The sequence below is a fragment of the Lemur catta genome, chromosome 15, assembly GCF_020740605.2.
Source record: "Lemur catta isolate mLemCat1 chromosome 15, mLemCat1.pri, whole genome shotgun sequence".
In the NCBI taxonomy this organism is placed as follows: Eukaryota; Metazoa; Chordata; class Mammalia; order Primates; family Lemuridae; genus Lemur; species Lemur catta.
The window spans coordinates 2277001-2346398 of record NC_059142.1 but is presented as its reverse complement, the minus strand read 5'-3'; the positions used below and the strand labels follow the sequence as shown (position 1 = coordinate 2346398).

The following is a 69398-nucleotide window of genomic DNA, read 5'->3' as shown; positions in this document are numbered from 1 at the left end:
TTGGGAAGTTCTCAGGCCATTTTTTCTTCAAATAACCTATCTGCCACTTTCTCACTATATTCTTTTTCTAGGACTCCTTTCATGAATATGTTGGCCTACTTGATGGTGTCCAAAAAGTCTCATACTCCATCTTCACTTTTCTCTATCCTTTTTAAAATTTGCTTGAGTTAATTTTGTTAATTTTTGCCTATTACAGATTTTTTAATAAATTGTACTATTACAGATATCTAGTTGTTGAAAAAATAGAGAAAAATTAAAGTAGAAGGATTATGCTTCGAGTGATCTAAAATGCTCTAAGTTCTGGAGTCCTCTATTTTAGTATGGAGAAAATTATTATATATGTCATACCCACCAATCATGTTTATTTTGTGAGGCAAACAATGTAGAGTGTTCAAAGTATGTTCAAAGTAAATTGTTCCATTTGACCTGGATTTCATCAAAATGGCAGATTGAACCAGTCTCCTCTTTTGCCTCAATAAGTAGATAGAGAGAAAAAGGAATTTTTCGAAAGAACAAATACAATAAAACATTTTAAATTAATAATTATATCAATAGAAATTTTATTAATCAGAGTAGTTAATATTTACTAAAAAAAATCAATGTGTTAGATATTATTCCAAGCCATTTTCACATATAGCATAATAGATGAGTTATAATGTATAACACACAGATTCATAGAAAAAGAGAAATGTGACATTTATAAGGATATTATGTGACACTGAAGTCATCACAAAGATGAAATGTTTTGTCATAAAAAAATAAATGCGCATAAGGATTGCTAATAGCTATATTGAAGTATAGCATGTTTCTAGATTTTCATCGAAGTTGAATGAAAGAAAATGAAAAGATAATATGGGAAAATGAGGATTTTGGCAATACATGATGCCCCAATTTCTCTGGGTTCTCTTGTGTGAGGAGAAATATTAACGTACCTGCTGTGCTTAATACTTATATTTATTGAATGAGATAAATGAGGTACATAGTCTAAAGTAGGTTTGGGAACTGTGTCAATTATGACCAAAAAGAAAAACTAAACCTACCACTCTTTTCATGCTTTTTTAGTCTGAACAGAAATAAAAATTTGAATAACAACAAATACAAAATGACACAGTAAACAAAAAATAGCATGAAGAGATGACAATCTGATGATTCAGAGTGGACAATGCTTAAAACATATGATGTATTAGGCACAATTGCAAGGCATTTATGTGCCTATGTTTCATAAGAATATGTTTAATATATAATGCAAAGTTTCATGTAAATGAGAAATTGACACCTTTGTAATCAATCATATTAGGTGACATTAAAATCATTGTAGAAATTACCTGTTCTGGTATAAGACAAATACATGAACATAAAGATTTTTAAATAACTTAATCATTAAGTTTGACTAGTTAATTAGGTAGACAAATGAACAGCATTTTGAATATAAAACAGAGGATGAAAATAATTTCAATATACTGGAGAAAATTATTGAAAATTCCAAAGCTTTAGGCTTGAAAAAGTATCATTAACTTCATGGAAGCAGAAATCCTACAGGTAATGTTTTCTAAGTACTATGAAATGATAATAGAAGTTATCAACTACAGTGTAATCAATAAAGCAATATCTAACCACATGCAGATTTCTTTTAAGATAATTTTAAATAACTACTGATGTAAATAGAAAATCCAAACTGAAGTTACTTTTACAGCATAAGAAAATTGCTAAGGAGAAAGCATTGTGACTGGGGCCAAAGGACCTGAATTCATGTAATTAATTTTACCAATACTAAATTAATGTTAGAGAAAAATTGTAAATCTGTTCTGGCCATAAGTGGGTGTTACATATTAAAGTGGAGAATTATCACTCAAGAAATCTGTGTTAAAACTATAAACATACTTTTCAATATTGAAAAATATTTATAATCTACAAATTATGTTACTATATTTTATAAATTGGTGGTGGTGTTCTAAATGAAAAAAATTGGAATTTCTTCATTTTTATTTTTAATTAATTTTTATTTTTATGGATACATAATTGTGTGTATTTATGGGGTATATGTGATATATTGATACAAGCATATAATGTGTACTGATCAAATCAGGGTAATGTGAATACCCATCACCTCAAACATTTATTGTCTTAGTTTTAGAAATATACCAAACACACTCCTCTAGTTATTTTGAAAGATACAATAAATTATATTTAGTCATACTATAGTGCTATGAGACACTGTTTTGCACAAAATATTTATGTAAAATATTTTACTCATGTATGCATGTGGATATTTGATGTTTTAGAACAAAAAATTTACCAAATGCTATTTAGTGCAGACAAGTAAAAATTCTCAAAAGTTATAAGAATCCTGAAAATGTCAACAGAAATGATAAGAAAATACAAGAAATTCCCAGGACCAGAAGTAAACTAAAAGGATTCGTATGAGTGATCAAACTGAGAAGCCAGTGCTCCCTTTAGGTACTGGTTGATCACAGGAAACTCAAACCTTTTTAGATTGTTCAATTTTCCCCCTTTGAAATAAAGAAAAGTGTTGAACTGAATTTACCCCAAATATAAGACCTCCCAATGTGAGAAGAAATTATAAATGGTGACACACACAAGAAAATCAGCTACCAGTATAATTAGTCAGGAGAAATTAGACATCACATAAACCAGATGTGATAAATATGCTTAACATGCTTAAATAAATACAATGAGTAAAATAGGAAATAAAAATGATTTGGAAAGAGCAAGACATTGTAAACTGAATAAGCATATTTTAAAAAAGTAAAATAGTAATTGAATAATTAAAAAAGTAAATTTGATGCACAATGTTTGGGTTGAATATTAAATTAGATTGATTGATGAAAGCATTAGCTAAATGGAGTACTAAGCAGAATGAATATCACCAAATAAAATAAAGAGAAACACAGTAATAAAAATACAAATATAATTATATCTATGTGAAGAATAGAATGAGAAGGAAAACTATATTTAAATGCTTCACCAGAATATGTAATAATAATAAATCACAATAATTAAAAAATGATTTATAAATTTCTAAAGTTGAAAATGGGACATGAATCCTTGGAAGCAGAAGTGCAGTTTCAAAAAGAGATAAATAAAGAAAAATACTCAACATGAACAAAAGTCAAGCTGCATAACACCAAAAGGAAGGGAAAAATTTTAAATCCATGAAAGAAAAAGAGAGATAACCTATAAAGATGAGAACAAAATCAACACGGCCTGTGTAGAGACAGAGAACAGAGAAGTGAACATAAAGCATGGTGAGGAAATTACCATTCAACCCATAATTGGATACTTGCCTAAATTATCTTTAATGAACAAGAGTAAAGTAAATTACTTTCAAAAGTACAAAAGAAGAGAGATTTTATTGCCAATAGGATTTTCTGGAGTATACACCTCAAGGGAATAGAAAAGTTGTTTTACATGAAGTTTAAGGGAATCAAAATTAGAGATAAGAAACTTATAGAAATACTAGACTAAAATTGAACTAAACAAATTACCAGGTCATTGGCTGCATCAGTTTCAAAAGTATTTAGATGTAATAAAAGTGCAATTCCACGCAATTTCATTAAATCAAATATCAAATTATCTGGCAACAAATAATTTAACTGATGAAAAAATATATTATTCAGAAGATTATTTTTATTATCAATTTTCTAAAATTTTATGGCATTTCTGTTGCATATTTTGCAGAATATTGGTTATCTTTTTTTTTTTTTTTTGAGACAGAGTCTCGCTTTGTTGCCTGGGCTAGAGTGAGTGCCGTGGCGTCAGCCTAGCTCACAGCAACCTCAAACTCCTGGGCTTAAGCGATCCTCCTGCCTCAGCCTCCCGAGTAGCTGGGACTACAGGCATATGCCACCGTGCCCAGCTAATTTTTTCTATATAGATTTTTAGCTGTCCAAATCATTTCTTTCTATTTTTGGTAGAGACGGGGTCTCACTCTTGCTCAGGCTGGTCTCGAACTCCTGACCTCGAGCAATCCACCCCCCTCGGCCTCCCAGAGTGCTGGGATTACAGGCGTGAGCCACCGGGCCCAGCCTTCTTTTTTCAGAACTGGTTAGCAACAAAGCACTGACAGTGGCACAGACATTGCCCACAAGTACCTGGACACCCAGGATGACTGGGTCCTATTTCTTTATTGGGGTTGAGATGCTCAAGTCCACCCAGTACATGATCACAAAGCAACTTGCCAACAGCAGGATGGTCTGGGGCCCTTTTCTCTGGAGAAGATCTTGGGGAGAGGCTGGTGCTGTGAAAGTTCTTGGATTACCTCTGATGCCTAAACAGTGGAATTTCCATGTATGTACGGGAGAGCAGCATAATTCCTACAAAGAAGACATCTGTAAGTAGAGGCAGCCTTAAAGACAGGTTTCAGACAAGGTAGCTTATGAAGAAAAGTGAGCAGTCTTAATAAGAGTTAGCACATTGGTCTGAGTCACATTAGAAGAAGCCACAGTGGAGAAAATCAGGTTACTAATCCAAGACAAACTGAGGAACCACAGGAAGAAAAGAATGTGGATAATATGATTTGTGGATTTATGTCTAAACCTGGCCAACCAGGAGGTGCTGGGGCTGATGGTGGTGGCCGGAGCATGCTCAGGAGGCAGGCGGTGCAGAGGGAGGGGCCCCTCATCACCCTTTTCAGGCAGAAGAATGCCTTACACTTGAAGTTATTCTTAAAGTTTAGTGACTCAGAGAGGTCTGGAGACACCAAGAACACGATAATGGGAAGCAAAATGATGTGAATAAGAGCCAAGTGATAGGTGATGAGGTCACTGAGCTTAGGCCTGTGATCCAGAAGGATTGTGAAGATATGGAAGAAAAGTAGAAAGGTGTTGGCTGTGAGTCCAATTCCAGCTCTTATTCACATCATTTTCCTTCCCATTATGGTGTTCTTGGTGTCTCCAGATCTCTCTGAGTCACTAAACTTTAAGAATAACTTCAAGTGTAAGGCATTCATTCTGACATTTTTCTCCTTCCTCCATCTTCCACATTTAAGGACCCTTGTATTGCATGGGGCCTTCCCTAATGATGTGGGATAATCTATCTTAAGTCAGCAGCTTATTAACCTTGATGCCATCTGTACCTTAATTCCTCTTTATCATGTTACACAATGTATTCCCAGGGTCTAGGTGTTAGGATGTGGACATCTTCATGCTAACTACATGTCCTCAAAATGGTCTTGGCTCTCCCCCAACCTAGTTTCTATGCCAGTGACCCCTTATATAAACTCTCTTTATTTCAGGGGGAAATTGATAAAATTCTGCTCTCAGTGTTCAAGAGGACAGATGATATATTTTTTGACTTTATAGCATCCATGAGGTTGCATCACAATGCTCATGCGGTGATTTTTTTACTGAAATTTCACTTAATACAGGAATGCCCTCACATACTTTTAAAAATACACAGTTGTCCAATAGTAAGGCAATTCCCCTCATGTCTTAATAAACACATATTTGTATCAGAATCTTTTGTAAAATTTTATTGAATGATTTCGAGATTATGTTTTCATGTTGTTTGCTCTTGATATCAAATCAATTCAACACCAGGCTTAGAAAAACTCAGGTGTATGAGGCTAAAAAAAAAAATCCCCTATATTTACTCTATTCCTCTTCTGAGATTTAAGAGGGTTCAATTGTTTTTGACATCACTTAAAATTACACTTACCCATAAGTATAGATACATAAGGCAATGGAGGCAACATGGCAGTTGGTGTTCTTGGCTCATACTCAGAAAATCATGGCTGAGGTAGAACATTGCTCTAAAACTGCCTGATAAGTGTGAGTTCATAAAGCAGAAATGGCATAGCTAACTTTTTTATTTTCTCCAAATTATTTTTTTATAATTCACATCACTTTATCACACTTAAACAACATACTGGCTTACCTCTGAAGAGTTTTAAGGGGTAAAATAATCTGCTGAAGTTAAACAAAACTCTGAAATTGGTCATCTACCAGGAAGTGGAAACTGACTACTGTTTACTCAGTGTTTAATTCCAGTTTTCTATGTCATCAATTTCTCTACTAAAATCTCCAATCAAATGTACACTACATCCACAATAGCATTTTCCCATTTATACACCTTCAACCCATTGCTCAATTTAGGAGGGGGAAAAAGCACTTTGAAATGATAGTGAAATCTAATCAAGGAAATTACAGAAAACAGAGAAACTGCCAAAAAAAATCAGATTTATTATCACAATATTTGTATTTTACCCTCAGCTGTACACTTACCTAAATTGTACAGCACATAAGTCAAAAGTCTGGGAAAGGTTCCAGAAAGATGGATCTGGCTTTAAATCTGACAGGCTTATTGCTTAAGCCTGATATCCATCACCTGTAAAACAGGGATTGTAACAGTACGAACCTCTTAGGATTGTTGTGAGTATTAAATGAGATTATGTACGCTAAGTGTTTAGCAAAGTACTTACAACATCTTAGATGGTAGATGAGATTCTAACTACCAGTGCTTGAGCACTAAGGTTCTTCAGATATATTGGTAATAAATGAATATTTAGAACATTTTACACAGTTTACGAAGCCCTTCTGACATCCATAAGCTCACTGGATCGCCAAGCATTTCAGAGGTAAGGAAACTGGTAACAAAATGCCAAGGTTACCCATCCAAGTGGTCTCCTCCAACCAGATTCTCCAGCTTAGAGCTAAGTGATTAGTGCCCAGTGTTCTTAACACCACATCCTGCGCAAACATAACATTCCTGCAAGTTGCCACGCCCCTCAAGTATGGTCAAGTGCTGGAGTCTGGGAATAAACCCAAAGTCATAAACCCGGTGGGAAGCCCCTGATAATACTTACAACCATGCATTGTTTCCTCACATACTGTCCTCCCACACCTCTAGCGCTAGGCCCAGGATCGCCTGTGGGTGACCCCTCTGCCACATCAGAGCCCCCAACACAAGGCCTGGTACCCAAGGAGCTCTCAGGAAATGTTTGGGGAAATGGCATAGGAGGTTTCCACAGATTCGAACTGACGCCAGCTCCGCTGTGGGGATTAAGGATCTCTGGCAGACAGAGCAGTTGGGCACTTAACCTCTCAGCATCTCAGTTTCCTCATCATACCCAGAGGGTTGTTGTGAGGATTAGAAGTGACAGTATATGTCCGGTATGTAGAACATACTGAAGCTCCATACGTTTGCAGCTATTCTCATTACTACAGCGGTTCTTGGGGTGCGCATGCTTTTTCATGCCTCCAGGTTTGCACAAGCTGTTCCCTCTACGTAGCATATCATCCCCTACCTTATCCACCTAGAGAACTCCTATTCAGCCTTCAAAGCCCACCTTCATGAAGTCTTCCTTGAACTTCTTTCCCCATGACCCCACAATCCGCTCCCCTGTCCTACCCAGAAGCTCATTACAAGCGGTTGTCCAGCTCGGCTTACTTTCCTCTCAGGACAGGGAGCTGGGCCTCCATCCGCCCCATGCTGGTGATCGGAGTCCCCCCTCAGGAACTTCAGAGGTCCTGCCTGATCTGCCTGGAGCTCCTCCCTGCAGGCTGGAGACCCCTGTTGCCTGTCACCTTCTCTGTCCTGGACCCAGGTTCCTGTTACTCAAAGTCAGGACTGGGTTACTGGTTTTAAGAGAACCTGCATCCTTGGCCCTCCAGAGATGGGCAGCCCCTCTGCAACAGCCCCCTTCCTCTCTACTCCCAGGCCCCACCCTCAGGAGCAGTGGCAGCATTTACAGAGTGGGCCTCGTCCCCAGCTGAGTCTGGCCTCCTCCCTGTCAACCTGGGCAATTTAACCTCTCCAATGTCCCTTTCCCACTGCTCCATAAGGCTCATGTCACCAGCAAAGGGGAACTGGCCTACAGAAGGGGAAGATGCCATGGCAGGGCCTGAGCTCAGACTCAGGGCAGGTGGCCCTGGGGACAGGCATTCTGCTTACAGACCTCAGCACTCTCGGGCTCCACAGACCTTGGTTGCTGGGGCAGGGGACTTCTCCAAGCCCACTCTGTCTCCTGTCTCAGGGGAGAGGCAGAGAGAACACCCACTGAGATCAACAGCAGCAGTAACAATCCCACCACACCCCCTCTTTTTACACCCCATGGAGCTCTGAACACCCACTGTTCAGGGATCCTTGAAGCGACTCCTCAAGACCAGCACTCCCAGCACCCTTTTACAGATGGGGAACTCAAGGCTCAGAGAAAGGAAATGACTTCCCAAGATCACAGCGAGTTGGTTGCAGAGCTGGGATTTGAACCAAGGTCCTTGTGACTCCAAGTCCCCAAATCATTCTTCTCAAAGGCCTTATAGGTCTTTTTGTCTGGCTCTGCCTCTTGGCTCTTCAGTGGAGGGGCCGTGCTTGTAATGTCTGTTGCTTTAAATGCCTGGTGCAGGCGGGGCACATCGCTGAACTTCACAAATGATGCCAAGTCAACAAGATCCCACCTCACTCTGCCCCTTAGCCTCACAGGCCCAAATGCCTGCATACCACCTTCTTGACAATGTATTATATTTACTTTTTATTAAGGGGAAATTCACATAACCTGAAAGCAAACTTTTTTTTTTTTTTTTGAGATAGGGTCTCTCTCTGTCACCTCGGCTAGAGTACAGTGGTATCCTCATAGCTCACTGCAACTTCAAACTCCTGGGCTCAAGAGATCCTCCTGCCTCAGCCTCCCAAGTAGCTGGGACTATAGTCGTGCACCACCATGCCCAGCAATTTTTTTTTTTTTTTGGTAGAGACGGGGTCTCACTCTTGCTCAGGCTGGTCTTGAACTCCTGTCCTCAAGTGATCCGCTTGCCTCGGCCTCCCAAAGTTCTAGGATTACAGGTGTGAGGCACCACGCCTGGCCAAAGCAATTGTCTTTTAAGTGTACAGGTCAGTGGCATTCTGTTTATCATCTTGTCTTTGCACATGCTGTTCCTTCATGCCTGGAATGTCTTTCCCACCCTTTCTGCCTCGAAGCTTCCTGTTGAACTTCAAGAGCCAGATACATGCCCACTTCTCCAGAATGCTTTTTTCCTGACCCCCAAGTTGGTACAGGAGCTTTTTCTGGGTTCCTTCTGACCCTTGATCATAGCCCTAACATACTAGTGATCTGACTCGGTCTCCCCAACTGGACTCAGAACTGCCTGAGCACCCAGTGGAGGGTAGGTGCATTGGGGTCACTCACTAAATGCTTGTTCAGTGACTGCATGAGTGAACGAGTGAGTAGAGGTCTTTGGGGGACACTCTAGGGAGCCTGGGGCCTGTGGGCCACTGCTGGACCCTCACGTTCCAGCCAGAGGGAGGGCCTAGAGTCAGAGGTGGGGAGAGATGACTCAGGGACCCCAGCTTCCAGGAGCACAACAGAATAACCAGGTGTGGGTCTGGGGCAGAGCCCAAGATGGGATGCAGGGCAACCAGTTTCCATCTTCAGCCTGTCCCCAGCTTGCAGGCATTGAGGCTGGGCTGGTCATTGCCTTACTCTGGGCCTCAAACTCTTCATTAGTGGCCAAGCACGGTGGCTTATGCCTGTAATCCCAGCACTCTGGGAGACTAAGGTAGGAGGATTTCTTGAGGCCAGGAATTCAAAACCAACCTGAGCAGGAGCAAGACCCTGTCTCTACAAAAAATAGAAAAATTAGCTGGACATGGTGGCATGCACCTGTAGTCCCAGCTATTTGGGAGGCTGAGGCAGGAGGATCGCTTGAGCCCAGGAGCTTGAGATTGCACTGAGCTATGATCATGCCACTGCACTTGAGCCTGGGGGACAGAGTGAGACCCTGTCTCAAAAAAAAAAAAAGAAAGAAAAGGAAAGAGAGGAAAAGAAAAGAAAAGAAAAGAAAAGGAAAGAAAAGAAAAGAAAAGAAAAGAAAAAAAAAAAACATTAGCAAGAGGAGGGCATTGCCTGGACTAGCTCATTCTCCCATTTAGTAATTTAAAGGGCTGGGGAAGCCCCGGCCTCTCCAAACCCTGACTCAGAGGCTGAGCATGCCCCACCTTTACCCCTAAAGTTCAAGGGAGGAAGTGCCCGGAGCAGCTTCTTCTAGGAGTTAACCAGCAGGAGCTGTAAAGGGAGTCAGAGAGGCCCGAGTTCTAATCCAGACTCTGCCCCTCAGTAGCGGTTTGACCTTGGGCTGATGGCTTAACCTGTCTGAGACTCCGCTTCTGGGAGAATGGGGACAATAGGCCCTGCTTGGCAGGGCACAGTGAATGTCAGTGAAGATGATGCTGTGACTGGTGTTCAGCTTGTTTGTCAACTGTCAACAGACAAGTTGAACTGCTGGCCAACTGCTGAAAAATACTGTTGATCTTTAAAAATCATTCACCATTAATTCAATGAATACAAACTCAACGTCAGCCAAAACCAGGCAGATGAGTGGAGCACGCCAGGAGTTCACACAGTGAGCACATGATGTGGCGGTTAGGCTTGTACTCAGCTGCATGGGACAGAAAACCCAATTAGGGCTGAAATACACAGGGGTCATTAGTCTCCAACATCAAGGCAGCCCATTGAGGACCCAGTTTCTTCTATTTTCCCACTCCAGTTCCTTAGCTTGTGGCTTTGTCCTCCTAACTGCAAGGCGGCTCATTCCGCTCTAGACATAGTGACTGTGTTCCAGGCAGAAGACGGGCCAGCAGCCAAGGGGACTCCCAGCATCCTCCGCCACCACTGGTTGGATGGGGACTTCCATACACAACCTACCAGCTGGGACTGAGGCACGCGGCCACCTCCAGCTGCAAGGGAGCCAGGAACTTGAGCATTTGTCATCCCAGGCTCCAGGTTAGGGTGGCAAGGGAAAAGGGGTCTAGAAGCAGTGCTGAGCTTGCCAGTTCTTCATTTGCATGGACAACAGTGCTTGCCCATGTTGATTTTAAAAAGTAGATCTCCACATCTAGCTTTCGTTTTCTGCCTTTATTGAAAGACATGGCTACCAGAGGTATTTCTTTGCTTTAGGAAAACACAGCTGACGGGGTACAGTGGCTCTCACCTGTAACCCCAGCACTTTGAGAGGTTGAGGCAGGAGGATTGCTTGAGCCAGGAGTTAGAGGTTGCAGTGAGCTGTGATCACGCCACTGCACTCCACTCTGGGTAATAGAGCAAAACCCTGTCTCAAAAAAAGAAAGAAAGGGAAAGAGAAAGAGAGAAAAGAAAGGAAAAGAAAAGAGAAGAGAAAAGAAAAAAGAAGGAAGGGAGGAAAGAAAAGAAAGAAGGGAAAGAAAGGAAGACAGAAAACACACAACAGTTCAGGCATGGAAATAATCGAGGGAATAATGGAACGTGCTTAGCCTGAGGTAATTGTTGAGGATGGAGTGGTATTTAAAATATCAATGGCACGGGCACCAACCAATCCAATCCGATGCCTAATTGATGAAAACATGTGCCCAACCAATCCACATGGATGCCTGCTGATGGGCCGTACTGCCACGTACTAGCAGAATCCCAGCCCTGTTTGTAGGCATTTGTGTCCACAGTTGTCTGAACTTCCAATTCTTAAAAGATAGCTGGGAAATCTCCATGTTTTCTGAGATCTCCTAATTTTGTCATGTTGGGTGAATTTTCAGTTGATACTATGTAGCTCAAAGAAAACTGTGGCTCGTTTTTGAGTCCTGCTATGCATGGCATAGGCACGGCCTGCCTCGCTTGTGGGAGGGGTGGCACCTGCTGGCCATTCTCCACGGTCCCGGACACATGGCGAAGGGACACAGGGGCCAGCAGATGGTGGGAGAGGTGTCCTGGGAGGAGTCACTGCTGAGAACAGGGAGAATTTAGCATGACATAATTTTTAAATGGACTGAAGTCACACAGGCTGGAAAATGGGACAACAGAAGGATGATTTTTAAGAAAAGTGTCCCAGATGAGGCAAAGCCACTCAAATGTTTCCATATCCATATGGTGGTCAAGGAGAATCTCAAGTGGCCCCAATTTTCTTTCCTACCTGATGAAAAGTTGTGATTTTTTTGTGCTGTTGCAGAATAAACAGAACCATGAGTTATGTTTTTTCATTATATGTAGCTGATTATAAGTATCATTAAGTTCTAGGATGCTGGTTTCTAAAGCTACACTTTCCCCCTCTGAGGAGTAGTGGAGTGGATGAGACCCCTCGTGCTACATTTTAGGGGCTGCAGAGATTGAAAAGTGCTTTCCTGCCTATTCATGGTCCTGCAATTGCCCAGGAGATGAAATCTAGTAACTACCTCACAGAGGACTGTAAAGGTCCACTTGAAAACTTATGCTTGCTCGCTAGAGGATCGATGTCCGCTTGACCTAAGTCTATAATTTAAACCTATGCTCGCTAGGTGACCGATGTCCGCTTGACCTGTGTCTGTAATTGGAAAGATGTACCCTGCAGAGATAAAACAAAGCAACTAACTTGTAACTAAGTGTTTAAACTTTCCAGCTGCCTGTCGTAAAATTTATTGTGCTTGCTTAACGCCTGAAAGAACGTTCCTTAATTGGTGCTATCTGTTTCTGTAAACCTGCTCGCTTAAAGACTGTCACCGAAACGGGGCCGAGGCTGGTCCCAGACCCCACAGCTGTGGAGTAGGTGGTATAATGTTGTTTCAACCGCCGCCGTGCCTAAAGGCACGTAGCCTAAAGTCACGTAGCTGTAGCTTAGGATAGTATGAAACCTTCCTGGTTTTTCGGCTCAGGGCCATTCTCTGTACCTGCACCCTAACAGGGCAGGGGGGTGGTGGCTGGCCAGCTAATAAAGACTCATGACTTGGCTCAGTTCAGTCTCTAGGTGGTCATTTCTCGAGGCTCAGAAATAGACAGGGCCTCACCGAGGCTGTGCAAACAGGGCAGAGTGGAGCTGGACTAGAACCTGCGCCTGTGTCTGGCCGGCTCTTGTTGAGGGAGTGGCCTCAGCGGGCAGAGGGGTAGGAGGGACGAACGGCCTAGATGAGACTCTTCCGTAGGCATGTTGCATTGTTCCAACCGAACAGGAAAAATGAACATCAAGGTCACTAAAGTGCACTGAGCCTAGAGTTGCTGTCCACTTAGTGAGTGTTTACGGAGCGCCTCTTGTGTGCAGGTGCTTGAGATAAAGTTGAAAACAAGACAGACACAGCCCCCGCCCTCATGGCGTTGGCTTTCTGGTGGGGGAGACAAACAAGTAAACAGATGATCAGAATTGAGGTAGTGAGAAGTGCTATAAAGGGAAAAAAAATGAAGCAGGATAGAGAGCTAGAGAGCAGAGGGGGCATGTAGGGTTGTTGTAGATGGACAAAGAAGGCCTCTCTGAGGAGGAGACATCGGAGCGGAGTCAGAAAGAAACGAAGGGTGGAGCTATGCAAGGGTCAGCGTGAGCACTGCCAGGCAAAGAGCACAGCAAGTGCAGAGGCCCTGAGGCGGACAGATGGAGGCAGACTGGCGCCTGCTCCCAGGAGACAACTGTGCGCCTCCTCCCGGCTGGGCAGTTGGTGATGTCATGCTGGTGGCTTGAAGTCGGCCATGGAGGGAATATTGACACCATGGAAATTCACCAACAGTCAGGACTCTACTGTTTTTATATTTTATTTTTTTCAGAGAGCCACGTTACCAGCAGACCGCTAGGGGTAGGAGATGAGGTCAGAGAGCTTGCCAGGCCCAGACTGCCTGGGGCCTCAGCGGCGGGAGGTTTCCAGCTGAGAAGGGGTGTGAAGTGAGTTGGGGAGGACACTAGGTGCTGGGGGAGCTGGAGGCCAAGCAGGAGGCAGATGTGGTTGTCCAGGTAGGGCTGCCACACCTGGCAAATAAAAACACGGGACGCAACACTCGGACATGTTTAACTAAGGAATGGTTCGTTGCTTATCTGAAACCCAAATTTACCTGGGCATCGTGTATTCTCTCTGGCAATCCTACACGCAGGTGCCAAGTGGGAGAAGGTGGGGGTTCACGCTGCCTCTGGAGGGCTCGCCACCAGGTTGCACCACCCATGCTCGGGAGGGAGACTCCCGCAGCCTCCCCTCCTGTGACGTTCAGAGCAGGATCTCTGCCTGCCCTACCCTGGCCCGCCCCGCTGAGCCTGCACTGCACACACCCCTCGGCCATTTCCTACGGGATTTTCCTGCAGAAATGAGAGGAAACTGGGTGTAGGGAGCAGATGGCAGATGAGTGAAAAGGATGATCTCACAGGAAACCAGACAAGCTGGAGTTGCCACCACACCCCAGACAAGGACCAACCTGGTCCCTTCGCTGACTGCCACCTCCTCTGTCTCCCTTTCATTCTCCATGAGCAGGGCCTTGCAGGCCTCAGTGTTGGGTTTTATTCCATGGATGGGGAAGCTACTGCAAGGACATGATCTGATGTTTTTTTTAAAGACAGGTCTCTGTCACCCAGGCTGGAGTACGGTGGTGTGATCATAGCTCATTGTAATCTCGAACTCTTGGGCTCAAACGATCCTCCCGCCTCGGCTTCCCAAAGTGAGCCACCACGCCCAGCCTTGATTTGTTTTCTGAGAGATCGCTCTGGCTGCCGTGCAGAGAGTGTGTTCTAGGGGCGTCCACAGGGAGCCGTCTGGGGACCACTGGGTGTTGGATCTAGGGCCGCGGGCTGAGCCAGAGCAGGGCGGAGGACCAGGAGGAGGGACATGTGGCCACGTGGCTAACATCTCCGATGACATTTATTGTGTGTCTCCCTCACAGACCTGGGATCTTTCTGTGGAGCAGAGGGCGGGCCTCAGGGAATTGTTCTGGGACGGGCAACGTCAGCCCCAGTGTGTCTGCTCAGCCGCTGGGTTCTCCCGGTGCCACAGAGGACTGCAGCACCAACGGAGCTCCAGGCACGGTGACAGACAGGGCGGACTCCCCCCGCCCTGACCCGTGGTTGGCCTGGCTGTGCCAAATGGTGGAAGCAGAGGTGAGGCCCCAAGCAGTGTCGAAAGCCATCTGGCTATGAGGTCAGCCCACCCACCCAGGCCTCTGGAAAACCAGGGACAGCCACTTCCTGGATGTGGCTTTCTGCCCTTCCCTCTCGATCAAAACCACACTCAATCCAGGCTGGCCTCAGGGATAGTCCCTTTCCTGCGGGGAGGGCAGCATGCCAATACTGCTGTGGGCTGAGCCAAGGTAGGGGTGAGAGCCAAGGCCAGGCTCCTCCAAGTCCTACGGTCAAGTCTGCCCAGCAACATAGCCCAGCCCGCCCCATCAAGCCCCATGGCCTTGGTGCTGGGCCCCGCGCAGCTGCCCCTGGACCCCGACCCTCACCTTCCCACCCAGCTGGCGAGGAGCCCAGGGCTCCCGAGTCTAGGAATTCGTAAGTCCTGCCCTCGCAGCAGGCCTTTCCTCTCTGGGTGAAGCACTGCCCATGCCGATCCCGAGTGCAAGGCACTTTCAGGCAGAAATCATCCCCTCCTATTTCCTTCTTGGCACATGGGGAAGAGGGCAGGTTGTCAGGCTACCCTCTGTGCTGAGGGAAAGACAGAAAAAGCAGAAGCACCAGAGGTAGGAGCCTGCTTGTGAGTCTGTGCAAGTCCCTGTGTGTCCCCAGGTGCACGTCCCAGTAGTTTGTGTATGTGTGTGTGCTGTCCCTGTCTGTGCTTATGCAAATCCTTGTGTGTACAGGGGCCTGGAACCAGCTATGATTTGACCAACTCCCCATTTTCAGCTCTGGGAGACTCCTTCCTGCATGGGGAACAGAACACGACTCTCATTATGCAGAGGGGAGATGAGGCTCAGAGAGGGCTGAGGCCTGCCTAAGGTCACCAGCTGACGGGATTACAATCCAGTCCTTGCCTCTAGGGTGGGTTCTAAGGGCTCATGGAATTCTTGGTCCCAAACTCTCCTCCCCAACCTGTCCACTGGTACCTGAAATACCCGCCTTGAGAACAGGCAGTGTCCTTTGCAGAGTCATCCATTAAACTGGCCTCCCTTCTTGAGACAGGGACATTCTGTCCTCAGTGTCCAAAGACCACCCTGTAAGGTAGATGGCGCCAGGAGCAAGAGGGCCCGTGGAGGAAGGTAGGGCAGGTGTGGGCTGATGTCCTGTAGACTGATGACTGCCTGCCCTTGGCAGGGCCGGCGGGGGAGCTTCCGCCAGCCTCTGCAGATATGAGCGTGGGCTGTGGTTTGGCACCTCAGGCTTCCCCCTGGATGCCCCGGCCACTCATGGTGACTGAAGCACATTACTCATTACGGGTGATAGTCAGGGAGCCCGTGTGTGAGAGGGAGAGAGAGAGAGAGAGAGAATGGGAACTGGGTGCAGGGAGCCCTGCAAGCACCCCACCCCTGCTTCTTGTTCTCCAGTGAGCCCATTTTGTCAGCTGTAACTGGGGACAATGATGCATCCCCTGGTCCCCCCTCAAAGGAGAAAGGTGAAGATAGAAATGTTTACACACCGAAGCAGCTGCTCGGACACCACGGGGGCTGGGTGGAGTGGCGAAGGCAACGTTAACAACGCGGCTGCTTCCACGCCTGTGAACGGCCAGGCCCTGTGCCAGGTGCCCCCGTGGATATAATTTCTTGAGTCCATAAAACCAGCCACCCAGGTAGGTCTGAACACCCTCACTTTACAGATGAAGACACTGAGGTCACAGCTGTCAGTCCTTTTGACCCCCATGGCCTTAGCCCCTGCCTACCTCTCCGGCTGAGGTCTTTGTGCGACCCCCTCCCTCCCGCACCTCCCAGGGGTCTTCTTTCTGCCCTTAGATGTGCCACACTCTGGCCTGCATCAGCCCTGCCCTTTGCCCATGCTGTCCCCTCTGCTTAGAACCCTCTTTCGCTTGCCTGGCACATACTTGTCCTCTAGGTCCAGATTTAGATGGCACTTCCAGAAACCCTCCCTGACCTCCTGGGCTGGGCAAAGGGCCTCTCCTAGCTCCCCAGTGCCCAAACACCTCCGTCTGGTGCCTGTCCCAGGTCTCCCTCATCAGAGAGGGCTGGGACTGTGTGTTCATGGTCATGACCCCAGCACACGGCATAGATAATAAAAAATGTCCTGGTCTCGGTGTGATGGAGCAGGATTCACACCCAGGTGTTTCTGATATCAAAGCATGTTTTGTTAAAACTTGTGGAGCTTTGGGATCGGAGGAGAGGCTGTGACATGAGTAGAGCAGCTTTCTGGGATGGAGAGTCCACCTGTGCTCCTCGAAGTTTTTGACTATACCTGCTATAGTGGCAGAGGGGTGTGCAGATGGGCAGGGCACATTTATTATTTCTACTGACCCAGAGTCCGTCACACCTTCCTGAAAGCTCAGGTTTCCTTTGGGGAAGTGGCCCTCATCTGCACAGCCCGAAGAGTTTGGTTGGGTTGGAGTCCCCTCCCCACTTTCAGAGGTGGACAGGTGACACAGGTCTGGCCACTCAGGATACTCCCTTCCCCCTGGCTGAGCCTGTCCAATGGGAAGCCACCCTGGAACCTATGCCGGGACGACTGACAAAAAGGGATGACCTACTGCCATGATGGTGGAGCTGAACGAGGCTAAGCTTCTGGGGCTCAGGAAAGTCTCTAAGCTTGGATCAGAGATGGGAATCACATCTTAGATGCTTAAAAGAGCCTCAAAGCATCTACCATTTAGCTCATCTCTCATCAGTACCCTCCAACCTGATCCTCTTCCTGGGTCCCTATCTTGGCGACATCTCCATTGTCTACCAGAAACCGACACCATCATACCTCCTGCATTTAGTTCCTTCACATACTTCTTAATGGAACTGTGCTCTGCCCTCAGGTACACCCGCCATGCTGTCCGCCAGAAGGATCTTTCAGGAAGGCAGCTCTGAAGGGCATTCTCCTACTCAAAAATCCCCAGAGGCTTTCAGTAGAGGCCAAACCCAAGTACCTTGAACTCAAATGCCCACAGTAGCCAGGCAGGAGACATAAGCCAAGAATTATTTGTATATAACACATGTGACAGTCTTTATTCCCATGAAGAGCTATATATACTTGGTCTCTCTCTCTCTTTTTGAAACACATCCTGTCTATCTCTTTTGTTTTCTTGCTCTTAGTAAGATATAGAAAATAGAGGTGAAAGTACAGTAAGTGGCATCTGACCCTCTGCCTGTGTAAGAGAGGCCATCAGGGAGTGGTGGGGACTGTGGTCAACTGAAGAGCCCATGCCCTTCCAATGGAGGGGTTACAGCCCATGATTGCTATGTGGACATGCAGGTCTGATATTGCCAGATATTGTGATTTTCCAAAAGAAAGCAGAAATCAGGATTCTTATATCTCCCCATTTTAACAGGCAAATAATTCCAAGCTTTTAAAAAGTACCATGTGAGTCATTCTATCATACTGCTGGTGGGTGTCTAAATTGGTCCAATCTCTAAGGATAGAAATTTGAACTTTAGCTACTAAAATTATAAGAGCAATACTCTTTAACTTGGCACTCCCACTTCTGGGTATTCTTCTTGCAGACATATTTGCAGTGTGCAAAATGATGTGTTCAAGAAAATTTACTGCTGTATTATTTGCAATAGCAAAACATTTGAACTAATCTAAGTGTCTATCTACAGGGTCTTGATTAAATAGATTACATTTGTAAAGGAATATCATACAGCTGTAAAAAAGAATGAGGTGGTTTCTTAGATATGATATCAATAGCACAAACGACAAAAGAAAAAAATAGATAAACTGGACTTCATCAAAACTAAAAACTTTTGTGCAACAGAGGACATTATGAAGAAAGTGAAAAGACAACCCCCAAAATGGAAATACTTGTAAATCATGTATCTGATAAGGCACTTATATCCAGAATGTATAAAGAACTCTTACAACTTAATAATAAAAAGGCAAATAACCCAATTAAAAATGTACAAAGGATTTGACTAGACATTAAGCAGTCTAGTCCAATTGGCCATTCATCTTATTCCTCAAAGATGACGAATGGCCAACCAGCACATGAACAGATGTTCAACATCCTTAGTCATTATGGGGAAATGCAAAGCAAAACCACAATGCCATACCATTTCACACCCACTAGGATGGTTATAATTAAGGGGAAAAAAAGGAAAACAACAAGTGTTGGTGAAGACGTGGAGGAACTGCTGATGAGATTGTGTGTGACCCAGCAATCCCACTCCTAGGTATATAACCAAGAGAAATGAAAATTTGTACACAAGTGTTCACAGCAGCATCATTCACAATAGTCAAGAGTAGAAACAACACAAATGTCCATCAACTGATGAATGGATAAATAAAATTGGTGTATCCAAACAATGGAATATATTCAGACATAAAAAAGAAATGAAGTGCTGGTACATACTACACCGCAGATGAACCTTGAGAATACTATGCTAAGCGAAATAAGCCAGACACAAAAGACCACATATTGCATGATTCCATTTATACAGAATGTCTAGAATAAGCACATTCAGAGACAGAAAGTAGTCCGGTGGTTGCCAGGGGCTGAGGGGAGGAGGAATGAGTGACTGCTAATGGGCTTCTTTTCTGAGTGATGAAAATGTTCCAAAGTTAGGTAGTGGTGATGGCTGCCCAACTCTGTGAACATATTAGAAAACACTACATTGTACACTATAAAAGGGTGAGTTTTACAGTATGTGAATTATATCTAAAAAAAAATTTGTTATTTTTAAAAAAAAGAGCGAGAGACCTCTCTAGTTATTGATATGCAATGATCTTCAGAAAGGTTTATATAATATACTACCTTTTGTACACGAAAGGGGGGGTAAGAATATGTATTTGTTTATATTTGTGTTGCCTTTTTCTAGCAGCCACCTGAGGATAAGACCAAGATTTTTCACTTAAATCCTTTTTGAACCATATGAATGTGTGACTTATTCAACAATTTTTCTTGAAGAAGTGGTCAATTATGTCATATGCAACAGAGAGCTCAGTAAGGAAAGCACTAGCACTGAAGAATGTCACTGGATTTGACTATCATTAGATAACTGATGACTTTCCCAGGACAGTCAGGGCCCAGTGGGGGTAGAAGCAAAGTAGCTCCTAATGGGTTGAAAAGTAAATGGGAATCAGGGAGTTTTTACCGAGAATGTTCAACTGTCTGCAACTTGTATACCCAACCTAGATGAAATATTTATGGAGAAGTATTTAAAAGATACACAGTTTATTAGTCTCTTCTAATATTTTACATTTTACCAGACAAGACCATCAGACAGCTGTGCAGTTGGTTCCCTGAAAAAGATGTTTAACATGTCCTGCTTTTGTATGTCGTCTGCATAATTCAGAGTTAGGGAAGACTGTCTACTTTATTACCTAAAGGAAGGCCATCAGAAAAATATCTTCAGATCTCAGTGACAGAAAATGTCTACTTTCCATGAGTATGGCTTCTTTATTAATGTTCAATGCAAACTATGTAAGATAATTTGGCTTTTTGCTATGTTATGAGGAAAACGAGAAATAAATTTATAGTTCAACCTTAACTCAGTAGGCCCATATGGTTGTTACATGTCTAAATACTAGGTATGTATTTGCCCTGGGGCTTACCTTATACTCCTAAATACATTTTTCCTGATGTTGAGATTTTAAAAAATGCAATATCTTCTCTTCTATTTTAAAGTATGAATACTGATAAGCCTCTTAAAATTCAGTGTAAAAAAATAGTATCGAAAGAGTTAACAAAAACTGTTAGCACTAGACAGAAAAGAGAAGGGGCTTCTCGGGGGCGGGTAATATCCTGTTTGGTTTTTTTTTTTAGCTAAATGCTATCCACAGGTGTACTCTGTGAAAATTTACCGAGCTGTACACTTATGATATGTAGAACTTTCTGTATGTATGGCTTAGTAAAAAGTGAAAAACAAAAATGCAACAGTGGAGGATATAAACAAGACTGTAGGCTTACCAAAATTCATTTCTGGTCTGGATCCAACCTTGCACCATTAGTTTGCAACCTAAGGAATAAACGGTCAATCTGGCACACAGGCTCTATTGGGGTCCGTCCTGAACTCCCGCTCTTCCATTAGCAGGTCATTACTCAAGGCTACGGGAGAACCTGTGTCCCTCCGCTTCTCAGCCTCCACACTTCTGCTCAGCTGCAGGGCCCTTCTTTCTTATCTTAATTCATAGAAACCCCAGCCGTCTTTGGACTCCCAACCCCCAAACCACTTCTTCCTTTCACCCCTACCTCGAGCTCCCTGCTGAAAACCTTTCCTCCCAGCTCAGTGCCCACCATGGCCACCTTTGCCTCCTCGGCACTGAGCGTCAGAGGGACGGTGCTCGATAACTATTTGTTACATGAAGGAACGAATGAACGCTCTATCGAGTTCTGGGGTGGGTCGGGGCACCTGGGTTCAGTGAGGGCTCTGCCGACCCGCCGGCTCCGCGGAGAGGCAGAGGCTGGGCGGCTCAGTCCGCTGCCTTCCCTAACTTCACTGCAGTGCAAAGCGCGAGAGCCGCTGCCTAGAGAATCGTGCGCAGAAAACATGCCAGGAGGCCAGGAACCCGCGAACCGAGGTCCAAGTTGGACGGAAGCTGTGCGGAGAGCACAGTCCACCGGACGTTAGTGACGGCTTTAGACTGGACGCTCTAGAATTCCGGAGGACCGGAATCTCTGTGATTGGACTTGACAGGTCACACGCTACCGGAGATGGTACGTTCCCAGAACTCCCGGGGCCGAGAAAACGGGGGTCACAATTCCCTGGGAGTTGAGAACTGATAAGGGAAGACGGGCTCGAAGGAGGGGGATTTCGGGAGCCGGTCGCCAAGATAACAGTCGCAGGCATCTGACCCCTCCCGAGTGCCTGCCTATTCCCCGCGCTCGCCGGACTAGCTGCGATTGACGCGAGGAAGTCCTGCCCAAGGATGGGGCGCGCGCGCGTACGTGCAGGGCCGTTGCCTTCCGTTCGCTGGCGCCCGCGGCTGCCAGCGCGCATGCGTCGGGAGAGGGCGCCGGGCGGGGAGCACACCCCCGCCAAGTGCCCGGCACCCTTTGGGCGGCTCCCGCCAGAGAGCTGGACAGCGGCGCGCGTGAGGCGTGGCTTCTTTAGCTGGTGGGCTCGGATTGGGCACATCAGGTAGAAAGGGTGGGAACCTACGCAGAGGTAGCTCAGCGATTGGCCAGAGGCTGGAGGGAGCGTGGTCTTGGGAGGCGGGGCGGCGGGGACGGGCAGGGCAGCGCCGGACGCTGAGGAGGTGGCGGCAGCTCTCGAGCAAGTAAGCGAGCGACCCTTGGAGACCCCCTCCGTTGGGGACTGGAGGCCGGCGAGTCTCGGGACCTCCAAACCCTTGAGGCGTGGGGGTGAGGCGCCATTCGGTGAGTGTGGCCCTGAGGAAACCCAGGTGCCCCGCCCCTCCCTTTCTTCCTGAACCGCGCCTCGCCTCCCCTCCCCCACCTCGACCCCTGCCCGGGCTCCCGGCTCCCGCCGCGACTCCCGGCGTAGCATGTCTGCTTCGTGCCAGCCTCCCTTTTCCCCCCCTACCAGGCCTCCGTCAGTTTAGGGAACTTGGAAATTCCCTGGTCCTGCTTCCCAGCCCAAAGAGGGGACACTGAGGCCCACGGGGGGCGGGCGGGCCCCTCCTCATCAGCGTCTCCACACAGACAGCATGGCCGAGCCCCTGAAGGAGGAGGACGGCGAGGACGGCTCTGGGGAGCCCCCCGGGCCGGTGAAGACAGAAGCCGCCCACACCGCTGCTTCTGTAGCGGCCAAGAACCTGGCCCTGCTTAAAGCGCGCTCCTTCGATGTGACCTTTGACGTGGGTGACGAGTACGAGATCATTGAGACCATAGGCAACGGGGCATATGGGGTGGTGTCCTCCGCTCGCCGCCGCCTCACCGGTGAGCTTCCGGTATCGTCGGCCGCCTCTCACAGACGTGGATTGGTTCCGAGGGAGTGGGAGACCTGCCCCCGCTCAGCCAGCCGGGAAGTTAAGGGTGTGAACTCCCGCGCGGTTCGCCAGATACTGACTAGGTGCCCTCTGCGTGCCAGGCTCCGTGTCAGGCACGGCTCTCTGACACCCTGGCCTGGTGGTTTTGCCACCCCATCAGCCGACTTCCTCCTCAGAGAAATGATAGTCCTAGTTACACCAGAATGAAGAACCTGTCCTTGGTGTCTAAAAGAGAAATGTGTTCTGGAGCCAGACACCGGCACAAGGAATATGTGGTGAGATGGGTGATGCCTAAGATGGAGAGAGAGCGTAGGGAGGTAGAATGAGCGCAGGCATTAGAGTCTAGACTCTGCCGCTAACCAGCTGTGCAAACCCCAACAAGGTACTGAGCCAGATTCCCTCATTTTTAACTTTGAGCTACTAGTACCTGCCTCATGGGGTAGTTGTGAAGGTAGAATTTGATAATGTATGTAAAGTGTTTAGCACAGGGCTTGACACATAATAGGTACCCAGTATGTGGTAGCTTTTGTTATTTGCATTCTAGAAGGAAGGTGTTGAAAGGGGCTGGGGTGACTCTGCGGCTACTGCAAGGTACCTCTGATATCTGCCTTTTCTCTGCTCCTCAGGCCAGCAGGTGGCCATCAAGAAGATCCCTAATGCTTTTGACGTGGTGACCAATGCCAAGCGGACCCTCAGGGAGCTGAAGATCCTCAAACACTTCAAGCATGACAACATCATTGCCATCAAGGACATCCTGAGACCCACCGTGCCCTATGGCGAATTCAAATCTGTGTAAGGAGTGGGATGGGAGAGGGAGGCAGAGCTGGGACATTTTCTGAAGACTAGGACCATATTGCTGAAGTTCTGGAAGGCAACTGAATCTAATGTGAGGCAGGCTGGGAAAATTCCTACAATTCTAGGACTAGTGCTCCTTTAGGGCGTTGGCAGGGACAATTGTTACTCTTCAAGAAGAGTACAGATGATTTTACAATTTTATAGAATCTTGGTATATAGAATGTCAAATGTGGGACATTCGTGCTACCACTGCACCCTCGTACTTTCATAGCAGATGTCACTAATCGATCACAGAACACTGTCCAGACAGTGGACAAGCTTTTACAATTTTTGTCATAGTCCTTCAAGTATCCACTACCAAACAATGGAGATAGTCTCCAAATGAAACCTATTGGCCAGCCCTGGTGTAGTCCAACCCCATCTTGTACCTGATGGGGAAACTGCGTCTGGAGGGAAAAACTATTTAACCAAGCTCATGGAAAAGTCATAGAGAATCTAGAACCTGGTGCTCTTCCTCCAAACCATGCTGTCAGCCCCTGCGGGGTCCCGGGTAAGGCCATTACCTGTCTTGAGTCGGGAGGGAGTGGTGAGGATGGGGCTTATTTCTAGAGTATGGGTTGGGCCAGCCCATGCCTCTCTTCCCCACTGCCCCTTCCAGCTATGTGGTCCTGGACCTGATGGAGAGTGACCTGCACCAGATCATCCACTCCTCACAGCCACTCACGCTGGAGCACGTGCGCTATTTCCTGTACCAGTTGCTGCGGGGTCTTAAGTACATGCACTCAGCTCAGGTCATCCACCGTGACCTCAAGCCCTCCAACCTATTGGTGAATGAGAACTGCGAGCTCAAGATTGGTGACTTTGGTATGGCCCGTGGCCTGTGTACCTCGCCTGCCGAGCACCAGTACTTCATGACTGAGTATGTGGCCACACGCTGGTACCGTGCCCCTGAGCTCATGCTCTCCCTTCATGAGTACACACAGGCTATCGACCTCTGGTCTGTGGGCTGCATCTTTGGTGAGATGCTAGCCCGGCGCCAGCTCTTCCCAGGCAAAAACTATGTGCACCAACTACAGCTTATCATGATGGTGCTGGGTACCCCATCGCCGGCTGTGATTCAGGCCGTCGGGGCTGAGAGAGTGCGGGCCTATATCCAGAGCTTGCCACCACGCCAGCCTGTGCCCTGGGAGACAGTGTACCCGGATGCTGACCACCAGGCCCTCTCACTGCTGGGCCGCATGCTGCGTTTCGAGCCCAGCGCCCGCATCTCAGCAGCTGCTGCCCTCCGCCACCCCTTCCTGGCCAAGTACCATGATCCTGATGATGAACCTGACTGTGCCCCACCCTTTGACTTTGCCTTTGACCGGGAAGCCCTCACCCGGGAGCGCATTAAGGAGGCCATCGTGGCCGAGATTGAAGATTTCCATGCAAGGCGCGAGGGCATCCGCCAACAGATCCGCTTCCAGCCTTCCCTGCAGCCTGTGGCTAGTGAGCCTAGCTGTCCTGATGTTGAGATGCCCAGTCCCTGGGCTCCCAGTGGGGACTGTGCCATGGAGTCACCCCCACCAGCCCCACCACCATGCCCTGGCCCTGCACCTGACACCATTGATCTGACCTTGCAGCCACCCCCACCAGCCAGTGAGCCCGTCCCACCAAAGAGAGAGGGCGCCATCTCAGACAACACCAAGGCAGCCCTCAAAGCGGCCCTGCTCAAGTCCTTGAGAAGCCGGCTGAGAGGTGCCTTGTGGACACGTAGGGTGGGCACAGAGGGGACTTGGACTTGGACAAGGCTGTAGGCTCTTAACTTCCCCCGCCCAACTTCCCTGCAGATGGCCCCAGTGCACCCCTGGAGGCTCCGGAGCCTCGCAAGCCTGTGACAGCCCAGGAGCGCCAGCGGGAGCGGGAGGAGAAGCGGCGGCGTCGGCAAGAGCGAGCCAAGGAGCGGGAAAAGCGGCGGCAGGAGCGGGAGCGCAAGGAGCGGGGGGCCGGGGCCTCTGGGGGTCCCTCCACCGATCCCCTGGCCGGACTGGTGCTTAGTGACAATGACCGCAGCCTGCTGGAGCGCTGGACTCGCATGGCCCAGCCCCCTGCCCCTGCCCCTGCCCCAACACCACCCCCAGCCCAGCCCACCAGTCCTCCACCTGGCCCTGTAGCCCAGCCCACTGGCCCCCCACCACACCCTGCAGACTCCATCTCTGGCCCTGCACCCCAGCCTGCCTGCCCACCCCCTGGCCCTGCATCCCATGCCACTGGCCCTCCAGGGCCCATCTGTGTCCCTGCTCCACTCCAGACTGCCATCTCCACCAGCCTCCTGGCCCCCCAGCCACTTGTGCCACCCCCTGGGTTGCCTGACCCCAGCACCTCAGGAGTCCTGCCTTACTTCCCATCTGGCCCACCACCTCCAGACCCTGGGGGGGCCCCTCAGCCTTCCACATCGGAGTCACCTGACGTCCACCTGGTAACCCAGCAGCTGTCCAAGTCACAGGTGAGAGAGAGGCCCAGGCAGTAGGGACACTTGGATCTGGACCCAAGGAAAACAGGTTCAGGAAGTTGTTCTTCCTGAAAACTGAGCAGCAGATGGAGCTTCCTCTGTCTGAACTTGTCCCCTTGCTCAGAAGGAGCACAATGCCGATGAGAAGGTTGCTGGGAGACAAATTAAGACGCTGCCTGGAAAGTGTCTGGCCTGGAGATGGGCTCCAGCGGGCCCTCAGTGCGTGCTGAGACTGGTGTTAGCACTTATGGGTATCCAGGCAGAGTGGTCAGCAGCACTGGGACAGGGTGCCCTGCAGACCTCAGTCTGTCCTTGCTGGTGCCTGCATTGTAAACTGCTATTATCCCCACAGGTGGAGGACCCCCTGCCCCCTGTGTTCTCAGGCACGCCAAAGGGCAGCGGGGCTGGCTATGGTGTTGGCTTTGACCTGGAGGAATTCTTAAATCAGTCTTTTGACATGGGCGTGGCTGATGGGCCACAGGATGGGTAAGGTGGCTGGCCCAAGCTCCTCGGGGGGGGGGGGGGGGGGGGGGGGGGGCTATGGGCAGGGGTTCCTGGTGCAGGAGGAGTGCACCTGTGGGGTGGGTGAGGATATGGCCTAGGCTAATAGTGCCCCCTTCCCCTCTCCCCTTTTCCTGCAGCCAGGCGGACTCAGCCTCACTCTCAGCCTCCCTGCTTGCTGACTGGCTCGAGGGACATGGCATGAACCCTGCCGACATTGAATCCCTGCAGCGTGAGATCCAGATGGACTCTCCCATGCTGCTGGCTGACCTGCCTGACCTCCAGGAGCCCTGAGGCCCACGGCCTGTGCCTTGCTGCCAGGGCAGAGCCAGCTCCAGTGCCCATGGGAGCATTCCTGGGGACTGTAGCCCTGGGCCCAGCGGGTGAGGCTCAGCTTGGATGATTCTGCAGGTTCATCTCAGACCCACCCTTCAGCCTTAAGCAGCCACCTGAGCCACCACAGAGCCATGACAGGATTGGGAGACCCAGACTCCCTCTGGACGATCCTTTTCAGTATTGTATTTTTATTTTTATTATTATTATTATTATGTTATTATTACAGTCTTTTTGTCATCAAAACGAGGCCTCTGAAATACAAGGTTCCCTTCAGTGCCTGACTCTGGGTGTAATTTTGGAGTTGGGGGTAGAATGCCATCAGTAGGGAAGCAAGGAGAAGACAGATGCCCACATTTGGGAGCCAAGCAAATACATTTGTGTGCACAAGGCCAAAGCACTCAGTTCCTGAAGGTTTATTGAGACCTCCACTCCCAGCCCCACAGAGATTGTCATCTGCCCCTTCACGTGGCCAAACCTCAGCCCCCAGAGTGTTCGGGGGACCTAGTATGCACGCCTGCCTACCTTGGCTCTGGCTGTTTCAGAGTGACATGCCGTAGCGGTAGTAAATACCATCTGGCATTGACCTTTGGGGGGCTGGGATGGCCAGGTAGGGGAGCTGAGTATGGTAGTGCGGTGGGGTTGGGGTGTTCTCAGTGCTGGTGTGGCCTGGCATACACTGTGGGCACTGGTCAGACAGTGCCACTCAGCCTAGCAACGCTAGGGTGGCCCCAGAGAGGGGTCTCCAGTAAGGAAGCTGGGTAAGGTAGAACACAAGAGCCTGCATCTGGCGGGGGGAGGCTCCTGGCTCTCAGCTGTTGGGACAGGGCGGAGACAACTCAGTCTCATGGAGCCCAGCCAGGGACAGTGGTGCCTCAGAAAAGGCCTGGGGAGCTGCTAGCAGTGTAGCCTCAGGTGTAGGGGAGCAGGGCCTGGCATACAGATGGACATGTGTGATGGGGTTGGCCATGGCTGAGAGCCACGAGGCCCCCTGTGAGAAGCTGGTGACCAGGGAGCAGCAGAAACAACCTATCAGGGGCCCTGCGGTGGGGGTGGCACAGAGAGAGCGCTCATGGAGACTTGGGGTGGCCAGGGGAGGAGGAGGGCCTGATGGGGCCAGCCCCTCAGGCCCGACGGATTTTCATCTCCGTGCGCTTGAGGGAGTAGTAGAAGCCCTTCCACTGGGCCCAGTTGATGCCATTGGCATAGGAGAGGTGGGAGCCACCAAGGTAGAAGCCGTTGAGGTTGGCAAAGTGGCAGCTACGGAACCAGAAGGCTCCTGAGGAGAGGGCTGCGCAGTTCTGCACAAAGAGGTCTTGGTCTCGGTCGAAGGTGGAGAACTTTTGGCCACTGTGATAGGACAGGGAGTCACCTGGCAGAGAAGAGGAGGGATGGGGCTGCTGAGGCAGGGAGCTGAGCCTGAGCTGGCAGGGAGAGGGTGACAATGACGAGTGACCCTGTGAGGGACATCACGTGGCAGCCTGGTGGGATGGGGCACCCTCCCTGAGCCAGATGTTGGGTAGATGTGCTTCTGCAGTGAAGAGAAACAGCTGCTCCTTCACAGGATTGCCTAGAGCAGGGCCAGGGCGGCTGCTCCGCGGGGCTGAGGCCCAAGCTGATTTGAGCTGGTTTGGAGCCAGCTGTGGCCCTTCCAGGCCCAGGAGGGTTGAAGGAAGGGCCTGAAGGCGGGAAAGGGCTGACTGGAGGGATACCTGCCCCGCCGTCCTCAAAGCCTGCCACGTAGAGAGTGTAGCCATCCTCCTCTGCACTGACCGCGTTGGGGGAGATGGAGAAGTCGGCGTACTTGGCATAGGCCGTGTTGTTCTCAAAGTCCTCTAGGTCCACTCGCAGCTCATACTTTTGCTTCAGAGTCAGGAGGTGCATGTTCTGCAGCCCTGCGGAGGATGGGGAGCTGGTCAGGAAGGACCTGGCCCTAGGGCACCCCTCAGCCCACCTGACCCTGCCTTACCCAGCCAGTACTCCCCATCAGCACGGCCAAAGCCCAGCTTGTAGTCGTTCCAGCCCCGGAAGAAACTCACTGAGCCATTGAATCTCTTCTGGAAAACCTAGAGCAGAGAGGACAGGACTGGGCAACCAGGAGTCCAGCGGGTGAGGGTCTTGCCCTGCCCTTCCCAGCTCAGGCATGGGCCCTGTGATGCTGTGGCCAGTTTGTTAAAGGACTGAGTGGGGGAAGGGAGGGTTGCTAAAACAAGGTGCCTGTTGGCACCAGGACCTCACTGAGCAGCTGCACGGTGCCAGCACCCACAGGGGCTCTTCTCACAGTCCCATTTAGAGGCAGGAAAGGAAACAGGTTAAGAGGGAGCAGTCTAGAGTTCACGTGCCTGTCTGTGTGACTTGGGGCAAGTTACTTCACTACTCTGGGCTTCACTTCCTCGACTAGAAGAGTCCCTACTTCCCAGGATTATTGTGAGGGTTACATGCATTAACCTCCCTCAGGCACTTAGAATTAAGTGTTGGAAGCAGCTTAGGAACTGCTGTGGGTATAATTATCCCCATTTAAAAAATGAATAAACTGAGCTGACAGAGGTGAAGCCCAGGGTTACACAGCTGGGACTATAACCAGGTCTGGCTTCTGTCCCCTCATCTACTCACCGTCCACTTCCCGCCCTCGGTGGTCATGTCACAGAAGACAGGCACGGGCACGCTGGGGCCCGAGGGGTAGATGAGGTACACGCCATCCTCCTGGTAGCCCTGGGCGTAGATGTCATCACAGTCCAGAGGCTGCTGAAGGCAAGACTTCTCCAGAGCTGGGGTGGGTTGTGGGGACAGTGAGGGGAGAGGGGCTAAGGCATCACCCACACCTCAGCACCCCATGGTTTGCCTCAGTCCCTGCAGGGGGACTCTGTCACAAGAAATAGTGAGATTCTTCATTGGGGGGATGTGCGATGCTCATGTCATCCACTTGCCCCATTTTGTAAAGGAGGAAACCAAGTCCTGCAGAGCCAGGGCTCAGCCCTGGACTCAGAACAGCCGGTTGGCCAGGCTGCATCTGTGAGTGGGGGCTGCTTACCATCTCCCCGGATCCCGGAGACTTGCGGGGCACAGGGGGCAATGGAGAGAAGCAGCAGCAGCGGCAGGGACAGGAGGGCCTGGTGGCAGAAGACGGTCAGCGCAGCCCCAGAGAGCCTGTTCTCTCTGCACTTGCCCGCACCACACATGCACGCACCACCCCTGCCTGGAACCCTCTCATGCCCTTTAGTCTGTCTTTTGCCTCCCCAGTAACCCCACTCTCTAGGAAGAGTTCAAGGGTTTCAAGAGGACCCCCTGTGCCTTCATAGACCCCTCTCTGGCAAGGAGCCTCTCTCCACAGAGTAGGCTCAGTCCCCTAGTGCTAGGAGTCTCCCCACCCTGGGCCCGGTACCTTCATGCTGTCAGTTCAGCTGAGAATGGCTGGGTGTCTGCAGCCCCAGACTGCAACCGCCTGAGTTATGTGCTGGGCTCCGGCCAGCCTCCCCAGCCCCGCCCCCCCACCCCCGTGGCCGCAGAACCCCCCTCTCCACTCCCCAGACAACCAGCATCAGCTTACACTATCAGGGGGTAGGGAGGTGGGGCCAGGGCCAGGGGACCACCTGTGTCTCATTAGGCCTGTTGGGCAAAGCACTGCAGATGTTAACTCCCTGCTGGCTCCGCCTGCTGCCTGGATCCCATCCGCCACTGCCCCCGCTGGACCTGTGGGCCCCCTGGCACCCCAGCCCACCCCCTGCTTCCTGATGGGCCCCTGCAGATGTCTGTTTATTCTCTCTCCCTCCTTCCCTGGCCTGTGTTTCATCAGCCATTGAAGGGGAGGGGGGTGTAGGTGTGCCTGGGTTCTGCGGAGGGGAGGCCCACTCTGGGGGAGCAGAAGGCTGGGGGCAGCCTCAGAGCTCCTGATGTGGAAGCCTGGCTGGGGCTGGTGGGGGGACGGGGCGGCAGGGGCCAGGCAGTCTCCTGGCAGGCCTGGGACATTTCTGAGCCATGAGCACAAGGCTGCTGGCGTCCAACTGCTCTGTCTGCCCCAGCTCAAGCCAGGGCCCCTCTCCAGCCCCCCCTTCCCTGTTCCTCTTGCTCTGGCCACCTCAGGCCCCGTCCTTCTCCCCTCCCACAGCTCCCTGGCCCCTCCGCCTGGCTCACACACACTGGGTATGGGGCCTCTTTTGTGTTTTCTCACTCCACCCTTCTCTCCTCTTCCAGACCTCTCACTTTGGCCCCAGCCCCCTCAGACTCTCCCTGTCTGAATCTCCCAGCTTCTGGTCTCTCTCCATCTGTCCTCGGCACACCACCAGAGGAGTCGTTCCTGATGGCCACTCTGATTATGTCACCCCCTGCTTAAGCCTCCCCTGGCTTCCTATTGCCTCAGAGCTGAGGCTGGATTTTTCACCTTGGAGTGAAAGGAATTTCAAGTTTGGCTCCAGCCTACCTTGAGGACCATGTCCCTTATGGCTGTGACTCATAAACTGGTCTAGCAACTCCAGACTACTCGCTGTGGGTCCCCATGCCTTTGCTGCACTGTTCCATGTGGCGTGCCCCCAGTCCCCACCCCCGTCTTTTCTTCTTGGCTGTGAGTACCAGTGGGCGGGGCCGTTGTCTCAGCCGCGCGCTCAGCACCCATCCCAGAGCCCAGCGCAGAGGCCTGATGTGCACATTCACTCACGGGACACAGGTCTTCTGAGCCCCACTGTGCTGTGCTTCACGCAGGCCACCGGGGACACAGCATCTGCCCCACAGGGGTGGCAGACACGGGCTTTGGACAGTGAATTGCAAATGTAATGTATGCTATGAAAGGACATTTGTTGAATGGATGAACAAATGAAATATTCAGAGGCAAAGTGAGACGGCAGCTTTGCTCCGGTCTCTCCACTCCTGAGTCAATTGATAAGCCCCTTGGAAGAGCCGCAGTCAGCCTCTTTGACTTCGTTCTGTGATTGCTGGTTAAGAGTTGCCTCTGTTCGTAGTTGGGTCTTGTCCTGGGGGGTTCTGGAGCCACCTGTTAGCTGGGTGACCTTGGACAAGTTACCTAGCCTCTCTGTACCTCAGTTTCCTCCTCTGTAAAATGAGGATAGCAACAGAATCTACTTCGTAGGATTAAGTAATACTTACCAAGTGCCTGGAACAGTGCCCACAAGTAGTAATATTTAGTAAATGTTAGCTATCATCATCATCATCAACATCCTGATTGTTCTCACGTGAATGGGTTATCTTCAACACGATTTTTATCCTTGTCTGTGGAAGAGACAGTTGGCTGCCCCTCGATATTCATTCTGCCTTAGTCCTGAGTAGTAAGATCCTAATTTTTATCTGAGTTTGTTGTCCAGCCTCCCTTGTAGCTAGGTGAGGTCACACATCAGAATTTTGCAGTAAGATGCCCACAGATGAGTCGTAAAGGTGGGCAGCTAGTCCTCCTTCATCCTGCCCTCTGTGCTGCCAGACGTGATGGCTGGAGCTCCAGCCACCACCTGGACAGCGGGGATGAGGCCCTATCGGGATGGCAGAGGAGGAGCTGGCACGCTCCCTCATGACTGTTGAGTGGGTCGAAGGCCACCCTGGTCTGCCCTTCTCTGGGCCCCTTTCATGTGGAAGAGAAAGAAACTTCTATGTAGTTTAAGCCTCTGGTGTTTTTTTCTGTTACACACAGCTGACTCTAATCCTAATCTCTTCTTTCAGCAGATGTCAGCTAATTTTAGCACAAAGCTACAAAAAGGAAAATAATGAAAAATCAGTCATCAAAACAAATAATAAAATGTGTCCAAAGTGAAGTATTAAAGACTTTTGGTGAATACAACTAATCAACATAGGAACCAAAAAGAGAGAGAGAGAGAGAGAGAGAGAGAGAATCAAGATATGAGGTATCAATCATATTTTGCCAACTAGTTTTTATAAAAATTTTTTCATGATAACGTGTGCAGGTGCAGCAAAGCAGGCACTCCGTTCTCTGGATGTGGTTGGAGAGTCATGCTTTGGGGAAGGAAATATGGTAATACACACCAGGGATCAGTAATCCTTTGAAGATACTGTCTGAAGGAAGTCCTCTGACATACTGAAAAAGTTGCATGGAGTTAGTGGACATTATGTGTTGGCTGCCCAGGTGGGAAGCCTCTTTCCAAGTTCGGGGGTTCCTTTCCTAACTCTAATGCGGGGTGCTCTCAATCTCAGGCTCCCATGCAGTTTGGTTGAAGGCACATGGCCTTGGTTCAGCAGATGAAATCCACTGCCCTGGCTTTATTTTGGGAGATAATGATTTGAGAAGCAGGAGTGGGGAGAATCTGCCCTGGGGTGGTGGAGACCCCAGTGGTGTCTGGGTCCTAAGGTCTCCGGCTGATTGGTGGTGGCTTTGCCCTCAGCCCTCCCTGTGATCAGGGTGCTCTGCCCATTATCGTTTTGAAAAAGACCCCAACTCATATGCACGAAGATGTTTATGTCAGGATTCTGTCACTGCCAGCAGTAGACACTGACTCTGGCTTTGCTGGAAGTCTGGCTCTGGAAACAGGTCTGTAGTGGTCGCCCTTCGGTAGGACAGTCTGTCAGGGTGATGCTGCTCAGTGGGCAGCCTATGGCTTTGTCTGTCTGCCAGGCTACAGGGCAGGGTAGCACCCATCCCACTGGCCATGCCAGGTCGTCTTGCCCACCCCTTGGCCATCTTCCATTTGCCCCCCCACCTGTCTCCATCCCGCTTCCGTCCTGCTCTGTGTCCGGGAGGCCAGCCAGTGAGGAGCCCAGCAGGATCCAGGGGAGGGAGGAGAGTGAAGGCAGGGTGTTCATTCCTCTCCTTGTAAGGTCCCTGCGACTGGCCTTGTTCCTCACCCAGAGGCCTAGGTCCTGTCAGATGTCCGTCTCCACACAGCCCCTGACTCAGTGTGGGCAACTGCTTCCTCCTCTGGCCCTTTCAGGTCTAGGGGTGGTGACAGCTCTGATATCATCAACCCAGAGATAAGGGACCATCTCCTGCTCACACCTCAGTAAATAGTCCTTTTAGTAAGTGGTACTCAAATTGTCCTAATTTGAGTGTTCTTTGATGGGACCCAGGCTGATATGGGGAGAGAGGGGCCCCCGATTACAGCATGGATGTTCCAATACAGAAAATTAGTGTGAGAGTAGGAGGGGAAGTGGATGCAGGCACACAAAATACCCTCTTCAGTATTCATTGTCATTTTATACCCTAAGGTGGCCAAACCCAGATGGCTGAGTAAATTCTGATGACTCCTGTGCTTCCTGGATGTCATTTTGGTAAGATGTCTGCTCAAGTTGGATGGCTCCTGTCCCTGGATTAGGCCAGTGCTGGTTGTTCTCTGCCTTGCCCGACCCCCTCCACCCTCCTGTGTGCTGGGGGCTGCCCTGTATGGAGGGCAGCACTGGGCCCCATGGCCTTGGCTTCCAGCTGGGTCTGGGCACTGGAGGAGACGGGGGAGAGAGAGGTTTGGGTATTTCTCCCAGGCTCCTGTCCTGACAGGCACTGCAGTTTTGGTGATAGCAGTGCCACCTCGCACCCCCAGTCCCAACCCCACCCCCCTTACAGCTCCTGCCTACAGCTCCTGCTGTAGCCTCCTTCATGGCCCCAGCAACCCTTTCCTCCCCTCCCCCGCAGCCTGGGCTGGTAATGGCTCTCACCTTTGCTAGTCCCAGGGTGCCTCATTATCCCATGTTGGTGTCTTTAATGTTCATACCCAAGTAAATAGTCCTTTCATTAAATTCTCTTACAGAAACCAAAACAGCTGAGTCCACCTTTTGTTTCCTGCCAGGACCCTGACTGACACAGGTCTTACTTTGGTTTCCTCTAAAAGCACAGCAGCCTGTGGAATGGAGCATTTTCTCTTGTCTTGGACAGCAGCTAAGGCCAAGACCCCGTCTCTCTGCAGGAGCAGACACCTCCCAGTAGGTCTTGCTGGCTGGTGGCCAAGCTGCTCCTTTGGTTATTAACTCACTTGTAGCCTGAGTGAAAGAAGGCTCCTGGGGAGGGGAGAGGGTGTGTCCTCCCAGACCAAGCAAGGGGGCTCCAAGAGAAATGGGGTTGTCTGCCAGGGGGAGAGAATTTGGCTGACCTGCCACAACCCAGGGGCCCCTTTGCAGAAAATGCTACTGCAACTATTTGGAAGGTTGGGGCTGCCCTCGGTGGAAGGAGGGGAGAGGGGACAGGGCCTGCAACTTCATCCTTTGGCAGGACAAGGATGTGGTGTCCCTTGGGGCCGAGTGGGTGCTGTGGAATATGAGGTCAGATTGGATTCAGGCCCATCCTTATAACCTCATTTTACCTTAATTACCTCTTTAAAGGCGCTGTCTCCAAAGATAGTTGCATTCTGAGGTACCAGGGATTGGGGCTTCAGCATGAATTTTGAGGGCACACGGCCCTAACAAGCACCACAGCGCCTGTGTAGGCAACAGTGAATCTTCAGCCCTCCTGGAGCTAGAGAGGAAAAACAGATAAAAGATAAGCAGAGTGAAATGATGGCAAGTACTGTGCAAAATAAAGCAGGGAAGGCGGGCGCGGGGCTGCAGTGTGGCGCGGGGCACCTGGAGAGCGCCGTGGTGTTGACGGCCAACGCTGGATCCAAGGCCAGACGCAGAGCTTTTTGGTAGGGAACACACTTTCTCACAGCCTGTATTTTCTTTCTCTAAAGTGAGGGAAATTAGGAGCAGTTTGGTGTCTCTCCCCACTTTACAGTCTGGGGCACTGTCTGCGGATGCAGTTCAGGACGCGGCTGAGAGAAGAGGAGGTCAGAGATGGGGCGGTGTTGAATGCCCGGCTAAGATCGTCTGAACTTTGCTTTATAATCTTTTTTTAAAACTTTTTTTGTATCTCCTGACTTGATCTTTTATTTTTTGTTGTCTTTTCTCTGACATTTCCCATCACTTTGTTTTATAATAAATTCTGATTTCTAGAGCACATCCTTAATGGCCAACAATGCTATTGACTTAAAAAATTAGCTACGGTGTTATTTTTATTTTCCATTTGTTCCTTTTTTACGGGTTTATTGGAGTATAATTTACATATCATAAAATCCACCCATCGTAAGTGTATAGTTCAACAATTGCTCCTTTTAAAAAAATAGGCTTTATTTTTGGAGCAGTTTTAGGTTTACAGCAAAATTGAATAGAAGGTAAAGAGTTTCCATATACTTCCTTACCCGCAAGCCTCCACCTTATGAACAACCCCCCCCCCGCCCCCCGTGGTATGTTTGTTACAATTGATGAACCTACATCAACACATCATTATCACCCAGCGTCCATGGTTTACATTAAGGTTCATTCTTGGTGTTGTACATTCTATGAGTTTTGACAGATGTATAATGAACACGTATCTCTGTACACTGTTAGTATCATACAGAGTAGCTTCACTGCCCTAAAAATCCTCTGTGCTCTACTTATTCATCCCTTCCTCCCCTCAAACCCTTGGGAACCACTGAGTTTTTTAGGCTCCATAATTTTGTCTTTTCCAGAATGTCATTTAGTTGAAATCATACAGTATGTAACCTTTTCCAGATTTGCTTCTTTCACTCAGCAATGTGTGTTTAAGCTTCCTTCATGCCTTTTCATGGCTAGATAGCTCATTTCTTTTTAGTGCTGAATAATATTCAACTGTCTGGATATAACACAGTTTATTTATCCATTCACCTACTAAAGGACATCTTGGCTGCTTTGATGTTTTGGCAATTATGAACAAAGGTGCTATAAACATCTGCATGCAGGTTTTTGCATGGACATTTATTTTTAACTCATTTGGGTAAATACCAAGGAGCATGATTACTGGATCATTTGGTAAGAGTATGCTTAGTTTTGTAAAAAACTGCCAAACTGTCTTCCACAGTGGCTATATGATTTTGCATTTCTGCCAGCAATGAATGATCGTTGCTCTGCATCCTTGCCAGCATTCAGTAATGTCATTATTTTTTATTTTAGCCAGTCTCATATGTATGTAATGATATCTCATGATTTTAATTTGAATTCTGCAATGGCTGACAATGTTGAATATCTTTTCCTGTGCTTGTTTGCCATCTGTATATCTTCTTCAGTGAAATGTCTCCTCATGTCTTTTGCTCATGTTCTAATTGGACTGTTTGCTTTTTTATTGCTGGAGTTTTGAGAAATCTTTATATGTTCTAAATACTAGTTCTAAATACTAATCCTTTGTCAGCTATGTGGTTTGCAAATATTTCTTCTCATTCTGTGGCTTGTCTTTTCATCCTCTTAACAGGGTCAGTTTTTCATAGAGCACACATTTCAAATTTTAAGTTTAATTTATCAAATTTTCTTCTATGGATTGTGCTTTTGGTGTCATGTCTAGCACCTTTTTGCCTAGTCCTAGGTCCCAAAGATTTTCTTCTATATTTTTCCTAAAAGCTTTACAAGTTTGCATTTTACATTTAGGTTGGTAATCCATTTTAATATTTGTAGAAAGTGTGAGTCTTAAGTCAAGGTTCTTTTCTTTTTTATCTTCTTGTGGATTCCTTGGGATTTTTTATGTAGATAATTATATCATCTACAAATAGGGACAGGTTTGCTTCACCCATTGCTATTTTTATGCCTTTTCTTTTCTTTCTCTTCTTGCCTTATTGCCTTGGCTAGAACTTGTAATCCTATGTTGAATAAGAGTTGTAAGAGTAGGCATCCTTGCCTAGTTCCAGTCTTAGAGGGAAAGCATCCAGTTTTTCAACATTAGGTAGAATGCTACCTATAGGTTTTTTAGATGTCCTTTGTCAAGTTGAGGAATTTTCCCTGTATTCCTGTTTTTCTGAGAATTTTTTATCATTAATGGAGTGTTGAATTTTGTCAAATGATTTTTCTGCACCAATTGGTAAAATCATATGGTTTTTTCTTGTTAGCCTATTCATTTGGTGGATTGATTTTCAAATATTGAACCAACCTTTTATCCCTGAATGAAGATGAATAAATTCCACTTGGTCATGGTGTATAATTTTTTTACATATTGCTGATTTTTCTTTGCTAATGTTTTGTTAAGGATTTTTGCGTCTATTTGTGAGGGATATTGGTCTAGATATTTGTTTTTTTAGTACTGTCTGGTTTTGGTACAAGATAAAATTGGCTTCATAATGAACTAAGAAGTATTCCTTCTTCCTTCTATTTTCTGGAAGATATATAGAATTGGTATTAATTCTTCTTTAAAAGTTTGGTAGAATTTTCCAGGGAAACCATATGGGCTTAGAAAAAAAATTTTTTTCTGAAAAATATTGTGACAAATCTTTTCAGCCTCCATGGTTTTTGAGGAAAAATTTGTTGTCATTTGAATTGTATTACCCTTCTAGATAAGGTGTTGTTTTTCTCTATCTTCTTTAAATATTTTTTTATTTGCCTTAAATTTTCAAAAGTTTAATTATGATGTGTTTAGCCATGAATTTTTTTGACTTTATCCTGTTTGGGATTTGTTCACCTTTTTGAATGTCTAGGTTTATGTCTCTTATCAAATTTAGGAAGTTTTCAGCCATTACCGATTTGAGTACTTCTTTTTGCCCTACCCTCCTCCTTCTTTCCTCTAAGGACTCCAATGGCACAAATGTTAGATCTTGTCTTATACAGTAATTCTCCAGGTCCATGAGTCTCTGTTCATTTTTTTCCAGTCTTTTTTCTCTCTCTTGTCAAATTAAATAATTTCTATTGTTTTTTCTTTGAATCCACTGATTGTTCCCTCTGTTCCCCCACCCTGCCTCACCACCCAATCTGCTGTTAAGCTTATCCATTGAGCTTTTTATTTTGGTTATTGTATTTTTCAGTTCTAAAATTTCCATTTGGTTCTTCTTTATAGCTTCTAATTTTTTGCTGAGATGTTCTATGTTTTCATTTGTTTCAACTGTGTTTACAGTTACTCTTTGAAGCATTTTGTCATGGCTGCTTTAAAATCTTTGTCACATAATTCTGACATCCCTGTCTTCTCAGTGTTGGCATCCATCAATTGTCCTTTGTCATTCAGTTTGAGATCTTCCTGGTTTTTGGTATGATGAGTGCTTTTTAATTGAAACCTGTACATTTTGTATTATATTATGAAATGCTGGGTCTTATTTAAACCTGTTTTGGTTGGCTTCCTCTGATATCCCTCTGACAGGGGAAGGGGTGGCATGGCCTCAGTACTGCAAGGTGAGAGTAGAAGTCCAAGTTACTTGTTCTGCTTCCATTGACACCCAAGGAGGGTTCCCTGTTACTGCTGGACAGGATGCAAGTTTGGCTCCCAAAGTGTTCTCCACTAATGCTGTTGGATGGGGGAGAGTGCTTGTTACCACTGGGATGCAAGTCCTGGCTCCCTACTTGGCCCTCCCTGACACCATGCAGCCAGGGGTGTTGGGGCTAAGCAGTAGCCTAGTGAGGGAGAGGGCTGGGCTCTCTGCTCAGCCTTTGCGGCGTGGGTGGGGTAGGGCTGAAGTCTTTCCTGTGGCGTTTGGCTGCAGTACAGTATTTATTGTCTAAGAGTTTTCTGTCTTGCTGGGATGCCCTTTTCCTGGTCCTTTGGCTACAGAGAGCAGCTTTGTGGTGGTGGTGGTGGTGGTGGTTGTTGTTGTTCTGCCCATTGGTGTTTCCAGGTTGTTGGCTTCTCTAGTACCTGGTCTGGAATAATAAGACAAAAAGAAACCCAGGGGAGTTGCTGCTGTGTTCTTTCTCCGGTCCAGGTCCCTGGCCTGTCTGTCTTCGCTCCACCTTTCATAGTCTTCTCATGTTTGTCTAATACGTGATGTCCAGGGTTTTCAGTTGTACTTAGCAGGAAGTACAGAAAAAAATAAAGCTACTCTGTATTCCTGAAAGTGGAAGTCCCTTAAAAAAATTACAGTTAAGTATAACTTACAGTGATGTGGACAAATCTTTACATACATGTGTACCTGGGAAACACCACCCAGATTCCTAAAACCCCAGCAGCTCCCTCATCCTGGGAGTGATATACTTTTGTTTGTGTCTTTAAAAATCTGGCTGGCTTCCAGGTGGAGGATGGATTGGTAAAAGGCAGGGAAAGGACTGGTGGCCTGAGGGTTCTCAGGTACCGTCATCTGTTCCCGGTGGCCACTGTGGGTGGGGTGGGGTGCGGTGGCATGGCTTGGGCTCCGGGGATTGCTTCTGAGTCTGTTCAGGCCTCTTGGCTGACCACATCCCTCCTCTTTGGCACTGGGTCATCCATCGGGGCTGAGCAGTCCAAGGCCATCTGATGTGGGTGGGGAACCCCTGCTCTTTCTGCCGTCAGACTCACTGTCGGGAAGCAGAAGCAAATTCCAGCCTTTGGATGCCCTCTTTCCTGACCTCTGAGGTCAGCTGTTAATTTCCTATTGCTTAACCTCACTCCACAGTGACTCCACTTCATTTTGTCAACAAACATGCTATATTATGAATTGTTAAGGGCATGCCTGCTGTAGCTGCTTTGCTCTGCCCAGCCCTGGATTGTAGGGTTGTGACGGGGAGAGCAACTGGCCAGGGGTTAGAAAGAGAGCAAGGAGGAACACCATGTGCATGCATCCATCGGTGTGTGTGCGTGTGTGTGTGTGAGAGAGAGAGAGACACACACACACACACTAGAAGCTAAGTAGACTTGGCTGTGAGTTACTTGGATAGCCTCAGTTTCCTCATCTGTAAAAGGGAGACAATATTTTCACCTTTGGAGGAATGCAGGGAAGATTGGTGATTCTATTATATGAAGGATTCAGCATGAAGTAGAAGCCCAGTAAATACATGTGATCATTATTATCAATGTAATAGATGAATGGGAAACTTTATCTGTGGTGTCTGTCCTCAGGCCTACTGCCTAAGGCCCTTCTTCTGTAGGAATTAAGAATCTCTTGGCTTTTCCTTTGACAAAGAAGAAAGGAGTGAGGCCTTGGGAGGGACTCTGAAAGCCCAGGCAGGGGGGAAGTTTGCTCCACAGGGGCCAGCTGGCCACAGCTGTCACCTTCTTGGCTGACTGCCTGGATACTCCAGCCTCCTGGTCCTGATGGGCAGTATGGGAGTGGTACCGAGGCGGGGAGGGGTCTAGAGCCTGGTCACAGTTCTGATTTGGAGGGTGGGAGATGATGTGTGAGGGTAGGTTGGCTGCCAGCCTCCAAGGACTGCCAGCCAGTGTGAATGTCCGGAAAGGCGCTTAAGGTATCTTCTAACTTGACCATCCTCACCTCCTTATTTCTTCCCTGCTATCCCCCATGTCAGTTAGTGTCCCCACCTTGTGTGTCCTGCTTTGACCCTGCCTCTGCAGCCCACCTTCCCATCCCTGCCCTCCCACCCCTACCCCACCATCCCCTGTGCCCCAGACTGCATACCTTTGGAGGTAGATAGGCCATATTTGAATTTTGTCTTTCCTGCTTTTTCAATACATTCAGTAAATGTTTGTTGGGCCACCCCAGGCCTGACCATTTTAGCTGTGGAGGTTTCAGTGTAAGAAACTGGTATGAGAGTTGGGTAAGTTGTTTATCTTCTCCAAGTCCCAGTTTCCTCATCTGTAAAATGGGGGGCAGTTATACCCACCTCAGGGGTCCTGAGGGGACCCTGCCTCCAGGTACCTCCTGCTCCTCCTCCCCCACCCACGGGCTGCTCCCCTAGCTTCTCTTTCCCTTTCTGACTTCTACCGTGCCTACTGCTGGAGCGAGAGTCCAAAAGTTCTACTGCAAATTCTATTCTTGTGGTCACCCCTTATTATTGTGGGGGCACAGAGTCCAGTTTTCTCAGCCTGATACCCAGGAACTTTCAGGGCCCTGCAGCTTCTCCTCCACATATTCACATGCTAGCTGTCCCCTTAGGTCCTTTTAAAAAATACATATGCTGAAGGCCTGACTCCTAGTACATTAGACTGTGACTGCATTTGGAGATGGGGTCTTTTAGAAAAGGAAATTGAGTTAAGAATGAGGTCATGAGGGTGGGCCCTACTACTTACAAGTGGCCTCCACATAAGAAGAGGACACAGACACACAGAGGGACGACCATGTGAAGACACCAGAGGAGGACCATCATCTGCCAGCCAACGAGAGAGGCCTCAGAAGAAACCAGCCCTGCTGATACCTTGATCTTGGACGTCTAACCTCCAGAACTGTGAGAAAATAAATGCTGTGTGAGCCACCCAGTCTGTGGTATTTGTTATGGCAGTCCGAGCAAGCTCACACAGGGCCTCGAGTTTAGACCTTCAGCCTTCATTACCAGATGAATTCTTTGTTGTTTAAGGCATCCATGGCAAACTTGGAAGAATATGCCTCAGCTTCTGTAACCCTGTCTTGGTGTTACTCCATTTGTTAGTACTCCCAAAGCCTCTCAGACAGGCAGTGGCTAAGGCCTTCCCTCTGCCTGGAGTACCCACTGTCCCGTTGCCACCTGTCCTCTTCTCCCGAGATCCACAGTAAACGCTGCTCCCTGACCACCCGCCCTACGCAGGAGCCTCTGCCGTTGCTGTCAGCTTTGCAGGGAAGGGTTGGCAGAGTGGCCCCTGAGGCCAGGGCTGTGTCCTCTTCAAGCGAGGAGCCCGCAGCTGGCATTTGGTGGAGGTGTCCATCTATGCCCGTTGTATATGAGAATCATAACAGCCCCTCAGCTCTAATCGGGAGCGGCCCAGTGTGAGGGACAGGCCTCCAGGTGCCCACCAGTCAACTGCAGGGCCTGAGGGACCCGGGTCTACGGTGGCTATGTGATCATCACCTATTCACTTACAGCTGGGCACTTGGGATGCTTTAAATCTTGCCTCTTTGATTAAAAAAGAAAACTTCTGTTTTTGACAACATGGCAGATAGATAACCAAAAAACTCCTCGACAAACTAGCAGTGCTGACTAAAATGTAAGACTCATCCTTGAAAACTCACAGCTGAGGCCGGGCGCGGTAGCTCACGCCTGTAATCCTAGCTCTGGGAGGCCGAGGCGGGTGGATCGCTCGAGGTCAGGAGTTCGAGACCAGCCTGAGCAAGAGCGAGACCCCCGTCTCTACTAAAATAGAAAGAAATTATCTGGCCAACTAAAATATATATAGAAAAAAAAAATTAGCCGGGCATGCTGGTGCATGCCTGTAGTCCCAGCTACTCGGGAGGCTGAGGCAGTAGGATCGCTTAAGCCCAGGAGTTTGAGGTTGCTGTGAGCTAGGCTGACGCCACGGCACTCACTCTAGCCCGGGCAACAGAGTGAGACTCTGTCTCAAAAAAAAAAAAAAAAAAACAAAAAACTCATAGCTGAAACGGGCGAAGGTGAAGGTGCGTGCGGGTGCTGTGTGTGCCGAGGCCGTCCGCGACTGATGTTCCAGTGGACGGTGCGTGAGAACGGGGAGTGTTCACCGCAGCTCTGTTTGTTACAGCAAAGTGTTCAACGCTCCAGACGTCTGTCACCAGAAGACTGGTTCGAGGACTTGGTCAACACTCAAAGGCACCTACTGTGAAGTGGCTGCTTAAAATGGCACGCCGTCACCTCCAGTCTGTGTGCCATGGGTGCTCAGAAGAATGGTTCAAGAACACAAATCTGGTCATACGCATCCCTGCTTAAAATTGTTTATGGTTCTCACTGTCATGCAGCTAAAATCCAAAAATCTGGCACATGGCTCTCCGTAATCTGTTCTCCGCTGACCAGTGTTCAGTCCCCTCGTGCTGCCTCTGCCCCTCCCTCTTGCCCACCCTCACCCTGCGCGCCAGCCACACCCGCCCTGCGTTGGCTCTGTGGACTCGTGCCGGGCCTTTGCACATGCTGCTGCCTGCGCCTGCAGTCCCACCCCCGACACCTTCACCCGGCTCACTTCCCTCTTCCCGTTAGACTGCTGCTTGAGGACCCCCAAGTCTGGGTGAGGGGCTTCCTCTGGGCTCCCACTGTTCCCTGGGCTGCGTCTGTACCAGCAAGAACTTCTTAGTCCAAACCAATGGCCTCCTACACATTTTATTTAACAGACCACACCTTGTTATTTGTGGTAGCCCCGCACCCAGCACCATGATTGGCACATGGGAGGCATTTCATAAGTGCTTGAGGACCAAAAGAGAGGAGAGAGAAGAGTGGGGGGAGGTTCCCTGCAGGAAGTCTGAGCCAACCTGGGCCTGGGTGACGATTCCCATATAGGCAGGTGGAAAATGGTGAGGGCATTCCAGGCAAGGGGAATGGCGGGGGCAAAGGTGCAGGGGCGGGGATGTTGGGAGACCACAGCACACAGCAGGCCAGGGAGGAGGGGATGACGTAGGACTGGGAGTCAGGACATGATCTCTCCTTCCAGAGCTGTCACTGCACGATGTCTTCAGTTCTCTGAGCCTGTTTTTTCATTCAGAAAATAGGGCTAATAGTCACTGTGTTGTGAGAATCACTCCCAGTACAGGCAGTCCCCGGATTATGGATGAGTTACGTATCTGAGAATGTCTTTGGGTCAGATTTGTCTGTAACTCAGATCTCTGATGAACAGCACATATACGGCAATAATAATAATAATCACAATACTATAATGGCTCATATGTGGTAATAATAATACAGTGTAATACTGTAATAATAATAATAATCATACCCCTATACTGTAATAATAAGTTACAGAAACTACTGTGCTCTTTCTGTTAATTCAAACAACAGAACATAAAAAGAAACTCACACAAAAAGTTTAGATAGGAGATAGAAATTTCAAAAAGAATATTAAAGGTTAACACTCACTTAATGTTGCATCAACACTAGGCTAATAATGTTATGCTGATTTTGATCTTCTAACCAAATCAATAATGATCTTTCCGTTTCAATAATTAATCCACTACGCTGCTCAGTAATAATTGATGCTTTCGTTGGAGCACTGCCCTTCACATGCTCTATTCGTTGTTCTCACTTTACCCTTTATAATCATTCTAACAGTTGAGCAACTGAAGCCTAAGGCTTTCCTAGCGAATGATGGTGACTGGCCTTTCTCAAACGCTTAATTATTTCTACTTTTGTTTCCATTGTAATCACCTGTCTCTTCACTGCAGGCTCACCTGGACTTGCAGTAGACATTCACTTTGGAGGCCCATGGTCATAAGGGTAAACATAGACTCACAAAAATCAAATACAAAAGTTAAGATGAAAGTGATGCTGTGCGTAAGTGACTGTATAAACAATGAGACTAGCGCTAGAGTGAAGACGCTGCACCAACGAGCTGCCTACGCCATGCGGGTTTGTTTACATGCATGGAAGAAACTAGTTCCCAAATTATCAATTTAATTATTTAATTATAAATTATCCTTATGGGGAGACTTGGGAGCCTGTTCGTAAATATGGAATGCTGTTGTCTGTAACCCAGGGACTGCCTGTAGTAGCTCATGTAACAACACGTTGTGAACCCTAAATTGCTAAGCAAATGTTGGGTAATTGTGTTATTACTATTATTAATCATTACTCGGAGAAGTTTAGGACCAGACTGATGGTCGGAGGGCTTTGAAAGGGAAGCTGGGGAGCTTGACTTTCCTCCTGTTGCTGATGGGAAGCCTGGCCTCTGGCGCTCACACGAGGGGGCCAGACACGGACTCAGCCTGGGTGAGGGCCAGGCTGACCGCAAGGAGGGCTGATGGGCCTGGAGGGCAGGAGGAGAGCAGCCACAGGGAGCAGATGCTGCTGCACCTCGGGGCCAAGGTGAGGACCCAGGGCATGAAGGCAGCCATGTTGGTGTGGGTGCCAGGGCAGCTGGGCATCCACGGCCCATCCCCAGCTCACCACCAAGGGGTGGCAGGGCTTACGTGCCCTTGTGTGACTGGCCAGCCCTTACCTCTCCTCGCTTCACAAGCTACACTCCAGCTGGGGTGTTTGTCTTGCACCTCTGGGTTGTTGCATGGGCCGGCCTCTCCACCAGAAATGTCAGCCCATCCCCATGCCTCTGCCTGGCCACCTCATGGTCATCCTTCAGGTGCTGCTTGTGTAGGAAGCCTTCCCAGGTGCCTTTGCTTGGTCTTATTGCACCTCTTCCCACTCCACTTCATCAGAGAGCTTATCACCCAGTACTTGTCTATTGACCTTTCTGTCTCCCCCATAGACTGGAAGCACCGTGAGGGTCCATGAGTCTACTCCAAGGGCCTCCTGTGATGCCTGATATATAGTGCTCCACATGCATTTGTATCGTGGTCAGACGGATGAACCCATGCAGGATGGGAAAGGGTAAGGAGGCGGGTGGCTGGGTGGGGGAGTGACGGGAGGAAATACGTAGAGGCGGGTGTGTGGATGGAGGAAGTCATGCATGTGTACATGCATGGGAGATGCAGGGGTGGGCAGCTGGAGAATGACTGAATGAAAGAATATAAGAAATGAATTGTGGATACATGGCTGGGTTAATGGATGGATAATGAAAACTTGGGTGATTGAGTGAGTGGGTGGATAAATAGACAATGAATTTGTCTTGATGGATAAAAAGTAGATACTCAGTGCATGCATGGATAGATGGAGGAATGGAGAATGGATGGATGGATGGGTGGATGGGTGGGTGGAAGATGAATGGATGGTGAATGTGTCCCCCAAAGTTCATGTGCTGGAAACTTAATCCCTGAAGCAACAGTGTTGAGAGGTGGGACCTTTAAGGGGTGATTGGGCCAGGAGAGCTCTGCCCTCCTGAGTGGATTAATACTGTTATCTTAAGAGTGGGTTCCTTTATAAAAGGATGAGTGTGGCCCCTGTGATGCCTTCCACCATGTTACAATGCAGCAAGAAGACCCTCATCAGGTACAGCCCCTTGAGCTGAGAACCCCCAGCCTCTAGAACTAAGAGCTAAATAAGTTCCTGTTCATTATAAATTGCCCAGTCTGTGGTATTGTGTCATGGTGGCACCAACAGACTAAAACACTGCTCACCAGAGCAGTGCCCCTGTGCCAGCCTTCCTGGTGGGCACTGCCCTGCCCCACTGCCCTCAGGAAGCTCCCAGGCCAGCAAGTGGGAGAGGAGTGGGGATACTCCAACCAGGAAACTGAGGCCCAGAGAAGATCAGGGACTCACCCAAGGTCATACAGAAAGCTGGGGGCAGAACCATCCAGAACCCAGTTGCCTATTTCCAGTACTCTATGTAGATGGGGGCTGGGCCAATTTTTCTCCTCTAAAGCAAGTGACTGCAGATGGAGACAGAGCAAAACTACAAACTCTTTCCCGGGCTTATTATAATAATTGACTTTATTTCTGCCACCAAAGAGACCATAGGATATAGTGGTTAAGAGCTTGGGTTGGGGAGCCTGATGGGCTAGATTTAGATTCCAGCTCTGCCATTAATAGCTGTGTGACCTTAGACAAGTGACTTAACCTCTCTGTGCTTCAATCTCCTCATCTGTAAAATGGGAGTGATGTAGTACCTCCCTCATAGGTTGCGTTGTTGAGGGTGAGTTCATCACATGTTGGGTAATGATGTGATACATGTGTCTGTGTGTGTATGGTAGTAAGAGTGAGCTCACATGTCAGTGAGCATGAGGCCTTGTGCTGCACATGTGTTTGGTGAATGTGAATGAATGAGCATGGGTGTGTGGATGTGTGAGTCTAAGTGTGTGTGTGACAGTGTGCACATGTGTGTGAATGCTGTGGTCTACACCAGACAAGGGACAGTAGTGAACGTGTGTGTGGACACAGTGTGTGAACACACAGAGCATGGGGTAGTATTTTCACCATGCATGTGTGAGAATTTACTGGAAGGGTATTCAGGGGGTGGGGAGTTACCAGGTGCATGTGTGCACATGTGTGTGTGTGTGTGTGTGTGTGTGCATGCATGCATATGTGGGTATGTGTGTGTGAAGCCACCCCTCTTGCCACATCAGGGGACCCAGAAACCTCCCCAAATAGGAACCCAGTCTGGGGGTTGTGTTTTTGGCTCCCGAATCTGGTTATTTCAAAAATGAGTCCACCCCCTCACCTCCTCCCAGCCCGGAAGCTAGAGCTAGAGGTCAGGAGGTCAAGAGGTCGCTGGCCTGAGCTGGGCCACCAGGAGCCTGGTCCACAGCAGGGAAGAGGCAGAGGGAGAGCAGGCCTGAGAGCTTTCGCTTCAGGATCTGGAGTGCGAGGGCTGGACGGGGCGGGAGGAGGAAGGCCTGCATGGGCGTGAGCGCTGCATCAGGCCAGCCTCGCCTGCTGGGAGGGCGCCGGGGCCTGCCAGCGCCCGAGCTGTGGGCCACTGGGATACGCAGGGGCTCCCACTGGCACTCCCTGGACCACATCCAAATCCAAATGCCACACACCACCCAGGGCAGGAACCGTGCACACCAGACGGTTGGCTGATGGCCAAGTGACTGAGGTCCCTCCCGAGGCCACACAGCAAGGTAATGGTGCAGGCAGCTGGCCCAGTGGGCCTCGAGACTCTCAGGCCCATATTTCTCTGACTCTGTGCAAGTTCTTCAAGGCAGGGACCTTGTCTGAGTGGCTTGTGGCCACATTCCCGACACCTCACCCCGACTCGGCCAATAATTGTTGGGTGAATGGACAACAGATGAAGGGATGAACGTCTGTCTCTAGGGCCTGCAGTTCACTTCCTCCCACAGCTCAACTCCCACACCTCAAACCCAGCCTCGCCTTCCACCCGACCCTCCCCATGGACTCCACCCTCACTCAAGTCACCTCTCAGCCCCAGCAGCACCCCAGGGGCCTATCCACCTTGCAGGACCATGCCTGGCCCAGGGTTGCCCTTCCTGTCCCTTTGAATCCTCGGGGAAGGTCAGGGCCAGTCAGGGACACCATCGGGGCGAGTGGCATCCTCACCCTAGTTAGCAAGCAAGGAACTAGGCACTAGAGTGAAGTTTCTTCTGTTCCTTTCCAGAGGTTCTGGCGTCCATCTGGGGTGGGTGTCCTCCTGCAAGGGCCTTTCCTGTCAGACTCAAGAACTTTGCAGGCCCCAGGCCCTTTGACCTTCGGCCGGACGCCCTCTGCTTCAGTGCGAGCACATTAAGACTCCTGTTACCCATGTCCAAGTGGAATTGACATTTTTTGTCATGAATATTTTTGAAAGGATTTGTATATTCTTTATAATGTTGCATTTTGATAAGAATTATTTGTTATGATGTCTGAACAATTCACAGCCATTATTTTCTGCTTTGGTCTGACTCCCCAGCTGACTCCCCAGAACCTAGCACAGTGCCCGGCACTTAGTAGGTGCTCAGTAAACATTTGTTGAATCGGTGGCACTCATGTGATTCGAATCTGGCTTTATAGATGATAACATGAGCTGAGTTTACTAGCCAACATAATGTGGGCAGTAGTGGACATTGAACTAACTAGGTGTTAGTTTTTATTTTGAAGTTTTCTTTTCATGGTTCAGAGACTCTCACTTTTTCCATTAGGTTTCAAACATTCTCATAGACTGTAGCCTCACAGACTCGTGGAGCCTCATGAATAGAATGGGGCTGCCATTGCCTGACCACCACAGCCAGCCTCCCTGGGCTGGGGGTTCCCCTCAGAGCCCCAGATACCATCAGGGGCCTTCCAATCCCAGAGGAGCAGGCGCCGGGCCTTTACCCAGGAGCAGAAGGCTCTCACCTGGAACAGGCATGGACTTTCTCCACCTGCACATCCGCCTGGTGTGTTCGCACTGTGTCTCAGGGCTGCCCTCTCTCAGGTGCCAGGGCTTGGGGGACCTCTACCTCCACTGTAGCCTTGACTTCCCAGCAGCCCTCCCGGCCTCCCCTGCTGCCTCCAGTCCTGCCCTCCAGTTTGTTGTCCACGAAGTAGCCAGTGTGACCAGGGCTGGCTTCATGAGTGTGCAACCAGTGCAGCCACTCAAGGCCAGAGTTCAGACAGGCCCCGTGCTTGGGCTTCAGTGCTATGTGGTCACCGTCTTGAAACCCAGTGACTGAAGCTTTGAATTTGTGTTTTGCGAGTGAGGTCTGTTGGGAAAATGGAGCGTGCACTGGGAGCTTGGAGCCCTGGCTCACACTGTCTCCCAGCATGGGGTATTGGCCGCCCACTCCCAGCCCCCTGGCACCCGCACCTCTGCTGCCCCCTCCATCTGGAGGCCTGAATGTGGGCTCAAGGAGGATTGGGACTTCTGGATTGGCACACACTGGGGTGTGACAAGGTGGTGGCTGTCCCCTCATGGGGCTGAAACTCAGCATAGGCGTCTCATCCCCCCAGTCCAGGTACTGAGCACGTTCCAGCAGGACCATGGCAGGGGCTGCCTATCAGCCGTGGGAGGGGCCCGTGGGAAGAGTAGATGGACTTTTCTGCCCCTGGTGGTGCTTTGAAGTTTCAGTTTTGCACCAAGCCCCCACATTACACACCCAGCCCCAAGAGTGAGGCTCCTAGAACACACATCTGCCCTCCTGGGACACTGACTGAGGAAGCCCACGTCCCTTTCTCTGGCTCCCGAGGCCCTGCACGCCCCAGGCCTGGCTGGCTCCTCGGCCTCGGAGCTGCCATCACAGCCGCGCAGCTTCCTGCCAGGCCAGCTGTACCACCTCCGTCCCTGAGAGTGGGTCGCATGCGCTCTCCCCTCTGGCTCTGTGCTCCTGGTTTGCTCTGCCTGGGCAGCCTTTCCCTGCCTCCCTGCTCAGTGGGTCGCCTGCCGCCCCTCCCTCCCCTCCTGATCTGGGCTCTCACCTCTCACCGCCTTTGCATTGCCCGACGGCGGTGTCGGGGAGCACAGGGCTCTGCCTCTCTTGTTCCAGGCTGTACCCCACTGCCAGACCCAGTGTCCAGTGCTCCATAAGTGTCATTAAGTGAAGGCCAATTGTCCCATCTGCTTCCCCACATCTTTGCCTGATGATGAGCAAATGGAGACTGATACAGAGGCAGGCTCAGAGCTTGAATCTGAGTCCAATGCCCACGTTCTCCATCCCACAAGCATAAAAGGTTGGGGAGCTTGAGAAAACCCTCCTTCCTGCCTTGAAGGCGGGAAGCAGTGGCCTGGCTCGGTCTTGTTCTCCCCTGAGTCTGAGGCTTTGCTGCCAACAGGTGGGGGCTTGTCCCAGCTGGAACAGGAAAAGGCAGAGTCTGTGGCTTTGCTTCTCTGGGTTTGACACAGTCCTGCAGGCTGAGGCCCTCCAGGCACCACGGGGAGAGGCCAGGATGAACAAGGTCTGTCAGAGCGTTCGGGGCGTCCCGCCTGTTGGGGGTGGTCTCTGCTGAACTTCTGCAGGATCTGAATCCTGCCTCACCCTCCAGCCCTCTCATCCTACCTCCTAGGACTGACCAATAACTCCCCTGCCTGGGCAAGTGGCTTTATGTAGGCAATTGCGCCCCTCAGAGCTCAGAGAGGTGAAGGGAAGTACCAAGGCCTCCCAGCTGGGAATCCAAAGCTGGGCTGCACGGAGCCTCTCACAGTCAGGTGTCCAAGCCCAGAACCGCCTGAGGGTGAGGTCACAGCCAGGCGGGAGGATGAAGCAAGAAGGATCCAGGGGCCCATGGCACTCCAGCTGGGCCTGGGAGGGTGTCCCAGGAGGGCTGGGGGCCGGGCACAGCAGGCAGAGGTAATGCCAAGCCAAGGTGTGGAGGCAGGGAAGGGCATGGCCTAGGAACGCAGGCTGGGTAGTTTGGATTTTGATCCGATGGGAGTAGGGAGCCAAGGAACGTGTTTGAGGAGTGTGGGGCTAGCTGTGCTGGAGGTGCATGTGCTGGCTGCGCCCCGGGCAGTGGATGGCAGGAGGCAGGGGGCCCAGTCAAGAGGCAGTTAGAAGGTCCAGAGGTGGCTCCTAAATTTGAGGCAGGGTGAAAGCCACTGGGAGGGAAAGACACCAGAGGACATGTAGGCCCAGGGGTGCTGAGGAAGGCTGCACCCGGGCTGGGCACTAGCGACATAACCCTGGGGAGGGTGGTGGGATGTACAGGGCCACGTGCAGTGTGGTGGCATCAGGGGGCCCTGCACACAGTAGGTGCTCAGTAAATGAAGGGATGAATGACCTCCCTGTCTCTAGGTCAGCCCCGGTGGCACTCTTTCCTGTTCCCCACATCTCTCCTCTTTGCCCACCCTCCCTGTGACCCTGGAAGGACCCCAGCTGGCCCAGCAGGGGCAGTGCTGGTCCATGGCTCCACCAGAGGACGCCCTCTGTCTTTGCTGGGGCACCCACGTGGCTTCTCTTCCTCCATCCCCCTCCCCCTCCCTGTCCTTATCTTTCCCTTCCGTCTCCATGGCGACTCACCACCTCGGCTTGCCTGCATCCCAGCCTCTGCCAGGGATTCTGAGCCAGGCTCCATCCCTCCCTCCTGGAGCCCTGGTACCCGCAGCCCTGTCTCCTCCCCCTGGGGTGAGTCCAGCAGCAGCCTCCTCTTTCCCGACTGTCACATTTCTTTTCCAGCTCTGACGGGGAGTCAGCGACTCGGGAGACCATCCCCCTGCTTCACCCTCCACCTGCCACAGACCAGCTAGCCCTTCCAGGAGAAAAGCGATCTTTACCTCTCCCTGAAGGTCTCTGGGCCTCCTGCTCCGTGTCCGGACCCTCTCCCCATCCCAGCCTTCCATGCCGAAGCCCACCTTGTCAGTCACTTCCTTTTGTCATCGGCTTGGCAAACGGGCAAGTCTTCAGTCCTAAGATGGGGAGGAGAGTGGGGGTGGGAAGGGGCCACCTGGGATGGGGGATGGGTAAGGGGAGGGAGGAAGCAGGCCCTGGAAACCCAGGATGAAGACAGAAGTCTGGATTCTGTTCTAAATACCTTTTTTTTTTTTTTTTTTTTTTTTTTAAATTTTCTCTCCAAGGAGAGAAAACGGAGCTTCATGGGAAACAGCAGCAACAGTTGGTAAGTGGCAGGGCCTGCGGGCTGGGATTGGTGCAGTGGGCCCGGCAGGTCAGCTGGCAACAGCTGGTCGCACGTGAGCCCTGCGGGGCCAGCCTGCTGAGTCTCGGAGGACTTGCCCTGGGGAGGGAGTGCAAGGCTGGGTCCTCCAGGCTGTGGAGGGAGGGATGGGCAGAAGCAAGTGGGTGCTACAGGGCGGTGGATGCCAGCTCAGAGCGGGGAGGGGAAGGAGTCTTATGAGATCCAGAGCCATCTGCCCAACAGCAGAATGGGCTGCTTGGGCACCAGGAGGCTGCCACCCCCTCGTTGTCCTCGAAGCAGGGGTTTGTAGAGGACGTCACCCCGGGGGGATCTGGCTGAAGGCAGCACCTCCTCGTGGGGCTTGCTGCTGGACTGTCCTGAGTGTTTGTACCAGTCGCTGGGCAGACAGATGCACATGCATCCTCTCGGATGGTCCCCCCGATGGCCCCCTGGGGCCAGTGCTGTTAACTGCTTCATTGGCACAATTAGGAAATTGGGGCCCAGAGAGGTGAAGGAACCGGCCCATGGCTGCATGGCTGAAACGTGGTGGGGCCAGTTCCACCAGGCCTTCTCCCTCTCGGACTCTCTCACTACTGCTCTGCTGCCCCTGCTCTGGGGGCCCCAGGTCCCGGGCTGCAACTCAGTGAGGAAAGGGCAGAGCTCGGCCTCTCTGGGAGCAGCTCTGCCTGTCCATGGAGGCCCCAGGGGAAACTGAAGTGGCACAAAGAGACCTCCACCCCCGAGGTGTGAGCCTCTCCTCCAAACCCCTGGCTGTATCCCCGTGCACCCGACAGACGTCCTGGTTTTGAATGGCCTGTCCTGCCCCACAGGTCCCATGCTCCATTCCCCAAGTTGGAGCTGGGCCTGGGGCCCCGGCCCGCAGTGCCCCGGGAGCTTCCCCCCTGCTCCATCTGCCTCGAGAGGCTGCGCGAGCCCATCTCGCTGGCCTGTGGCCACGACTTCTGCGCCCGGTGCTTCAGCACACACCGCGTCCCAGGCTGTGAGCCGCCCTGCTGCCCCGAGTGCCGGAAGATCTGCAAGCAGAAGAAGGGGCTCCGGAGTCTGGGGGAGAAGATGAAGCTCCTGCCTCAGCGGCCGCTGCCCCCCGTGCCGCAGGTCGGTGGGCTGCGCCTGTGGCGGGGTGGGGGACAGAGAGGGCTCTGGGTGAGTCCGGTCCAGGAGGAGGGGGTGGCTCTGGCCCTATTCCAGGATGTCAGGACAGGACACGAGTTCCAGGCTGGACACACTCCGGACTTGGGGTTCCATTCTGGACGCTCAGGGGATGCCTCTTTCTCCCTGCCCAGGAGGCCTGTGCCGCGCGGGCCGAGCCGCTGCTGCTGGTGCGCCTCAGCGCCTCCGGGGGCCTCATCCTCAGGATGGGCGCCATCAACCGCTGCCTGAAGCACCCCCTGGCCAGGGACACCCCGGTCTGCCTCCTTGCTGTCCTGGGGGAGCAGCACTCAGGGAAGTCCTTCCTTCTCAGCCACTTGCTTCGGGGCTTGCCGGGCCTGGTGAGGGCGGGGCTGGGCAGAGGCTGGAGGGGGCACGGTCGGGGGTCCAGCCTGGCCCTGGGGCCGGGGAGTGAGTCTGGAGCCCCGGTTTGTGGGGACGAGGAACGGACCGACCGGTGCTCTCCCTTCTCTCCCCTGCAGGAGTCCGGCGAGGGCGGCTGGCTGAGAGGAGGAGAGGGGTCCCTGCAGGGGTGTGGTTGGGGAGCCAATGGCCTCACCAGGGGCATATGGATGTGGAGCCATCCCTTCCTGCTGGGGAAAGAAGGGAGGAAGGTGAGGGGGAGGAGGGGCAGGAGGAGGTTGGGTTGGCTCAAGGAGTGGGGGGCAGAGGGGAAGAGAGAGAAAGCAGCGAGGGACAAAGAGGAGGGGATCTGAGGACAGGAAGACTGGGCGGGACAGAAGCAGAGTCGGGGGACATGGAGGAGCGAGGCAGGCCTGGCCCCTTGGTTCGTCCCCCACCCCGCATAGGTGGCTGTGTTCCTGGTGGACACAGGGGACGCCATGAGCCTGGAGCTGAGCAGAGAGACGAGGATCAAGCTGTGCGCCCTCACCTCCATGCTGAGCTCCTACCAGGTGGGGGTGCTGCCTCGGGCAAGGCATCCACAGGCCCTGGGGGTGCTCCCGAAGGGGGAGGTTGCACCCAGTCGGTGAAGGAGGGCTGATGGTTGTGGGGGCCGCAGCAGGCCTGTGGGACCACCATACCATCTGGGGCCTCTCCCGTGTTCTGAGGCTTCCCGGGAGCCCCCTCCTCACCAGGGTCTTCCAAGTGTGGCTTGCCCCTGCAGACCGCCTCGCATCTTGCTCTTGGTTCCAGATCCTCAGCACCTCCCAGGAGCTGCAAGATACAGACCTGGACTACCTGGAGGTGCGCGGCTGCTGGTGAAGGGCACCACCCATCCCTGGCCTGCCCACAGGGCTGGGCGGAGCCAGAGGGACCGGTGCCTCCCACTCTGGCCTAGGGTTTTAGGACACCTGAACTGGGTTGGTGGGTTTGAGGGCAGAGGACAAAGCATGAGATGCCGGATTTGGGGAGAGGCCGGACAATCCCGAGCTGGGAGTGGGAAGCTTGGTTCGCACAGCAGGCACGGGGAGGTGGGGGGACGGGCTCGGGACAGACCGTGGTCTTTGAAGTGGCCCAGCCCTGACGCTGTCTGTGCCCCACCCCAGATGTTTGTCCAAGTGGCCGAGGTGATGGGCAAGCATTATGGGATGGTGCCAATTCAGGTGAGACACTCATTTCTGGACTTGTCAGCCCCAGACCTGACATCCTCAGTTGCTGGTGGCAGGACCTCTTCTCTTCCAGCACCTGGATCTCTTAGTTCGTTGGGACTCATCCCACCCCAACCAGGCAGGACAGGGGCACGCAGGTGACATCCTCCAGGTGAGCAGTGCAGAGGGCAAGGATGAAGGGGCCAGGGGCCAGGGCAGAGGTGAGGGAGGCTCGGTCCCCTAACTCAGTGGTCTCTTCAACCCATCTCTCAGAGGTTGTCCGGGAAGTACCCCAAGGTCCAGGAGCTGCTCCAAGGGAGACGAGCCCGCTGTTACCTCCTGCCCACTCCGGGGAGGCAGTGGACGGACAAAGACCAGGGGAGCCCCGGCGGTGAGTGTCCCTGGAGCCAAGACCTCCCATGTGTTGCTCCCCACTTCCCTTGGCCGGCACCCCGAGCCCCTCGAAGTACCCATCTCTCCCGGCCCTGACACCATTTCTCTTCCCAAAGCCCCTGTCTCCTCAGCATGCGGAATCTCCTCCTCAGATACGGGTGGCGATTTCCACCACCATCTCGGGGCCTACGTCTCGGATGTGCTGAGCGCGGCCCCCCAGCACGCTAAGAGCCGCTGCCAGGGCTACTGGAACGAGGGGCGCACCGTGGCCAGGGGGGACAGACGCCTGCTCACGGGGCAGCAGCTCGCTCAGGAGATCAAGGTGTGAAAACTCCCTGGAGACCCCGGCGACCGGGCTGGCGGCCTGCTCCCCCTGACCCCGGCGATGGTGTCTCCGCAGAACCTCTCGGGCTGGATGGGCAGGACCGGGCCCGGTTTCGCGTCTCCAGGCGAGGTACGGCCGGGGCTCCGGGGTCCGGGAGGGAGGCGGGGCCTGCGCCCCGGGAGTGGAGGTGAGGAGACAGGCGGCAGCCCTGGCTGAGGAGGAAGGAGGGAGGCAGTCTGGGTTTTCCCGTGGACAGATGGCCGCTCAGCTGCACGACCTGAGGAAGGTGGAGGCTGCCAAGAGGGAGTTTGAGGAGTACGTGAGGCAGCAGGTGAGCCCCGGTGGCTCGGGCGCGGCTGTGTGCAGGCGGGGCCACGCTGGGCAGGGCACGGCTAGGTCTCCAGGTCAGGGCACCTTCTCCTCTTTTCCCCACCCCAGGACATAGCCACCAAGCGCATATTCTCTGCGCTGCGGGTCCTGCCCGACACCATGCGGAACCTCCTCTCCACCCAGAAAGACGCCATCCTGGCTCGCCACGGCGTGGCCATGCTGTGCAAGGGGAGAGAGCAGACCTTGGAGGCGCTGGAGGCCGAGCTGCAGGCCACGGCCAAGGCCTTCATGGACTCCTACACGATGCGCTTCTGTGGCCACCTGGCTGCCGTGGGGGGCGCCGTGGGGGCCGGGCTCATGGGCCTGGCAGGCGGTGTGGTGGGCGCGGGCATGGCAGCAGCGGCACTGGCTGCCGAGGCCGGGATGGTGGCAGCTGGAGCTGCAGTGGGGGCCACGGGGGCCGCTGTCGTCGGGGGTGGCGTGGGCGCTGGGTTAGCTGCCACCGTGGGCTGCATGGAGAAGGAGGAGGACGAGAGGGTGCAGGAAGGGGACCGGGAGCCCCTTCTCCAGGAAGAGTAGCAGCCCCAGGAGGTGTTAAAGGGCAGGAGAGATGTGAGGTGGGGGAGGAAGTGGCCGAGAGGAGAGGAGGGGTGATGTCAGGGATTCCGAGGCGCTCCCGTGTGCCACACTGCCCTGGTTGAATGACCAGTGTCCAGGAGGCTAGGTGAGCTGGGGACTCAGTGGCTCCAGGAACCCAGGGGGGCTTCGGGGGCCAGGAGGCAGCATTTGGGGGCACCTGGCCTGTTGCTGGCTGTGGAGGACTGCTGGTCTGCCGGAGTCCCAGACAGGCTGCGTCAGAGGCTCCACCCTCCCCACCCGGCTCATTTCCCCGACGTTTCTGGATGGTAGGAAGGCTGAGCAGGTGCTGTCCTGGAGGGCCAGCTCTGGGTGGTCCAGAGGCCTGTCCTTTCACAGAGGGGAGGAGCCCCAGGACGACTGGCCTGGGTATTCAGGAGTGGGGAGCAGTGTCGAGGGGCTGCGGAAGACAGGGAAGGAGAGAGCAGAGCCAGGGTGGGGCAGCCCCGGGCCCAGACCCCAGAGCAGAGAGACTTGCCCCGGAGACTCTTCCCAAGGCTGCTCCAGCAGGACTGAGGCGGCTCCCCGCTGCCGGCCGCAGCCCCAGGGAGCCTGTGCGCCCCTGGACCACCCTGCCCGGCTCCCCGCAGGCCTCTCTGGGGCCGTGCCCTTTGTGGAAAGCCCTCACCATGACAGGTTAAATGCCAAAGAGTAACACCTTTAATTGCATTCTGAGCTCAGCCAGACAGACTTCATACTAGATTCTATCAAGGTCTTGCAAGGAAATAAGTGAACAAGTTCTATCCTTAAGCACATCCTTTCCGCGGGCCTGGGAGACCGCTCTGCCACGTTGCCGAAGATGCCGTTCCCCAAACACCAGACCCTGAAGGACACTCGGTGGCAGGTTGTCTGTCCCTGGGGGATGGAAAGTCCTACTGAGAAGACTTCCAGGCTACTAAACTGTAAAGGATGGGCGGGCACATTATCCTTTATTTTATGAGAAATAAAATATGTGTACATGAATGTCAGCTTCCCAGTGCATTACTGAGACAGAATTCAGCCCCCAGAGGGCTTCAGGGTGGGATGAGAGGAACCAAAGGGTTCCATGATGGGACACGTGGATGGGGACAGGGAGACCAGGACTCAAGAGAGATCTGAGGGGTTGAGTGTCAGAAGTCCCCGCTCGGTGGCTGCAGAAGGGCTCAGGCCAAGGCCAAGCACATGGCCACCTTCGTAGGCTCGTCCACAAAGACTTGGGGTTCTGCTCCTCTTGTCTCTCCTCTGAGAAATGCCTGCAAAGCCCCTGTCAACAGGCAGTCAGCTAGCACCTGTCCCGGGAGGCGTGCACAGGGAGCCTTGGGAAAGCCGAGGGGGAGGCGGAGACTGAGGCTGTGGGCCCAGCCAGCCGGAGCCCACCTGCTGACTCTCCTCCAGCCTCAGCTCCGCGTCTCAGGGTCACCACAGCAGTCACTGTGTCCGAACCCTGCATTTTAGGAGGGGAGTCTCAGATGAGCTGCACAGCCGTCTGATGGCAGAACAGGGGAACCCCAAAGCCCTGGTTCCAAAGCGGGTGCCCTTCCTCGGTCACCAGAGACATTTTGTTAAGGTCAGCTGTGCTGGCGCTGAGACGCTGCTCCTGACTGACCAGGCCCAGCTGCGGGAAGCAGCGTGTGGGGGGAGGAGGGGCAGCGGCAGGAGGACACGGTCTGGGACAGATGGCTCAACAGTAGCAGTTGCAGTTAACAGGCGGGGGACAAAATACACAATGCAGAGAAATGCCAAAGCCAGGGTGTGGGTGAGGGGGTTAAAGACAGATGATGGTGACTCTCTTTTGGGGACTGGGCCAAGGGTGGGGACAGGGTCTTGACTTTGTGTAGTGTTTGTGGAGAAAGGTTCTGGAAGTATCTCTCCAAGCCCTTCCATTGTCATGTGGTGGACACATGAGCTACGAAAACTTCCAGACTTTGGGGCTGGCAGGCTCAGGACTTGGGGCCTCAGAGGACGCACAGAGGGAGGGTCTGTGTGGCCGGCAGCGCTGGAAGGAACGGCCACACTCTGTCTCTCCCTGTTCTTTGAACAGATGGGGAGAGGACGGTCCAGCGGGGGACGTCTCTGCAGAGACAGGATGAGTAATATTAAGTTGTATTTGTTGTATGCCTTATAGTTTTCAAAGCGTCTCCCCAAACATCATCTCCCTCGAGCCTCAAAACCACCTCATGCAGTCCGTAGAATGCGCATTTTTACAGAAGACACCGGAGCTCAGAGAAATGATGTGTCTCTGTTGAAGTGACTAGTCGGAGGTGAGCTGGGACTTGGACCCAAGACTCCTGACAACAAATCCTGTGCTCAGCACAGCCCTCACCCCCACAAGTCTCTCCAGACTCCAAACCAGGCCTCTGGGTCCCAAACCCAAGTAGGTGGCCCCCTGGGCTTCATTGATTCTGTAACTCACAAAAGCCTAGACGGCCCTATGACCAAGGTGGGCAGCGTGTTGAAGTCTGGCTGGCTTTCCCTCTGTGACCTGTTGAAGGTTGCCAACCCCAACATTTCGTTTTCAGGGTTAGAGGTTTGGTGACTTACCTTGTGATTCCTATTTCTGGGGCCTCCCTCATGTTGAACTTGGCAGGTACCACAAGACAAAAGGGATCTGCATCCCAAAGCCCCTTGACTGCTGGGAGCAGGAAGAGGCCCCCAACTCAACTTGTGGGCATTAAACCCTGTTGGGAGCAAGAAACAAACTTTTATTGCATCAAAAGTTTAGAGACGTAAACATAAAAGTGAATGTTGGGTTGATTTGTCACCACACTGTTACCTGCCCTTCCCTAAGTGACACAGAGTGTTGGTGTCCTAACAAACACCTCACATGTCACTCCTCGGGGGGTGGGCAGGAAGGAGGGGCATGGCTGGACTCATCTTATGTCGTCATGAAACGTTTCCTAAAACTGTCACTTACAATAACTTGGAAAGCAGACCTTGTGCTATTGAGAAAAAAAATTATTTTAAATAAAATCTCCTGCCAACCCAGAATTTTCTCTCCACAAATGTGGAAAAGAAAGAAAATACTAGCTCTATTATTGAATAAGCATTAAACCAGACTGGGATGCAGCACATGTAATCTGCTAATGTTCTAAGAAAAGGAAGGGTGAGAAAAGGTCTCTTTCCCCTTTGGAAAGAGGGAAAATTCAATTTTATTTTTATTTACCCTTACAGGTCCCCCCTTTGGTTACTATTTTGTAGTAACATTACAATTTACCATTTCCGTTGCTGTTTTTACCTTTCTCTGGGCAGTGTGCAGCCATTTAAATATTCAGCGACATGAATACAACGCCAAGCTGTCACAGTCCCTTCAGACTGTTATAACAAAATACCACAGGACTGGGTGGCTCACAAACAACAGGAATTTATTTCTCACGGTTCTGCAGGCTGGAAGTCCACGATCAAGGCTCCAGTGGATGTGGTGTCTGGTGGGTGATCGTCTCCTCAGAGACCACTGTCTTCTTACTGTAACCTCATGGGTGGAAGGAGTGAAGGGTCTCTCTGGGGTCTCTTTTACAAGGGCACCAATCTCATTCGCGAGGTCTCTGCCCTTATGACCTAATCACCCCTCAAAGGCCCCCCCAACACTATCACCTTGGGTGTAGGGTTTCAACACATGTATTTTGGGTGGACATGAACATTCAGTCCATTGAAAGAGCAATGGTCAAGGTCTCGATGGGATGAATTTTAAAAGTCAGTACAATATGCAGCTTGGGGAATGTACCAACATGCACCATGTCACACCTGTGGTGAATGGTTAAAGCAAGTTCTTGATTAGCAATGTGCAAAAATTCTCCTTTAGTATGCATTAATGTCACAAACTGCTATGTTGTCTTCATTACTTGCACTTTCGTGCACTATTTGAGTATATTTTGTAGTTGCTTACAAAGTCTCACCCAGCCTAGGCCTAAGGAGTAGCATAAGTGCAATGCCTGACAATTTAGAATTTTCAGAGTTTTTCTTGTAAGGCCCAATATGTATCTCCCAAATTCCCATCAATCACATAAGTAACCTCACACTTACATAGTAATTTAGGCTCTTTGTTAATTGTTCTATCATCCTAAATGATATTAATATTTCCCAGGTGCAAACCATGAAGATACCCATGGCTATTAGCTTCTTTTGAGGCACCTTTGGAAGGGCACAGATTCAATTTCCAGTGTTTAATGCCCATGGCTCCAATTGTGTTAAGTCTTGAGGACAAACCCACCCACAGGCCATTTTTCACATCAGCCAAATCAATAGTTATATTATTATAACAGTATGTCACACTGAGCTACTGATGAAATCTCAGAGTTTTTTGGTAGCTAAATGCTAAGCTGTTTTATTGCTGAGTGCTTCTGAGATCTTTATGGTGAGCTTTTGTTTGTGTGTTAAATTATTTCCAACAGTCCAATTCCAAATTTTTGTCCATTTCCATTGCAATTGTATCATGTGTTTTGTAATTGCCCCAAGACACTAAGTTTATTAGTCAAGGTATCGGTATCAGCAAGCATTAGCTATACTTGCTTATTTCTGTTCCTCCAAGGATTGTATTTAAAACTCTCTTCTTGTCCTTGCATAGCTTCAAACAAGCCCCTTAATAATCAGATTCTATTATGGGGGAGCCTTGGGGATGCAATTTCAGCTATGAAAACTACTTGCCCCAGACATTTCGCGTCAAATTTAGGGTTTGAGTGTTGGGATGTGTATTATTAATAGTTTATACTTACTTTAGTATTACCAAAAATTGCTTGTAAAGATGATCTCACCTTCACTCTGGCAACAGACTACTGGGCTTGTGCGTCCAGACCGTGGCTATCCTGGGAATACGACACAGAGCTGATGGGAAATACATAATTGTGGGGACCGTTGCTGGGTGTACAGAAATAAAAAACAGTGTTACAAATAACATCTTTGTTTCTAGTACATTGTGAGTCTTAAAGTAATTGAAGTCATTACTACTGTGAATAGGCCAGCAGGACTGTCTACGATAATAACAAGTTCATTAGAACAGCTCTTTCCAGTTGGGTTCAGGGCCAGCGTCAGTTAACTAGAACGTTTACCTTTCAAGTCCTCACGGGAACCCCAGTCCCTTCCTCCTGAGGTGCTGGCTTCACATCGAAAGCATGAATCCAGTTGGCTTTTTCTTTCACTTTGATAGTCATAGCAGAACACTTGAAAGGGTCCCTCCCGGTGTGGTGACAGTCATGCTCCCTCTGCAACACCTTCATGTACGTGAAATCTCCCAATGGCTGATAGGGGTGGCAGACTTCCTCTGGCAGTCCTTCTGGGTCCTGGTGACTTTATGTCCCAGGGCTTTCAGGGATGAGAGAAGTCCTTTTAAGTATCGAACATGATTATGAGAGGGTTCAGCTAAATTGGGCACAGGACATGATGTCAGACCCAAATTCACAGGCCTGCCAAACATAATTTCAAAGGGAGTGATACTGTGCTTGCTTGCAGGGGTCGCTCTCAATTTTAACATTTCAGCCTGGCCAACAGAGCGAGACTCTGTCTCTTAAAAAAGAAATCTTGTGTGTGTCAGTTTCCCAGCCATTTTCAGACTGGCCACTTGACATGACCCAAAAATCACTCCCTCTGGATGGCAGAGACCAGGAGAGAGTGCGCCCACATGGTTATAAGTCAAGCACTCACGGGTATAAAACAAGATGAGAGGGGAACCTCCCTCAATTTTTATTTTGGGGGCCCTCAGCAAAGTTTATACACTGTTCTGATCAGAACCTCAAAACTGACCAGTCTGCAGGGCCAGCTTAGTCAGTGGTTTATAGGTGTTTCAGGCTTGTGTTCTACCCTATGATGCCCCTCTCTGTGACACAACAACGCAGAAAGACAAGGGGAAAGACTACTTTGGGGAGGAAAAGGATCAAACATGAATATTTATTTTAAAAAAGTACATCAGAGTTGCTATACCTAAGACTAGTCATACAAATCCTTTTCACCCATTCATCAAAATTTTGCAAAGGAACAGTGACTTTTACCGTCTACACAACTGGATTCCACAGAGAGAGGGGCCAGGAGCCCAGCTGGTAAAAAATTCTTACCTTTCTGCCAGCTTCTCAGGTCCTCGGTTCCCTTCACTGCAGCTCCCAGAAGAGCAGAGCAGCTTTGGTGACCCTGCTCACAGCACCGAAACTGTGGGGGCCACTGGAAAGACTCCCTGTCTCCCTCTGAAGAGTCGCTGAAAAATTAATTCACAAGAGGAGATTAACTGGAGAAAAGACATACAAATTTATTACTGTGCACACTGAGGAGAACCACAGAGCGATTGCCCCAACCTGGCAATGGAGTTGGGAAGCTCACATACCACCCTGAGGTTGCAGCGAGAATGGGGGCTTGCTCAGGCAAGACCGGCTCCGGGAAGGGGGAGAGGAGGCCTGGCTAGCAGAGGTGAAACCTCAGAGGCCATGGCACTCAGACAGAACAGATGGCGAAGGTCTCTTTCAGACCTTCCAGCGAGTCAGGCTCTCGGCTAATCTTTCCTAGATCCGGAGGAGGGAGGGCTCAGAGAAAGCCTGGCTGCCCCAGGGCAGATCTTCGCTACAGATGCAGATCTCCCCGCGAAACTTGCAGTCCCTCGGAACAGCCATCTCAGAACACGTGAAAGAGGGATACTTGGGGGTGAAATCGTTTGATTTTCTTCAATAGTCTAATACCAATGTTTGAATTAAATTCTGCTAGCAGTGCCTTTATTTTTATGGCAAATTATGTGGAAAGGTTTTTCAAAATTTGGCATCCTTGAAGCTCAGGGAGAGGTATAGCCAATTTCTGTTGTTAAAAACCTCTTCAGATTCTAGGGGTCAAATCGGGGTCTGGAGTATTATCAAGCAATCGCTCCATCAGAGGTTCCGTCTGCTCTGCAAAAGCTGGTGTTAAATAAAAATTGTAGGAGGCCCCAACAGGCCAGACTGAGAGTCAAAATGGAGTCACCCATGCTAAAGCTCCATGTCACCAAACCAAAACCAAGTTGTTATCTGACCTTCTGATAAATCAGGAGAGAGATGTAACAGCCAGCTTCCCAAACAGACCAGTTTCAATCTTTAACCAGCGTGACAATGAAGTTCTCTCTGTTTTAATCCATACACAAAAGAAGTAGCCCGAAGTAATCAGTTATTTTTCTATTGTTCTGTCTCCCTGTCCTCTCCTCATAAGAAAGTAGTTTGGAAAGTTTTGTGCTTTCCTTCTGCTTCCCCAGCCCTTCTCTGCCAGTGAAGCCAACCCCTCTGCTCAGCCCACTGCAGCACTTACTCTATTTTATAGAATAAAGTATTGCTTAATTCTAGAATCTTAATAAAGCCAATTGAGATCTTTAAATTTATTGTAATTTTGTCCTTTTTTTTTCTTTTTAGAGACAGGGTCTTGTTGTGTTGTCCAGGCTGGAGTGCAGCGGCTAGGTCAAAACTCACACTCACTGCAACTTCAAACCCTTAGGCTCAAGCAATCCTCCTGCCTCAGCCTCCCAAGTAGTTGGGACTACAGGCACATGCCACCACACCTGGCTAATTTCTTTCTTTTTCTTTAGAAACGAGGTCTTGTTATGTTATCCAGGCTGGTCTTAAACTTCTGGCCTCAAGCGATCCTCCCGCCTTGGCCTCCCAAAGTGCTGGAATTACAGGTGTGAGCCACCGCCCCGGCCAGTTTTGTTTTTTGACACTCGAATTCACTGTGGAAAATATCCTACTAGTCCACAAAATTTTCCAGGTTTTCTTTCTTCTTGTTGTTGTAGGCCATTTCATCTGCAAAATTAGCTAACTCCTAGCTTATAACACTTTGTGGCCTTCAATGACAAATGCCCTAAATATTTTACCTCAGTTTGTCAATATTGCAATTCCTTGTGAGAAAAGGAATTCTAACAAAGCTACAGCTAAAGTATCAGTTTTGCATTGCTATTTAGTTTCTGAAGCTACCAGCAAATTATCTACCTATTGAGTAATTATAGATTTCTCTGGTGGGACAAATTGCCTAAAATTTCTTGTAAAAAGCTATTGAAAATAGTAGAAGAGTCCTGAAATATTTGAAAAATCCTTTTCTCTAAATACTGGACTTCTTCACAGGTAAATGCAAACAAGGATTTGGATTCATTAGCTACAGGAACAGAAAAAAAAGCAGAACTTAGATTATCTTAGCAGGCAGCAGACCCAAGGTCAAAATGGTTGCAGGATCAGGAGACATAGGGGCTAATGAAACAAAAACTTCATCTGCTTCTCTAAGATCTTGTACAAAGCTATTTAGCAGTCAACCACCTTTACCAAACTTATCTTCTTTACGTACTAGAAGTATGGGAATGTCAATGGAAAAGAACTCAAACTCTGCAAAATAATTTAAAGGATAAACTCCAGCCAAATGTGTGTGACCACGGTCTGGAGAGCCACCCGAAGAAACCTTGAGCAAGTGGTCCCGCTGTGGCTGGGTTGCAGTTTGTTTTTATACATTTTAAGGAGGCAGGAATTACACATAAAATCATAAATGAATATATGGACGGCGTACATTGATGTAGCCTGAAAAGGTGGGACACCTTGATGTGGGGGCTTACAGTATAGGGGGGTTTAAAGAGTCTTTGATTTGTAATCAGTTAAAGAAATGAAGCTTTGTCTAAAGGCTTGGACTGTTTTAAGTTGAGATAAGGATGTCTGATAATGAGGGACAAGCCACCAGACATTTACTGAAACTCGTGATCTGTTAAGTAAATTGATGGCCTACAGGTGTGGTTTAAGCTTGGCCTTGCATAGCCCTAGGCCTGTTAATGATTTAGTATCTTATTGTTACAAAGAGTGACTCCAAAAGGGACAGGGGTAACTGACCTCCCTTGTCTTCATGGCCGGCAACTCAGCTTTAAGGTTGTTCTGGGGTCCCCTTGGCCAAGAGGGGGTTCATTCACTTGGCTGGGGGCTTACAATTTTGTTTTAGTTCACAGGACTATGACCAGGTGAGTCTCCCTTTTTAATAATTATCCCTTTTTCCTAATTCTTTTGTAACAGGTTTGATTTTCTCTAACTGAGCTCTGGACAAAGAATATTGTTTAACATATGGCCATGTGGCATATCCTGTTGAGAAGCTATTTTTATTGGTTCTACATCTTGAATTAAGCCAGTATCACTATTCCTTAGGTCCCAAAGGGATGCATGGATCCACGTCAGTTAGGGTGCTTTTCCCGTGCGGTGTGAGACTGCCACTCTCTCCCACCCCTTTTTTCTTTCCAGAAAGCACAAAGTAAACAAATCAGGAGCCTTTTTTCCAGGGAACTTCACAAACATGTCATCTGAGTACAGACTATGGTAGCCTTTAAGTTGTACAGCAGGTATCTTCCCAGTGGATTTACAGGAGAATCCGGAGAAAATAAGAACACATTGTTCCTTGTGCAGAGGGCCTCTCTGTACCGGAAGCACAGAGCAGTTGAAAAGAATTCTATTGTTGGGTGGAGTCTTTTTAAAATGTTAATTAGGTCAGTGTGATTGATAGCACTGCCAAGTCTTAGGTATCCCTGCTGATTTTATATCAACTTGGCCATTAATTACCCAGTGGAATGTTGAAATCTACTATAATTTTGGATTTGTCTATTTCTCCCCATAATGTAACAGACGGAATGGCCTGAAAAAATGGCAAAAATATTTTCTGTCTCTTTAAAACATCCTCCACTCCTTTTTGAGAACTAAAACCTGCATCCCTGCCTCTGACCAGTGGTTGGGAGGGGCAGGATCAGTCTTTTGTTATTTGTGCTAAAGGAGATGGCTCAGCCCAGACCTGGTAAAGGGAGATCCTAGGTGGAGGTCACAGGATTATCTTCAGCAGAGATGGAACAGATCAGAATTGTCTACTGTAGTTGAACAGTAGTTGCATGAAGCTGAGAGCCCATTGGTTAAAAGCTCTGTATTTTTGCTTATTATGAGGACGATGACATTTCAGACAGAAGTCTCCATCCTCCTCCTCTGCTGGCAAAGTAATAAAATGTCTCTTTCCTCCTCCCCAAACCATTTGTCCTCATTCTTCTGATTCGGCCTCGTGGACAAGTGCTGAGCTTTCAGTAACAATAGTTCTATCAGGTTTTCCTTCATGTATTTTGAAATTCTGTTGTTTAGGTATATAAACATTTAGAAATGTCATGTCTTCCTTTCAAATGTAGCATTACAAAACTTTTCTGTTTAACCCTAGTAATAGTCCTTTTAAAGTTCACTTTGTCTGATATTAACATATAGCTATTCCAGGTTTGTTTTATTTAATGGTTTTGTGGTACATCTTTTTTCATTCTTTTACTTTTAACTCTTTGTGTCTTTATGTTTAAAGTGGATTTTTTATAGACAGTGTATTCTGGGTCTTTTTTATTCAATCTGATAATATCTGCCTTTGTTTGCAGTATTTAGAGCATTCACATTTAAGTAATTTTGATATAATTATCAAATGTTTTGGTGTGGAGTGTTTTTCCTTCATTTTTTAAATTGTGATAAAATACACATAACATAATGGAGGGGTTTTCTTTATGTTTCCTGTGCTTAGGGCTTATTGAGCTTCTTGGATCTGCTGGTTTATAATTTTCAGAAAATTTGGAAAATTCTAGGACATTATTCTTCAAATTTTTTTCCTGCTCCCTCTCATTCTAGGACTCCAGTGACATGTGTCATGGACAACTTGACACTGTCCCACAAGCCCTTGGTTTTTTTCCCTCTAGGCTTCATTCTGTCTCTGATCTTTTTACTATAATATCTAATCTGCTGTTAATTCCATCTGGTCTTTCCATTTAAAATATCTTCTCTTTCTCTCCTCATCTTCTAAATTCTTGAGCATATGTAGCATATTTATGGTAGGCTGTTTTTATATCTTATCCATTAATTTCATCATTTCTGTCACTTATGGATCTGATTATACTGATATATTTTCCTCCTGATCATGCATAGTATTTTCTTATTTTTTTCATGCTTATTATTTTACAAATATTTAAAAAATTTGTGGTATAATATAGCAAAATTTATCATTGTAACTATTTTTAAGTATACAGTTCAGTGACATTAAATACATTCACATTGTTGTGCTACCGTCATCACCATCCATCTCCAGAATTTTTTTCATCTTGCAAAACTGAAACTCTGAACTCATTAAACAGTAACTCCCCATTGCCCCCGACCTCCAACCCTTAGCAACCACCATCCTCCTTTTGGTCTCTCAATTCTATCAATACTTGCATCATATATTTTGACGCTTTGCCGTTAGGTACATATGTATTTATAATTATCATATCTGTCTGGTGAATTGAATCTTTTATCATTAAATAATGCCCTTCTTTGTTTCTCCTGACAGATTTTGACTTACAGTCTGTTTTGTCTGATATAAATATAGCAACCCCTGCTTTCTTTTGGTTACCATTTGAATGGAATATAATTTTCCATCCTTTCACTTTCAACTTAGGTATATCCTTATATCTAAAATGTGTCACTTGCCTAGGCATAGTGGCCCATGCTGGTAGTCCCTGTGCTCTAGGAGGCCAAGGCAGGAGGATCACTTGAGGCCAGGAGTTTGAGATTAGCCTAGGCAACATAGTGAGACCTTGTTTCTACCAAAAGAAAAAAAAACATGTCTTCTGTAGATAGCATATAGTTGGATCTTAATTTTTTTCTATCCATTCATCCACTCTGTCTTTTAGAGAGCTTAATCCATTTACATTTAAAGTAATTACTGATACAGACTTGATGTTTTCATTTTATCAATTGTTTTCACTTTGTCTTGTAGTTATTTTTCCCCTCTTTTTCTTCTGTTGTGTTCTTTTGTGTTTCATTTATTTTTTCTGTAGTGACATCTTTGATGTCTTTTTCATTTTCTTTTGTGTATTTTCTGTAGTTATTTTCTTTGTAGTTACCATACGGATTACATAAAGCATCTTATAATTATAATAATCTATTTTAAACTGGTAACAACTTAGCTTTAGTTGCATACAAAAACTCTACTCCTTTATATCTCCTACCACATTGTTATTGATGTCACAAATTCCGTCCTTTTATATTTTGTATCTATTAACATAGTTTTACAGTTATAGTTGTTTTTATGCTTTTATCTTTTAAATTCTATACCACAATCAAAAGTGATATATGCACCACCATTACAATATTACAAGAGTCTGTATTTGTCTATATATTTATCTCTACCAGAGAGCTTTCTATGTTCATATGCTTTCATGTTGCTATGTAATATCCTTTCATTTCATCTTGAAGAATTCCTTTTAGCAGTTTGTGTAAGGCAAGTCTAGTAGTGATGAGTTTCCTCAGCTTTTCTTTATCTGGAAAAGTCCTTATTTCACCTTCATTTTTGAAGGACAACGTTGCTGAGTAGGATATTCTTGGTTGAGGTTTCTATTTTTTCTTTCAGCATGTTGACTATATCATCCCACTCCCTTCTGGCCTATAGAATCTCTGCTGAGAAATCCACTGACAATCTAATGGGAACTCCCTTATGCATGATGAGTCTCTTCTCTTGCTCTTTGCAAGATTCTCTGTCTTTGAGTTTTGCCTATTTCATTATGATGTGTCTCTGTATGGGCCTCTTTGGGTTCATCCTAGTTAGGTTTTTTTTTTTTTTTTTTTTTTTTTTGAGATTCTTGAATTTGGATGTCTATTTCCTTTGTCAGATTTGGGAAGTTTTGAGCCATGATTTCTACAAATACGCTCTCTGTC

The 69398-nt window shown here is 49.4% G+C and overlaps 3 protein-coding genes and 1 long non-coding RNA gene across 8 annotated transcripts; 2 read left to right on the top strand and 2 right to left on the bottom strand.

The window, feature by feature from the left end:
* Positions 1–19337: 19337 nt before the first annotated feature.
* LOC123621223 lies at positions 19338–21317 on the bottom strand. Its single transcript, XR_006729018.1, has 3 exons — positions 21134–21317; positions 20692–20740; positions 19338–19370 (listed from the first exon to the last, which is right to left on the bottom strand). It is a non-coding gene; the product is annotated as an uncharacterized LOC123621223 (long non-coding RNA).
* Positions 21318–21918: 601 nt separating this feature from the next.
* On the top strand, positions 21919–27069 carry MAPK7 (mitogen-activated protein kinase 7). 5 transcript variants are annotated; one of them, XM_045527060.1, is made up of 7 exons: positions 21919–22101; positions 22387–22623; positions 23300–23465; positions 24127–25205; positions 25298–25953; positions 26312–26445; positions 26601–27069. In XM_045527060.1, exons 2-7 carry the CDS (start codon positions 22392–22394, stop codon positions 26752–26754), a joined length of 2421 nt encoding a protein of 806 aa, XP_045383016.1. In that variant the 5' UTR covers positions 21919–22101; positions 22387–22391; the 3' UTR covers positions 26755–27069. The 5 variants fall into 5 exon arrangements, with proteins under 5 accessions (XP_045383016.1, XP_045383018.1, XP_045383015.1 ...); XM_045527059.1 differs by having other exon boundaries at positions 22069–22101; positions 22271–22623; XM_045527062.1 differs by lacking the exon at positions 22387–22623 and having other exon boundaries at positions 21921–22101.
* A 125-nt stretch (positions 27070–27194) lies between these two features.
* Positions 27195–30264, bottom strand: MFAP4 (microfibril associated protein 4). The gene is made up of 6 exons (XM_045527064.1): positions 30176–30264; positions 29825–29903; positions 29407–29561; positions 28763–28859; positions 28506–28688; positions 27195–28165 (listed from the first exon to the last, which is right to left on the bottom strand). The coding sequence occupies exons 1-6, from the start codon at positions 30179–30181 to the stop codon at positions 27918–27920; spliced, it is 768 nt and encodes a 255-aa protein (XP_045383020.1). The 5' UTR covers positions 30182–30264; the 3' UTR covers positions 27195–27917.
* Positions 30265–33042: 2778 nt separating this feature from the next.
* RNF112 (ring finger protein 112) lies at positions 33043–57688 on the top strand. The gene is made up of 16 exons (XM_045527058.1): positions 33043–34014; positions 34488–34659; positions 45692–45813; positions 51906–52121; positions 52304–52344; positions 53193–53478; positions 53667–54146; positions 54342–54446; positions 54688–54738; positions 55041–55097; positions 55177–55254; positions 55356–55473; positions 55592–55797; positions 55876–55929; positions 56057–56131; positions 56239–57688. Exons 4-16 carry the CDS (start codon positions 52068–52070, stop codon positions 56707–56709), a joined length of 2076 nt encoding a protein of 691 aa, XP_045383014.1. The 5' UTR covers positions 33043–34014; positions 34488–34659; positions 45692–45813; positions 51906–52067; the 3' UTR covers positions 56710–57688.
* The last annotated feature ends 11710 nt before the right edge of the window (positions 57689–69398 follow it).

Coding starts and splice junctions, on each gene's coding strand:
- RNF112 (XM_045527058.1), top strand. CDS start 52,068: ATGCCGAAGCCCACCTTGTCAGTCACTTCCTTTTGTCATCGGCTTGGC. Junction 54,739..55,040: donor CAGACCTGGACTACCTGGAG/GTGCGCGGCTGC, acceptor GCCCCACCCCAG/ATGTTTGTCCAAGTGGCCGA. Junction 55,474..55,591: donor AGACCAGGGGAGCCCCGGCG/GTGAGTGTCCCT, acceptor CTCTTCCCAAAG/CCCCTGTCTCCTCAGCATGC.
- MAPK7 (XM_045527060.1), top strand. CDS start 22,392: ATGGCCGAGCCCCTGAAGGAGGAGGACGGCGAGGACGGCTCTGGGGAG. Junction 22,624..23,299: donor CGCTCGCCGCCGCCTCACCG/GTGAGCTTCCGG, acceptor TCTGCTCCTCAG/GCCAGCAGGTGGCCATCAAG. Junction 23,466..24,126: donor TATGGCGAATTCAAATCTGT/GTAAGGAGTGGG, acceptor TGCCCCTTCCAG/CTATGTGGTCCTGGACCTGA.
- MFAP4 (XM_045527064.1), bottom strand. Junction 28,860..29,406: donor CCGAGGGCGGGAAGTGGACG/GTGAGTAGATGA, acceptor TCTCTGCTCTAG/GTTTTCCAGAAGAGATTCAA. Junction 28,166..28,505: donor CTTTGAGGACGGCGGGGCAG/GTATCCCTCCAG, acceptor CTTCTCTGCCAG/GTGACTCCCTGTCCTATCAC.